This window comes from Mus caroli, unplaced genomic scaffold, assembly GCF_978045245.1.
Source record: "Mus caroli unplaced genomic scaffold, Mus_caroli_1 scaffold_16, whole genome shotgun sequence".
Classification (NCBI taxonomy): domain Eukaryota; kingdom Metazoa; phylum Chordata; class Mammalia; order Rodentia; family Muridae; genus Mus; species Mus caroli.
Genome location: NW_028227271.1, coordinates 1,708,872 through 1,780,056, shown reverse-complemented (window position 1 = coordinate 1,780,056; position 71,185 = coordinate 1,708,872). Strand labels below are relative to the sequence as shown.

The window sequence follows — 71,185 nt, the reverse complement described above, 5'->3', positions numbered from 1 at the left end:
TGACATCCAAGGGGTATCATCTCACCCCTGATTCCTTCAGAGATACCCTGAAGGCAGCCTAGAGATGGTGTCACGGAAACATTATGAGACGTGGAAGAACTCAGGCTCTGAGTGGCTTGAGTCCTTCCTTCCAACTCTGTGCCTTGGGTCCCCCAGGAGCCCCGACAAAGTACATGGCTTCTAAGACCCCAAACTCACGCGGTACCCTGGTTATTTCATCTTCAGAAACAGGGAGGCAAGGGAAAGCTGCTGGGGTCCCATCCTGGAGGGGAAGTGGCCCAGTCCTCCCTGGAGCCTCCCACTCCCAAAATAGAGTTTAGTTTGTCTTTGGCTGAAAGCTAAATATTTGTGAGCCGGGCAAGCGGCCTCAGACCCTGTCCCTCCTCCTTGCTTCCCTCTCAGTCCTGGGCTCAGTTCCCCTGGCCAGCCCCCCACATTCAGGGCTGCCTTCCTCCTCTCCCACACACCAGCTCACAGACCAGGCTCTTTCCTCAACACAGACCTGACCAGATCTTGCTTAATGTGGGAGCCCTAGACATGGTACACCGGCAACCCAAAGAATGGTAGCTGAAGGCTTCTCCGTCCTCACTCAGACACCATTCGCTGTCAGCCTACCTGTTTTCCCTGCCCATCTCTTCTCCTTCCTGTCTCCAATGCCTTTTCACTCCCCACAGCCAGTGGCTTAGCCGACCTTAGTGGTCCTGGCTTTCTGCTTTGACTGCCCTCTGACCCCTGGCTCTGTTCCCCTCCCTTGCTTGTACCCTCTGCTTGCCCCTCCCAGGACCCTACTCCTCTTCATGAGAAGGACCCTGGAAGTGACTAGCATTGCAGCTCCTGTCGATGTGAGCCGAGGGGGTGGGGTAGGCAGGGATTAGGACCAGGAAGATTGTAGCTGGTTTCTTAAGGAAGAGGAGGGGACAGTTACCTCAAGCAGGGAGGATGCCATCCTCAAAGCTGGGGACCGGGTCCCAAGGAGTCAGGCAGATGGAGAGAACCGAGGAGCCAGTGGGAGAGGGAGAAGGGAGAGGGAGGGAGAATGGGAGAATGGGAGAGAAGAGATCTAAAGTTAGAAGGGACTGGGGGGTGGGGGTGGGGGGGGCTGCTCTCTGTCTGTAGGGATCCACCCTCTAATTACAGCTTTCCCAGCGGAGAAGACTCCGGATCCAATGAGGAAGGCGAGAGAGGGAGGCAGAGGGTCCAAATTTCCTGCTCCATTTGCTGAGCTCCCCAAAGAAGGGATCTGGGAGGGAGAGGAGAAAAGGGGGTGCCCAGGGGACGGGTGGGAAACAGGAATATGGGCAAGTTGTCAGAGCTTCCTCGGGGGTGCTATGGGGTGAAAAGGGCTGGTAGTCCCAGGAGTCCTACATACCCCAGGAATCCAATACGCATCTGTGGGCAGTCCCCCAGAGCTGCCCTGTACCTGGGTAGGCTAGGGTTGGCTGTCCCGTCTCCTCTCAAGAGGTCTGGCTCGAAGATTACTGGCAATGGGTGGCCTGAGGGCGCTGGGAGGGATCTGCTCCTCTCTCTGGCCAGCTCACTCTTGTTCCCACTCAGATCCAATCCTACAATCCTACTCTTGACTCGGAGTCCTTGCTGCTACTCAGCAGCGCGGCAGCTTCTGTTGCTGCTGCTGCTGCTGCTGCTGCTGCTGCTGCTACCACCGAGGCTGCCGCCGCCGCTGCTGCCGCGCTGCTGAGGAAAGGAACAGGAGGGAAAAGGAACAAACCCCAAACCACTAATTAGAGATCTGGGGGGGGGGGATGGGGGATTGGGGACGACACTCACACAGAAAGACTGGAACACACTGACATACACACTCATGAGCAAACACGGGGATGATGCATGCACACGTACTCTCTGCTACCCACATGGGGACTGTCACTGTGATGAATGAACACAGACAAACTCATACAATGAACGTGATCACACAATGGGGGCACCTACACTACCACCTACCTCCCCACCAAGCTGGTGATGGAGACTTATTGTTCATTTAGCCACCACTAGATCAGGGTGGCACTATGCGGGCGTGTGTGTGTGTGTGTGTGTGTGTGTGTATGTGTGCATCTGTGTGTGCATCTGTGTGAATGTAGGTGTATGCATGTATGTTTGTGTGTGTGCATGCACATGTATGTGTATGTATGTGTGTATGTGCATGTGTGAGAGTGTGTATATTATGTATGTGTGTGCATGTGTGAGTGTGCATTTGTGTGTACATGTATGCGTGTATATGTGTATGTGTGCATATATGTGAATGTATGTATATGTATGTGTGTGTGCCTGTGTATATATGTGTATGTATGTGCCTGTGTATATATGTATGTGTGCATGTGTGAGTGTGCATTTGTGTGTATGTATATGAATGTATCTGTGTGTGCATATGTGTGAGTATGTATATGTATGTGTGTGAGTGTGTATATGTATGTGTAAGTGTGTGTATATGTATGTATGTGCGTGCATGTGTGTGTGCCTGTGTGTATATGTGAATGTGTGTGCCTGAGTGTATATGTATGTGTATGGATGTGTGTATGTGTATGCATGTGTATACATATGTTAGGTGTGTGTGTGTGTGTGCGTGTGTGTGTTTATATGTATGTGTATATGTGTGTGCATATATGTGTATATGCCTGTGTATGTGTGTGCATGCATGAGCATGTATTTGTGTGTATGTGTGTGCATATGTGTGTGTGTGTGTTTTGTGGGAGTAGGGGGATGATGTGCCAAGTGTGCTTTCTTCTACTGCAATGTCATTGTTTCAATTTCAATGAGTTACAATCTAGAGGCAGCCTGGAGCAAGTGGTAGAGAGTGGGAAAAGCTTGCTGTGGTTTGCAGAGCATCCTGGATTTCACTGTTAGGGAATGAGACCTAGGCCCACCTCGGTTTGCAGGACAGAACCTGGAACCTGAGATGATTTAAGGCAAGTAGGACTGAGGGGCAGAGCAACTCATTCATGCCCACACTTAAGGCTCTTGGGATTAATTGCCCCCAAAGGGAATGCTCTAGCCTCTATCATTCCTTCTGAGTCACCAGGTGCCATCCCCGATGCCCTCTTGGCTAGGGATTTAATTTCCATTCTTCAATAAGTAGCTCCTCTCATAAATCATCTTGCTTCCCTGGGTGGGACCTCCTGCTCCCTTCTCAATGGCAGCAACTCCCTCTGCTCACTCCAGAGAGAACTATGCTAGTGCTTAATCAGGGATTCCAACTGCGGCATGCAATCCCAATGAGAAAGGAAAGGAATCTCAATCAAGATGGAGAGAGAAATCTAAAGTAGTTATTAACTGATACCTTGGCCCTAGGATAAGTTCGTGGAAGAAGACTAGATAGCTAAGTGGTCCCACAGAGGGGATGTCTGGGGAGGATGACTGCAGGGCAACCCACCATCACCCTCTGTTCTCAGCCAGTCCTGCCTGACCCTGCCCACTCTTTACTCTCTAGCAACCCTCAATTTCTCTTTATGGGGGAAGAGTACCCACTTTCTTGTTCTTTTGACCTCAAAGCTCATCAAAGAAAAACTAGAGAGATGGAGGGTAGGCAGAGGCTCAGGGACATGGCACTTCAGTCAGCAAACAGAAGCAGAGTTCAGGTAGAATCCAAGAGTTCCAGGTTCCAACTCCCAGGAGGGCTGAGGACGTAACTCAGTGGCAGAATACATGGGATGAATTTAATCCTCTCTCTCTCTCTCTCTCTCTCTCTCTCACACACACACACACACACACACACACACACACACAGACACACAGACACACAGACACACACAAACACTTCACAAAGAAACTCTGTGAGCCCAACATTCAAGCAAAGTATTGGAACACCAGGTGGCTGTCAGGCAAAGGAGTGTGGAAAAAGAAAAGACAGAAAAGAGGACGCACAGAGCAAGGGACACAGGTCCAAGAGAACCTGAAAGGTATTTGTGTAAGAAAGGGAAGAGGAACTGAGGTGTGGTGGCGCATACTTTTAATCCCAGCACTTAGGAAGCAGAAGCAGGCAGATCTCTATGAGTTTGAGGCCAGCCTGGTCTACATGGCAATTTCCAGAACAGCCAAGGATATATAGTGAGACCCTGTCCCAGTAAATAAATAGATGATAGATAGATCAATAAAATAAAGTAAAATAAAATAAAAAAAGAAAGGTCAGGTGTGGTATTTTTATGTAGCCCTGGCTGAAATTTAATTCCTTTAATTCCAGCACTCAGGAGGCAGAGACAGGACGATCTCTGTGAGTTCCAGGCCAATATGGTCTAGTGGTCTAATGGTCTACACATTGAGTTCTAGAACAGCCAGGGCTACATAGAAAAACCCGGTCCTAACGGAAAAAAAAAACAAAATTTTAAAAGAAAGAAGGAGCCGGGCGTGGTGGCACACGCCTTTAATCCCAGCACTTGGGAGGCAGAGGCAGGCGGATTTCTGAGTTCGAGGCCAGCCATGTCTACAAAGTGAGTTCCAGGACAGCCAGGGCTATACAGAGAAACCCTGTCTCGAAAAAACAAAAACAAAAACAAAAAAAAATAAATAAATAAGAAAGAAAGAAAAAGAAAAAGAAAGAAAGGAAGAAAGAAAGAAAAGAAGGAGAAAAAAGAAACAAAAACAAAACAAAACAAACAAACAAACAAAAACCACACACCTGGCTTTGAAAAAGACAAAACAAAACAGAGAGCACAAAAGAAAAAGCAACAACAACAACAAAAACCACCTTAAAAGAAAAAGAAAACTCAGAGGAACAAAGATGGGACACAATGATTCAGAGGAACAGGGGGGGGGGGGCTGTAAAAGTGACCCAGTCCGGTCAGGAGGAGGTAGAAGGTAAAGCTGCCAGCAGGTGGGGGGCGGGGACGGAGTATAAATAGGGCATAATTGTGTCCGATGATTACACGGGCCACCCCACCCGTCTGCCCAAAAGGAAGTGCCCGTGGTGGGATGTTCCTATGACCTCGCAGTCTTCTCCATGGGGGGTGGGGTAGGGAATGGGAGTCTGAGGCCAAAGTGTTAGTCGAATTTCTAGGGCTTTAGCTAAGAAACTTGGAAAGAAAAAAAAGGAAGCTTTCCAGAAATTACTGCGTCACTAGCCGAACAGAGGATACGTCAGTCAGGAAACTGAGTCAGGAGGCAAATCTAGACCCTAGGGACAAACAAAGTGAGGAAGGTAGTTGGCACTCAAACCTGATTGGAAGGGATGGATAAAGAGATGAAAGGTGGGTGAACTGAGGCGAGGGTCAGCCCTGCCGCTTCCTCGTGGGAAGGGATAGAAGCAGTCAAATCCGAACAATGTTAGAAAAAGAAACAGGAAGAGCAGGGTCCCAGGAAGATGTGAGAGCCAGAAATCTGGTGGAGGAAGAGTACAGGGACAAGCCTCCTGGAGCCGGGCAAAGAGCTGCTTAAAGCTCAGAGATGCTACCTTCACCCAGTGCCTTTAGGCCCTGGTTTCTGACTTCTCTCACATGCCTATTAAACGATAGTATTGCAAGCCAGCTGTGGACCTGGTAGCCCTGGGTTCTGCTCCCCACCGCCTCTCCGATGCCCTCAGGGGCTGGGGGCAGCAACAGGAATCCCTTACCAAGGACCTACCTCCACCCTCACAGGCCTCCCTCAGCCCAGCCTCCCAGGGGGTGGGGCAGCCCAGGCAGAGGCGCCATGTGGCAGGGGCGGGTAGAGGCTGCGGCTCTGGCCCTTCCAGTATAAACCCCCTAGGCATCTGGTTTCTATCCACCACCCCCCACCACCCTGGGGGCCCCTCAGCCTCCGCCCATGGCCACCCAGACGCTGAGCTCTGAGATGGACGTCCCTTGAAGGGTGGATGGTGCCTTTCTGATCTTCCTATGCCAGCACTGGGCTGAACCGCAGGGACCACGGGGACCACTCCCTTCCCTCTCGCCCTCCCTTGAGAGATTCAGGGTGGGCTTCCCTTCGCTAGAGGGGCTGAATCTGGAACCTGCCTTCCGTTCTCTCTAAAGATTTGTGTATCTCTTCAGAAAGGTGGAGGGGGGACGAAACTCGGAAAGAATGGAACATTTTGTGCCCTGTTCCTTGAGGGGAGCTACCTTCTTCCACAAACTCTCTGCCTGTGCCCACCTGTTTAGGCGGAGCTGTCTCTGAAATCGCTAATTCAAGGTGACCCCTAGGTGTTTCCCTTGCGACTGTTATAGATTTGGTTGCTCAGAGAAACTCAGTAGAGAGAACCAGACAGGACCCATGAGATTGATACATAACCCCACATGACCCGATGAATAACATCCAGTCAGGTACACACACTAGCACACTTCCTGGAGAACACAGAACCCATTCACATCGTGTAATACACAGGCATCCACACTAACACACAACGCAATTCACGTCTGTACATACAACACTTGACGATAAGGCTCCCTGATTCCCTTTCATACCAGTACACACCCATGCGCACAGATACAATGACCTTGACGCTCCCCTGTGAACCCACACAGACTCCTGTCAGCACAGCATCTCCACATAGGCAAGTGATCCCATACTTGGGAGAATAGAGACAGGAGAATCAGAAGTTTAAATTTACCCTCAGCTACATAGTGAAGTCAAGGTTAGCCTGGGCTATCTGAGAAGGTCAACAAGCAAATCTGAGATCAGACACCAAGATGTTGCTCTTTTTCCATCCTACCAGGACAGGAGCAACCTTTGATCCTTTAGTACCCACACCCGTAGAGTCCAGAGACCCAGATGGCCTTAGCAGACTCCCCGGCCCTGGGGAACCCCAGGCATCCCTACCCCACCCACCTGCCCCCCTGCTCTGTGGCCCCGCTGACTCATCTCTCCCTCTGTGGAGCTCCCCAACCACAGGGGCCTGGAAGAGAAGCTTGGAAAGTTGCACTCATGTCCCAAGCCCCTAGTCTGGCCACTGCCCGCCCCCAAGCACCCAGGCCCAACCCTCCCCTCCAGTGGTGACTCCAATGACAGGAAATCTAGAGGGGACAAGAAAGAAGAAGGCACCCAGAGATAGGAAAATGGGAAGACAAAAGGAGCCAGACGCAGGGTCTGGGACTATCATCTTGGTTACAAGGAGGGAAAGGATCGTGAGTTCAAGGCCAGCCTGGATGACATGGTAAAAAACACATCTCAAGAAGAAAGGATGCCAGGTGTGCTGGCCCATGGTTGTAATCACAGCACTCAGGAAGCTGAGGCAGGAGGATTGCCACAAGTTCCAGACCATCCTAGGCTCCATACTGAGTTCTGGTCCAATATGAGTTAGGGTGACATCAGACTGAAAAACCAAAATAGACATAAGCCAGACAGTTCCATTGGGGAAGGAAGGATATTTGTTGCTAAATGGATACCCTGAGTTTGAACCTCAGAACCCACATGGAAAGAACTGACTCCTGAAAATTGTCCAATGACCAAACACACACACACACACACACACACACACACACACACACACACGCATGCGCGCGTGCATGCGTGTGTGTGTGTGTGTGTGTGCTGTTACACATGCCCCTACCTTATAAAGAAATAAAGGATTTATTTAAAAACAAAACTGGGGGCTGGAGAGATGGCTCAGCAGTTAAAAGCACTGACTGTTCTTCCAGAGGTCCTGAGTTCAATTCCCAGCAACCACATGGTGGCTCACAACCATCTATAATGAATGGGATCTGATGCCCTTGTCTGGTGTGTCTGAAGACAGCTACAGTGTACTCATAGAAATAAAATAAATAAATAAATCTTTAAAAACAAAACCACCACCACCAACAACAAAACCAACAAAACCCAAAAAAGACAAAGACAGGAAAACAGAACATAGACACCCAGTAGGGACACAGACAAGAGCTGTGAAGAACAGCTGCTAATCCGACGGAATTAGACGGAACAGAAGAGCGGTAGCTGGAAACCAGAGAAACTTTCCCTGGGTCAAGGGAAGAACTCATTCGTGGGCTTGGGAGTTGGACACAATCTAGTGCCCCAATCTAGCATTTTGATTTGACATTGAAGAATCTGGAGCTCAGAGGCAAAGCTGATGGCACAGGAGAGGATAAGGGGGACAAACTCCATCCAGCTTGGAAAAGAAGTCCCCCGCCCCAACAAGTATGCATACACAATACAGGTTTCTCTGACTCCTGGCAACCACAGGGCTCCAAGTCTTGGTTCCCTCCTTCTCTGAACCTCAGTTTCCTTGGTTGACATCTGAGCCCTGAAATGAAACTGCAGATTCGGGGGAAACAGCTCAGAATCAGAGAGAACGATGAGAAGAGAGAGAAGAAGCAAGGACAGAGAGGACCAGGTGGAAACAGGAAAACATGTGTGTACCCTGAGAACATGTGATGCTCCACTGGTTGGGTTTCCACAGGCCAGTATTGAACAAAGACCCTCTCAGTCTCTGGGAAATGCCCCGGGTATCCCTTCTGTAGCACAGGTATTAAAACTTGGAACAACACAGATACCCACATGGCCTCTGTGTGAGGACAATACACAAGTTCATGAAGTGTTCCATATTTTATTTTTAGAGAAAAAGTATGCCCCGAAACGTGTCACATGAAATATATGAGCATCTTTAGTACTGGAGAGATGGCTCAGTGATAATGAACATACACTGCTCTTTTTTTTTGGGGGGGGGGGTGGTCGCTGTTCGAGACAGGGTTTCTCTGTATAGCTCTGGCTGTCCTGGAACTCACTTTGTAGACCTGGCTGACCTCGAACTCAGAAATCCGCCTGCCTCTGCCTCTCGAGTGCTGGGATTAAAGGCGTGTGCCACTAAGCCCAGCTGCTACATCCCAATCTTTAACTTTCTCTCTCTCTCTCTTTCTCTCTCTCTTGTATGTCAGGGGATTAAACTCAGGATCTTCTACATGCTGAATAGGCAGAGCCCTGCTCTAGTTGTTAGGATCACAGATATATGAGATGTAGGGTAAGTCTACAGAGAGTTGACTCACTCAGCAAACACCTACTTTACGCAGAGCACACAGAGCTAGGCACACAGGTCTGCAACCATAAACATGACTGATCCAGTTCTGTGCCTCACAAACTATCCTGTAACTAACAAAAAGAGGAAGCCTTTTAATTAAAGCAAGTAGTGTGTGTTACAGGAGACAGGATTGATCTAAGTCAGTAGTGGAAGGCTAGAAGAAAACCATATAAAGAAACTAAAAAAGCTGAAGGTGGTCCTAGCACTTAGGAGGCTGAGGTAGAGGGAGTGCGGTGCCATGAGTTTAAAACTAGCCAGAGCGCCGGGCGCGCACGCCTTTAATCCCAGCACTCGGGAGGCAGAGGCAGGCGGATTTCTGAGTTCGAGGCCAGCCTGGTCTACAAAGTGAGCTCCAGGACAGCCAGAGCTATAAAGAGAAACCCTGTCTCGAAAAACCAAAAAAAAAAAAAAAAAAAAACTAGCCAGAGCTACATAGTAAGATTCTACCAGAGGAAAGAAGGAAGGAAACGGAAGGAGATGAGGGAGGAAGGAAGGAAGGAAGGAAGGAAGGAAGGAAGGAAGGAAGGAAGGAAGGAAGGAAGGCAGGCTCAATAAAAATAAGACTTGGTCTGGCGGGGTGAGGTTGAACACACTGGCAATCAGGACAATTGGGATTGGGACAGAAGGCAGAAAGGCAAGAGAATTGTGAATTTCAGGTCAGGCAGCTATATCCTGACATTCTGTCCCCCAAGAAAACAACAACAGAATAGAAATATTGCAGATGCACATTGTCCCAGGGTAAGAAGAGTTAGCACCTGTGTGAATATGACAGGAGCATAGGGTGGAAGCTGAACCAGGCCTCGTGGAATGAGCCTGTATTCCCAGCTACTCACTCCAGAGCCCACGGCCAGCATAGGCAATTTAGTGAAGCTCTGCCACACACACAAAGGAGATGTGGGGGTTGGATTCTGTAGATAGTGGTAGAGTCACAAGCATAGATCCCCGGAGTTCCACCCCAGAACATGAGAGAGAGAAAGTGAGGGTGGGAAATGTCTCATCAGCTATGCAAGGTATGTAACCTTAATCCCCAGGACAACATATAGAAATATTTGTATATTAAAAAGATGGCCCTGGCTGCAAAGATGAGCATGAAAGGGGGTCTTAGAGCCCGACAGTTCTGTGTCTGTCAGCCACTTAGTATGGTGCAAGCTTGGGCAAACTAACCTAGGATTCCTCTTCTGTAGAAAGGAGAAACAAGACAGTCATCTCTCAAAGTTGTTATAATGATTTGAAACTGTGCACAGTGCTCAGTGGGTAAAGATACCTGCCATCAAGCCAGGGGACCTGAATTCCATCCCTGCGACCTACAAGGTAGAAGGGTAGCACTGACTCCTGACCTCGACCACATATGCACTGTGACACACACACACACACACACACACACACACACTCAAAAGCAATTTGGTTTATTTGTTTTTTTAAGACAGGGTTTCACTGTGAGCCCTGGCTGTCCTGGAACTCACTCTGTAGACCAGGCTGGCTTCAAACTCACAGAGATCTTCCTGCCTCTGCCTTTGAGTTCTGGGGCTAAAGGTGTGGGCCACTATGGCCTGGCTAATTTATTTTTTTTTTTTTTCGAGACAGGGTTTCTCTGTGTAGCCCTGGCTGTCCTGGAACTCACTTTGTAGACCAGGCTGGCCTCGAACTCAGAAATCCGCCTGCCTCTGCCTCCCGAGTGCTGGGATTAAAGGCGTTGAGCCACCACGCCCGGCTATGGCTAATTTTTTTTTTAAAGATTTATTTATTTATTATATGTAAGTACACTGTAGCTGTCTTCAGACACTCCAGAAGAGGGTGCCAGATCTCGTTACGGATGGTTGTGAGCCACCATGTGGTTGCTGGGATTTGAACTCTGGACCTTCGGAAGAGCAGTCGGGTGCTCTTACCCACTGAGCCATCTCACCAGCCCGGCTAATTTTTTAAAACCCACAAAACTTAGAAATGTATGCTGGACCACCCACTCGATGCTAGACATCAATCACAGGGTCTCACACAAACTACATAAGCGCTCTACTACTAAACTACACCTATAACTACCACTGGACTACACCTATAATATAACTAAACTACACCTATAACTACTACCAGACTACACCTATAACTACCACTGGACTACACCTCTATCCCTTAACTATAAACGGTATCCACCGCTTAGTACTTGCTTCATACATGATGCGTGTTAGTTCATCACAGGTTGCTGGAGGACAAAACTGGAGATGAGGATGGCAAATGGTGTCATCGCACCAAGCCAGAGGTCAAAGTGTACGGGGTGGAAAGGAGAGCCAGCCTCACAGGAGAAATGAGCAGGCATGCAGGTTTTAAAGTTCAGTGCTGAGAATGGCTTTGGATAGTCACCGGCTCTGCTCAACATTGAGGAAAGGGGCCAGCGCAGTATCTGAGCGTTTTCTCTCAACATTCTAGCAGGAAGCCCCTGAATGGCTGGGGTGCCTCTAAAGAACTATTTTCCTACCCTTTGACACTCGCCCCTGCTTCTCCCATTCCGTCCTTTTCTCCTCTACTTAGAAACTTTCCCCGCTGCCCTTGTCAATGAGAGTCCGCTATCGCGCCCATCTCCACCCTCCTCCTCCATCTCAGTCAGACATCCCCCCCCCCTTGCATTTCAAAGCATCAAAGCACTGTTCGACTTTTTCCAAGAGGAGGCTCGAGGGAAGGCGTACAGTGAAAGTATAAGCCTCCAGCTAAAGCTGAGAAACAGAGCGGGCAGAGGGACAACGAACATAGTGAGGTCTGGGCTGAGGCGTCTCCACCGCTTACGCTGGCCACCTGGGACCTCTTGCATGCCTCAGTGTCCCGGTGCTGCTGGCAGGCAAGGGGCGGGCCGGCTGGGGGCGGGGCGGGGCGCAGGCGGGGCCGGCCGGGCCAGGCGCCCGGGCAGGAGGCAGCTGCATATCTGCGGTCCCGACCACAATTGCTGGGAGTCGCGTCCCGGAGACTGGCGGCGCTGACTCTGCCCGCTGCGGCCGCCGCGCCGATTAGAGCCCGAGAGGGAGCGCCAACCCCGGGGAGGGGGGCGATGGCGGGGGAGCGCTGGTGCCCCTTGGCCTCCATCCTAGCCAACACCCCCAGATGCCAAGCCGGGTCTTTCTCTGCCTCCCTTATAAACTTAGCCTCCCAGCCTTGGCTTTCTCCAAACTGGATCTAAAGCTAGTGCTTTGGGATCCTGCAACAACCTGAGGAAGTTGACATCCTGTTGACCTTTCCCTCCTTCCCCAGCACCCAAAAAAGAGGACTCAGGATTTCAGATTTTCTAATCCCACTTTCCTCAGAAGCGCTCTCGGGCAAAAGCAGATCGAAGAAGGAGCCTGAGACGCCAGAGGACAAGCATTCCGAGGCCAGAGCACCCCCTGCTGGCTGGCTCTGAGTCCCTGCCCCTCCCCCTCCAGCTGTGACCTCCAGCTGTGGTGGTTGGGAAGAGCTGGCTTCTTTGATCTAGAAGCGTGGCCACCCCCCTCCAGGCGCCCCATTAACCTCCATTATCCCAATTAGGCATCCCTCCCAGTCCTGGACATGAGCTTCAAAGCCCCTTCAATGTGGAGAGGAGAGGGGCTGACTCTTTAGCCCCTCACCAAGCCAAGTCATTTTCAGGCAATACCCAGGTATCCTGGTCCCAGCTGGCATTCATGGTAGGTAATAGAGCTATAAAAAGGATTCGAGAGAATAAAAAGGGAAAGGGACCCTATTTTCCTAGTTCCCAGTTTTGCATTAAATGATTGAGGTGGTAGCATCCAGAATCCTGGCTGACCTGAGATTCCCATCAACTTATTCAGCTTTATCCCATCTAGAGAGGAGCCAAGAGCCACCCTCCTCCATCCTTAATCCTATCGCAACACTCCCTCCCCTCCTCCCTCCTGTAACAATTTCCGCTGGGGGAGCCCAAGCCGGGTTCAGCACAGTGGCCGCTTCCTGGAACATTTTCCTGTATCCGAAACCGCGGCTCCCTCCCCAGGGACCCACTGATCAAGGCCAGATGGGAGCAGGGATGGGGGTGGAAGCAAAGGAGCCAGGCTCTCCCCATCACCCCCCTCCCAACACATTTGCACACCACAGGGAGCCCCTGCCCTGACACACAGACTGACATAGGCACACACCACATGCCACAGTCATACACTCATGGGCATTCGTGGCGACACAGGAACCACAGGCTGAGTCTTAGAAAGTCAACACACCCACAGATATCACCACATGCTATCTCCACCCCACCCCATCCCCATCTAACTTCTTGGTCCTTTTTTGCCTCATGAGGAGTCCTTAGAGATCCAAAAATAACGGGATACCACCCTAGGAAGGTATTAGATTGCTTCTCTGAGGGCACCTTCTAGCTGGTTCCATTATAGAAATGCAGGGTATCCATCCACTAAGTTTATATATGACAGCCAAAGTCAAAGAGAGCAAAGATGAGCAGTGGCTGGGATTCTCTGAGTCCTGAGGGAGAACAAACATTAGGCTGACTCTGAAGGACAGGCAGGAAATCAAGAAACCTCCCTGGTGACAGGCCTCTCTTCCTCCCTCCTTGCTGGTCCTCTGATATTTATTTACAAGGTTTCACTATGTACTCCTGGCCAACTCACAGAGATTGGCCTGCCTCTACTTCCTGGGTGCTGATATTAAAGGTGTGGAACTGGGGCTAAGCTTTAAGAGCACTGGCTGCTTCTTTCAGAGGACTCCAATTCAACTCCCAGCACACACATGGCAGTCTGTAACTCCAGTTCTAGGGAATCCGACGCCCTCACACAGACATTCGTGAAGGCAAAACGCTGATGCACATAAAATAAAAAATATATATATAAAAAAGAAAAAGCATGGGTCACCACGTGACATCATGGGTTTTGTTGTTGTTTTGTTTGTTTTGAGACAGTCACAAACAAACTAGAACTCAATATGTAGACCAGGCTAGCATCAAACTCACAAGAGAGTCACCTGCCTCTGTCTCCCAAGTGCTGAGATTCAAGGTGTGGACCACCACATAACATCCCGCTTTTCTGTCTGGTTTTTGTGGTTTGGGGGATTGTTTTGTTTTGATATAGAGCTTCCTGTGTATACGTGGCTGAGAACGACCTTGAACTTCTGATCCTACTGCCTCCATCTCTCAAATGCTGGGGTTGCAGGTGTGTACTATCATGTCTCCCTCTGTTTGTCTCTTACCTGGCTCGGTATAGGTCGGTCTGTGGCCTTAGGTCTGGAGCAGAGACTCAGAAATGCTGAGAACAGGGAAACATCGTCTCCTGTTTCTCAGAACATCTCATTGCTTCAGAGGAAGTATGAAGTATATGACACTGGAAAGTTCCAAAAGTCTAAGATATAAGTCACTATGGAAGGATGGGAGGGATGAGTATATGGGCACAAGAAACACTAATCAGGATACCCCAAACTCATGACACTATTTGGTTTTGTTTTATGCTGGCTTCATTAAGTTTTTTTGTTTGTTTGTTTTTTGGTTTTTGTTTTTTAGTTTTGTTTTGTTTTGTTTTTTGTTTTTCGAGACAGGGTTTCTCTGTATAGACCTGGGTGTCCTGGAACTCACTTTGTAGGCTGGCCTCAAACTCAGAAATCTGCCTGCCTCTGCCTCCCAAGGGCCAGGATTAAAGGCCTGCGCCATCACCGCCCAGCCTGGCTTCATTAATATGTTAAACAAGAAAAAAAAAACACATCAGTTCAGTGTTACTACAAAGACATTTTATTAAATTCAAAGTGGCTATTCTTCATTAGAGACATCTAGAAAAGAAACTTAACAAATGGTAGAGACTGTAACTTTGAGGTCTTTCTTAGAGTTGAAACCATTCTCCTGGAGATGGCGATACATTTTGATTTGAAAAACAAACAAACAAAAACATTATGGAGATATTCTGGTGGTGCAGCCTATAATCTCAGGACTCAGGAGCTAAAGGCTGGAGGATCAGGAATTCAAAGTCATCTTAAGCTACATGGAGCTCAGGGTAGTCATGAGTGGTGTGAGAGAATGGGGGCAGGGGGAACCAGGTGTAAGGGCTCATATCTTTAATTCCAGCATGCAGAAACAGGCAGAGCTCTGAGTTTGTGGACAGCCAGGGCTACACAGACAAAGCCTGTCTCAATAAAACAAAAATAAAAAATAAAAATAAAGCCGGGCAGCAGTGGCGCACACCTTTAATCCCAGCACTCAGGAGGCAGAGCCAGGCAGATTTCTGAGTTCGAGGCCAACCTGGTCTACAGAGTGAGTTCCAGGACAGCCAGGGCTACACAGAGAAACCCTGTCTCAAAAAAACAAAAATCAATTAATTAATTAATTAGTTAATTAAAAACAAGAAAAAAGGAAGGAAACTGTGTCTGTTGAGAGGCAAACTCATAGACACGGGTACGACAGACTCAGCAAAACTCTGAGAAGGTACAGAGAGCCAGCAAGCGCCCCTTTCAGGGAAGATGCAATGACACCAACAACCCACTACAGCAAAAGCCTATAATCCCAGTGCTCATGATGCTGAGGCAAGACTGAGATACACAATGAGATCCTATCTCAAAAACATCATCCAGGTTTTGGGGCACACACCTTAACCCAGCACCATGGAGGCAGAGGCTGGGCAATCTCCGAGTTTGAGTGCATAGTGTGTTTCAGGCCATGAGGGCTCCATTGTGAGACCCTGTGATAAAAAGCAAAATAAAACCTTAACTAGCCGGGCAGTGGTGGCGCACACCTTTAATCCCAGCACTCAGAAGGCAGAGGCAGGCAGATTTCTGAGTTAGAGGCCAGCCTGGTCTACAGAGTGAGTTCCAGGACAGGCAGGGCTATACAGAGAAACCCTGTCTCAAAAAACAAAAACAACAAACAAACAAACAAACAAACACCACCAACAACAAAAACCCTAACAAAAACAAAACAAAAAAAAAGAGGTGTCGGGCTGGTGAGATGGCTCAGTGGGTAAGAGCACCCGACTGCTCTTCCGAAGGTCCAGAGTTCAAATCCCAGCAACCACATGGTGGCTCACAACCATCTGTAATGAGATCTGACTCCCTTTTCTGGAGTGTCTGAAGACAGCTACAGTGTACTTACATATAATAAAAATAAATAAAATCTTTAAAAAAAAAAAAAAAAAAAGAGGTGTCACAAAATCTGTAATCCCAGTACTTGTGAGAGTAAGGAAGAAAGGAAATTGCCACAAGTTCAAGAAGGCCAGGCTAGACTAAGGAGTGAGGGGGTAGGCTAGACCAGAAAAGAAAGGAAGGAAGGAAGGAAGGAAGGAAGGAAGGAAGGAAGGGGAAGGGGAAGGGGAAGGGGAAGGGGAAGGGGAAGGGGAAGGGGAAGGGGAAGGGGAAGGGGAAGGGGAAGGGGAAGGGGAAGGGGAAGGGGAAGGGGAAGGGGCAGGGGCAGGGGCAGGGGAAGGGGAAGGGGAAGGGGAAGGGGAAGGGGAAGGGGAAGGGGAAGGGGAAGGGGAAGGGGAAGGGGAGGAAAGGAAGGAAGGAAGGAAGGAAGGAAGGAAGAAAGAAAGAAAGAAAGAAAGAAAGAAAGAAAGAAAGAAAGAAAGAAAGAAAGAAAGAAAGAAAGAAAGAAAGAAAGAAAGGAGGATTATGGGCTGGAGAGATGGGTTCAGTGGTTAAGAGCACTGACTGCTCTTCCAGAGGTCCTGAGTTCAGTTCCCAGAAACCACATGGTGGCTCACAACCATTGGTAATGGGATCTAATGCCCTCTTCTGGTGTGTCTAAAGACAGCTATAGTGTACTCATAGAAATGAAATAAATCTTTCTTTCTTTCTTTTTTTTTTTTTGGTTTTTCGAGACAGGGTTTCTCTGTGTAGCCTTGGCTGTCCTGGAACTCACTTTGTAGACCAGGCTGGCCTCGAACTCAGAAATCCGCCTGCCTCTGCCTCCCGAGTGCTGGGATTAAAGCGTGCGCCACCACGCCCGCTAATCTTTCTTTCTTTTTTTTTTTTTTTTAAGATTTATTTATTTATTATATGTAAGTACACTGTAGCTGTCTTCAGACACTCCAGAAGAGGGCACCAGATCTCGTTACGGATGGTTGTTAGCCACCATGTGGTTGCTGGGATTTGAACTCTGGACCTTTGGAAGAGCAGTCGGGTGCTCTTACCCACTGAGCCATCTCACCAGCCCCTAATCTTTCTTTAAAAAAAAAAAAAGTGGGGTTATTATTTTTTGTACTGTAGAATCCTAGGCAAAGCCGGGCGTGGTGGCGCACGCCTTTAATCCCAGCACTCGGGAGGCAGAGGCAGGCGGATTTCTGAGTTCGAGGCCAGCCTGGTCTACAAAGTGAGTTCCAGGACAGCCAGGACTATACAGAGAAACCCTGTCTCGAAAAAACAAAAAAAACAAAAACAAAAAAAAAAAAGAATCCTAGGCAAGACCAATTCATATAATACAGAAATTTATTGATGAAATAGGGATTGTAGGCTAGAAATTATACGTTAGAAATATTCTTTGTTTCTGGGTGAGAGAAAGTCTGTATTGTATTCTGTCTTCATGGTGTAGTTCCCAGTGGTATCCATCGGTGCTAAGCTTGAAAAACAGCGAAGGAGGGGTAATAACAACACTTTTAAATAAATCACTTAATGTTTCTTTTAAGAAAAAAGATGCCGGGCTTGGTGGCGCAAGCCTTTAATCCCAGCACTCGGGAGGCAGAGGCAGGCGGATTTCTGAGTTCGAGGCCAGCCTGGTCTACAGAGTGAGTTCCAGGACAGCCAGGGCTACACAGAGAAACCCTGTCTCAAAAAACCAAAAAAAAAAAAAGATTTGTATTTATTTCTCTGTGTGTGTGTGTGTGTGTGTGTGTGTGTGTGTGTGTGTGGTATGTGTGTGTGTGTGTGTGTGTGTGAGAGAGAGAGAGAGAGAGAAAGAGGGAGAGAGAGAGGGAGAGAGAGGGAGAGAGAGATTATGTCAAGATGCACATGTGGAACTCAGGGTTCAGTCTCTATTGGATTCTAACTCGCAAAACCAAAAAAAAAAAAAAAATAGTGGCAAATGCTTGTATACACGGAAAACACACAAAGAAATGTTTTTTTTTGTTTTGTTTTGTTTTTTAAAGATTTATTTATTTATTATATGTCAGTACACTGTAGCTGTCTTCAGACACTCCAGAAGAGGGCGCCAGATCTCGTTGCGGATGGTTGTGAGCCACCATGTGGTTGCTGGGATTTGAACTCTGGACCTTCGGAAGAGCAGTCGGGTGCTCTCACCCACTGAGCCATCTCACCAGCCCCAAAGAAATGTTAAAACAAAACAAAAACAAAAACAAAACTTCCTGCGATCCAGATCAGCTCAGCGTGTCAGAACACCAGGAATGTCAAAGCATTCTGTGAAGGAGAATCCTAAGGAAATCCTAGGGAATCAACAATGTGGCTTCTCACCAGCAGGTGGCAGCAGTGAGCTACTGAGCAGCTGCCGCTGTGCACTTTGGCATCTTCTGGGCCTCCAGTCTACTGGGCAGCATAGGGGCACTTTTCTGTAGGAGGCAATTACAGAATTATCGGTACTAAAGCAAAGGCTGGAGCTGGGAACTGTTTATGGTAATGGTTCTAGCCCTTCTCACGGTCTTGGCTGAGAGACTCACTTGACAAAGGTCCAAAGGTATCTTGTTTCCCTAGGCCAGAGTCCAAAGTTCCCACCTGTCTTCCTTTCAAAGACATTTCTTGAGGCCCTTATTGTTATGTCAGGAGTTTCCTAGAAGTGTGACAGGGAGCATGTGTAAACTAGCGGAAGACACCTTGGTAAACAACTGCACTTGGCCATGACTCTGGAAGGCAGTTTGAATACTGAGTAAGCACACCAACTTGGGAATCAGATAAACAGGGAGTTACCTTACTCTCTCAGACTCTTTGTCCTGAAGATGAGGGCATTTCCTTCAGAGATGAACAGTGGGCTGCAGCTCGGTGGTAGAGCCTAACTCACCTAGCATGCAGCAGCACTGGATTTGTTCCTGCTATCGCCACTCACGTGTGAACACCCAGCTCAAGATTGTAAACTTCCAGAATACGGAAACACTGCGTAGAGATTTGTTTCTTTTGTTTGTTTGTTTGTTTGTTTGTTTTTTGAGACAGGGTTTCTCTGTGTAGCCCTGGCTGTCCTAGAACTCACTCTGTAGACCAGGCTGGCCTCAAACTCAGAAAATAGAGATTTGAAGAAGTTGGATATACAAGAATGGAGGCCACGCTTTCAGGCAGAAGCAGACAGATCTCTGTGAGTTTGAGGCCAGCCTCGTCTACGTAGATAGTTCCAAGATAGATGGGTCTGCGTAATAGACCCCGCAGAGAGAGAATGAGAAAGAGACACCACACAAAAAGGAGTGACTAAGATAAGTTGTTTAAAGAACAAAGATAGCCGGGCGTGGTTGCGCACGCCTTTAATCCCAGCACTCAGGAGGCAGAGGCAGGCGGATTTCTGAGTTCGAGGCCAGCCTGGTCTACAAAGTGAGTGCCAGGACAGCCAGGGCTACACAGAGAAACCCTGTCTCGAAAAAAACCACAAAAAAAAAAAAAAAAAAAAAAAGAACAAAGATAGACACTCCCCTGCCTCACTATCAATGGGGACAAGGACAAGATTAGCTTCCCTGGTTGGAAGTCAGCATGGTCTGGATTCTCTCCACGCATCAGCAGGCATTTATCTATCGAGCATCTCCTTGAGTTTCTTTCCAGAGCTGAACAACTATACAGCTCAGCTGGTAGAATAATGACCTTGCATGTGGAATTCTGCCCTGGGTTCCATGCCTAGGGCCTTAGTGAGATGGCACTTTCATATGATTCCAGCACTCAGGGGCACTCAGGAGGATCAAGAGTTCAAAGTTATCCTGGATACAAATAGAGTATAAGGCCAGATTGGGCTACCAGAGACCATATTCTTAGAAAAACAAAAATCACAATAAGTGAAGTATGTTGGTACATGCTTTCAATTCCAGCATTCAAGGGGCAGAGGCAGGTGGATCTCTGTGACTTCAAGGCCAGCCTGGTCTTCATAGTAAGTTCTAGGCCATCCAGAGCTACATGGTGGGAACTTGTCTGGAAAAAAAAAATCTAAATAAGACAAAGAAGAAAAAACTCATTTCTCATAGACAACCCCACATGCATGCATGTATTGTTCTTTTGGAGTGCCCCATAACTATAACTATTGTGTTTAAAGGTCATATTAAGCTATCTTTATTAGGCCTCAATTTTGATTTTTTTGTTTGTTTGTTTTTTGGTTTTTTGAGACAGGGTTTCTCTGTAGCCCTGACTGTCCTGGAACTCACTTCGTAGGCCAGGCTGGCCTCGAACTCAGAAATCTGCCTGCCTCTGCCTCCTGAGTGCTGGGACTAAAGGCATGCACCACCACGCCCGGCTCCAACTTTGGTTTTTTAAAAAACAAAAATTACCACAAGAAAAAAATAAATCAAACTGGGTGTGGTGGCCTACACATAAACCCCAGGAAAGAGGAAGATAAAGGGAGAAAGGTTGGGGGTTCAAAATCATCCTCTGACACACAATGAGATAAGAGAGGCATTACCACAAAAGTAAAGTAATCAGGGTAGGAATTGTGACACACATCTTTTTCATTTTTCCCCCACTATTTTATTTTTTATATTATTTTTCCCCACGCCATTACAAGATGGCGCTGGCTACCACTGGCCACCACCCATGATTATGGGTAAGCAACCAATGTGCACATGTGTATAAGAGTTTTTTGCTGAGTCACTGCCTGGCCCGAGGCATATTAATGAGGTAATGGTAGCATAACCAATCAGGTATGGACACGTCACTCCTAGGCCTTTATAAGCAGCATTTCTGGGTCTCCCTCTCTTTTGCCTACCCGGTCAATGCTCCCAATAAACGCGTTGCAGAAGGATCCTGCTGTGGTGTTTTTCTTGCTGGGGAGTCAGGTGTCCCACACAATATCAGTTCTCAGATAGCAGTTAGAGTTAGCAAATTCCGCACAAGACCATGAGGAGATGTCAAAGATGTTAGGATTCAGCAGGTTGTTGTTAGAGTGATGGATGCAGATTTGTCTGCAGAGCCTAGCATCTCCACTCTGCTGGAAGAGACAGGAGGAGGGGCTTCTGAAGAAGGATGTCCAGGGGTTTTTTGGGTTTTGCCATTATAGGGATCACAGGATGTTTTTCTTTGCTTCTCCCATTCCCTTTAGATCAGATGTCCAACAAGGCCATCCTCTGTGACATTTGCAGCCAGTTCCCTCCATGTGTATTCTTTGGTTGGTGGTCCAGTCCCTGGGGGAGAGCTCAGGGGGTGGGGGCTGGGTGACACACATCTTTAATCCCAGCACTTAGGAGGCAGAGGCAAGAAAATCTCTATGAGTCTGAGGCCAGCTTGGTTTATACAATGAGTTCCAGGACAGCCAGAGGAACAAAATGAAAACCTGTGTCAAAAACAAACAAACAAACAAACAAAATGAATTAATAATTTTAGCAAAGAGGAGGCTAGGGAGATCAGCCCTACCAGGGAGGTTAGATCCAATCTCTTCAGTTCCTTCCCACCTTCGTGCCCCAGAATCTTTTGATCACTAAATAAATGAGACCAAAGGAAAAAAAGCACGTGATGTTTCTGACAACTCCCTCTTTCATGGGGAAGTCTAAGAGAAATGTGTGTCAAGGAACTAGTTCTTCACCTCTAAGGGAACTAACTACATATCAAAATTATATGTTTGCATCCTTTTGAATAAATCCTTATTTTTATTTTATGTGTATGGGTGTTTTTCCTACATGTATGCCTGGTGCCCATGGAGGCTAGAAGCAGGTTTCAGATTCCCTCGAACTGGAATTTAATAACTGCTCATATTCATGAGCAGTCATTAAAAAAATAAATAAGCCAGGCATAGTGGCGCACACCTTTTATCCCAGCACTCAGGAGGCAGAGGCAGGCAGATTTCTGAGTTCGAGGCCAGCCTGGTCTACAAAGTGAGTTCCAGGACAGCCAGGGCCATACAGAGAAACCCTGTCTCGAAAAACCAAAAAAATAAAAAAATAAAAATAAATAAATAAATAAATAAATAAGCCAGGCATAGTGGCGCACACCTTTTATCCCAGCACTCAGGAGGCAGAGGCAGGCAGATTTCTGAGTTCGAGGCCAGCCTGGTCTACAAAGTGAGTTCCAGGACAGCCAGGACTACACAGAGAAACCCTGTCTTGAAAAAAAAAAAAAACCTAAATAAATAGATAGATAGATAGATAGATAGATAGATAGATAGATAGATAGATAGATAAATGTAGGTTAGAGAGACAGCTCTGGCTTCGAGAGTACCTGAGTTTGGTTCCCAGTCAGGAGGCTCATAACCATCTGTAACACCAGCTTCAGGAGACTTCCTTGGCCTCAGCAGGCACTCCCACACACTTGGCATGAACACACATTTACACATAAATAAAATAAAAATCCATCCTCTGAGAAAAGAAGTAGATCAGGCATAGTGGTGCCTTCCTGTAGTCTTAGCCAGCACCAAGGAGACAGAACCAGGAACACCAGAAGTTCAAGGTCATTGTGAACTACATATCAAGTCTGAGTCCAGCCTGGGCTACATAAAACCCTGTCTCAAGAGAACAAAATAAACCATAGACATACTAGGTGGGAGGGCAGGGTTGGCATGAGACAGTTTCTTTGTGTAGCCCTGGCTGTTCTGGAACTCACTTTGCTTTTGTTTTTGTTATAAAGATTTATTTATTATTATATCTAAGTACACTGTAGCTGTCTTAGACACACCAGAAGAGGGCATCAGATCTCATTACAGATGGTTGTGAGCCACCATGTGGTTGCTGGAATTTGAACTCAGGACTTTCAGGAGAGCAGTCTTAACTGCAGAGCCATCTCTCCAGCCCTGGAACTCATTTGTAACCTGGCTAGACTGCTCTTCTTCAGGCCCTGAGTTCAAATCCCAGCAACCTCACTGTGGCTCCCAACCACTCCTAGTGAGGCACTCTTCTGGGGTATCTGAAGACAGATATAGTGTATTTATATATAATAAATAAATAAATTTTTAAGAAAGAAGAAAAGGCTGGGCATGGTGGCACACGCCTTTAATCCCAGCACTTGGGAGGCAGAGGCAGGTGAATTTCTGAGTTCGAGGCCAGCCTGGTCTACAGAGTGAGTTCCAGGACAGCCAGGGCTACACAGAGAAACCCTGTCTCAAAAGAAGAAGAAGAAGAAGAAGAAGAAGAAGAAGAAGAAGAAGAAGAAGAAGAAGAAGAAGAAGAAGAAGAAGAAGAAGAAGAAGAAGAAGAAGAAGAAAATAGGGCTGGTGAGATGGCTCAGTGGGTAAGAGCACCCGACTGCTCTTCCGAAGGTCCAGAGTTCAACTCCCAGCAACCACATGGTGGCTCACAACCATCCGTAACGAGATCTGGCGCCCTCTTCTGGAGTGTCTGAAGACAGCTACAGTGTACTTACATATAATAAATAAATAAATCTTAAAAAAAAAAAAAAAAAGCCGGGCGTGGTGGCGCATGCCTTTAATCCCAGCACTTGGGAGGCAGAGGCAGGCGGATTTCTGAGTTCGAGACCAGCCTGGTCTACAAAGTGAGTGCCAGGACAGCCAAGGCTACACAGAGAAACCCTGTCTCGAAAAACCAAAAAAAAAAAAAAAGAAGAAGAAAATAACATTATTACAAATGTCTCCGATGAACCATACCACAGCCACCACAATGTATCATAAAGCAGGTACAAGATATTTTACATTATGTCTGATCTCCATAGTGATTGAGGTTACAAATTAATTAAGAGCCATTATTTTAGACTCCATTCTACTTTTCCAGGAGAGGTTCCCAAAGGATATAGGATCAGTTACTTTTCATTGCTGGGATAAAACACCATGACCAAAAGCAATTTATAAGAGAAAGAGATTACTTTGACTTAAAGCTCCCGAGGGAGCATCCCTGATGTCTGGGGAGGTACGGCATAAGGCAGGCGTGGCAGCCAGAGCAGGAACACAGACTCAGATTTCTACTGCACAAAGGAAGCAGAGACAGCAAACTGGAAGTAGGGCCAGACTCTTATTAAATAAGAAACTTTGTTGTGGGTTAACTTTTGTTTCTATTTATGTGCACGGGCATTTTTGCCTGCATGTACTTTTTTCTATCCACATCATACAAGGGCAGTGCCCACAGAGGTCAGAAGATAAGGTCAAGACTAGAGTTACACAGGGTTGTGAATCACTACGTGGGTGCTGGGAATTGAACCTGGATCCTTTGAGAGAACAGCAGGTGCTTCTAACTGCTGAGTCATCTCTTTGGCTCTTACGTAGTGGTTTAAAAGAGACATGACGGGCTGGAGAGATGGCTCAGCGGTTAAGAGCACTGACTGCTCTTCCGAAGGTGCTGAGTTCAATTCCCGGCAACCACATGATGGCTCACAACCATCCGTAATGAGATCTGGCACCCTCTTCTGGAGTGTCTGAAGACAGCTACAGTGTACCTACATATAATAAATAAATAAATCTTAAAAAAAAGAGAGAGCGAGAGAGAGAAATGTCCCATACAATAAGGTGTTTGGTTGAACTCTTGGTCCTCGGTTGGTGGTGCTGTCTGGGGAGACTAAGGAACTGTGGCCTTGTTTGAAGACGTATATCTCCTGTTGCTGGTGGAGTGGAGCTTTGAGAATTCATAGCCTCACCTTACCTATATTTTTCTTCCTCTCTACCTTTTGCTTTTATAAAAGATGTGTGCTCTCAGCATCCTGCTTTGGCCACCATGCCTGCCTGGTTGTCATAATAGACTTCTCCTATCCCTCTGAATCAAGAAGCCAAAATAAACTTTCTTAAGTTGCCTTTGGACATGGCCTTACATAGCAACAGAAAAAAATAACCAATGCAAACCATCACTAAAACAACAAACAAACCAAAAAGGAAAAAAAAAAAAGAAAGAAAAGAAAAACTTTATACTGAAACAAGCTCCACTGCCTTCGATTCAGACAAAGATAAATGAGTGGAGGCAAGAAAGCCCAGCCTTAGCTGGGCATGGTGCCGCACGCCTTTAATCCCAGCACTCAGGAGGCAGATGCAGGCGGATTTCTGAGTTCGAGGCCAGCCTGGTCTACAAAGTGAGTTCCAGGACAGCCAGGGCTACACAGAGAAACCCTGTCTCAAAAAACCAAAAAAAAAAAAAAAAAAAAAAAAAAAAAAAAGCCTTTTCTTTAGAATACCTTTCATTTTTTGACAATTCCATACACGTATATAAAACTTGTTCAGTATCCACCTCCAACTCTTTTGTCCTGATAATTTATTCTCTGCCAGGAAAAATGAGCTAATTCAAGCCAAATTAAAGTAAATAAAGGCAGGTTTATTTGGAAGCTGCTCTCAGGCAGGTTGACTGGTTCCAAGGAAGGAGGCCAGGGAAGTTGCCATGGGGAAGGAAACAGAAGGGAAGGGGAAGAAGAAGAGTATGCAAGGGAGAGGGAAAATGCAAAAAGAGAGGGGGAGTGCGAGGGGGAAGAGGAAGAGGAAGAGCATGTCACAGGCCAGGAAAAGGAAAATGCAAAGAGAGGGAGAGGAGGGGATGGGGGAGGGAGAGAGAGAGGGGAGACAGACAGACAGACAGACAGACAGACAGACAGACAGACAGACTGTAGCCCTGGCTGTCCTGGAACTCACTTTGTAGACCAGGCTGAAGGCTGGCCTCCAACTCAGAAATCTGCCTGCCTCTGCCTCCCGAGTGCTGGGACTAAAGGCGTGTGCCACTACGCCCAACTATATATATTTTTAAATGATGTCTGGATTATATTCGGAGGAGTTTTGGGGGAAGGAGAACCCTGGCCCCTTGGCTGGAAAGATCAGGGGAGAGGGCAGGGTATGCCAGCCATGCCCTGTAACTGGTAGGGTCTGAGGAATGATGGATAATTGTCTATGACTACTTCCTGACATAAGAGCATTCTTGTTGTAGAGGCGGGGGTGGGAGGCTAGAATGTTGGCCAGAAGAGCAGGCTGTTTTACATGTTGTCCAGGTTAGGGGACCATTTCAAGCTAGATATGAAGGCCTAGCTGAAGCGCCTGTGGGTAAGGACTTCTGAGCTGTTCTGGATGCAGGTTCTAGGAAACACCTGGACTTGGCAGGATGCTATAGCAGTTATATATATACACATACACACTTATACATACATACATATGACAGAAGATAAGGAATTTAGGAAGAAAAAAATTTTTCTTGGGTACACATTTGAAACTTTTAGGCTCAGCTGGAGAGATGGCTCAGCGCTTAAGAGCACTGACTGCTCTGCCAAAGGTCTTGAGTTCAAATCCCAGCAGCCATATGGTGGCTCAAAAACCATCTGTAATGAGATCTGATGCCCTCTTCTGGTGTGTCTGAAGACAGCTACAGTGTACTTAGATACAATAAATAAATCTTTAAAAAAAAAAAAAAAGAAAAGAAACTTTTAGGCGGTAGTTGGACTGTGTGTGTGGAGGGTGCCCCAGGATCAGGGAAAGGGAAGTGGACCCCATCCTCAGGAATAGGCAGGTGGGGAAAGAAACAGGCTGTTGATTGACAGTCCTTACTTGGAGTCCATTTGACCTGTCAGAGGTGGATTAGAGCGGATTCCATGAAGCTTATAAGACTCTTTTTAAGTTTACAGAAAGAGACAATGTCAGATGTGTTAATGTGTTAATATTGCCACTATTTAATGTTAAAGCTCTGAACTTTGAAGTCTCAATACAACAATAGCACAGTGAGGGGAAGAAATCGGAAGCATTTTCAGCCCTCCCAAACACCTTAACTCGGGCTCAGATTGCCATTCAACCTTTTCTTTTTATTTTATTTATTTATTTATTTATTTATTTATTTATTTATTTATTTATTATTTATTGGTTTTTCGAGACAGGGTTTCTCTGTGTAGCCCTGGCTGTCCTGGAACTCACTCGGTAGACCAGGCTGGCCTCAAACTCAGAAATCCGCCTGCCTCTGCCTCCCGAGTGCTGGGATTAAAGGCGTGCGCCACCAAGCCCTGCTCATTCAACCTTTTCACATCCTCCCAATTTAACTTTTCTTTTTTCTTTTTTTTTTTTTTTTTTTTTTTGGTTTTTCGAGACAGGGTTTCTCTGTATAGCCCTGGCTGTCCTGGAACTTACTTTGTAGACCAGGCTGGCCTCGAACTCATAAATCCGCCTGCCTCTGCCTCCCGAGTGCTGGGATTAAAGGCGTGCGCCACCACGCCCGGCGATTTTTTTTTCTTTTTTTTTTTTTAAGATTTATTTATTTATGTCTATGAGTACACTGTAGCTGTCTTCAGACACAAGAGCTGAGGATCCTGTCCCTAAACTGTCTGTCCAGTTTCTAACATCTGTTCTTATCAGTTTGAGGACAAATTTATCTGTGTGACAGGAAACAGTCTCAAATCAACCAATTAAACAAGAGTGGAGGCACCCACTGTGATCTCAGCCCTAGGGAGACTAAAGGAGAAGAAGCACCAGGCCAAACATCCTGGGTTATACAGCAACTCAGACAAGCCTGAGTCCCATAATGCCTGATCTGCATAAAGAGAGAAAGGGCCAGACAGGGGTGGGGCACATCTTTAATCCCAAGCAGAGGCTAGTGAGTGTATGAGTTAAGGCTAATGTGGCCTATTGAGCAAATTCCAGGGTAGTCAAGGCTACACAGAAAAACTGTCTCAAAACAAAACAAAAAAATAATTAAATAAAGGGAGAGAAAGAAAGCAGGCTGGAGAAATGGCTCAGGGCACTTCCTGTTCTTCCAGAAGACCTGGGAGTTCAGTCCCCAGCACCCATATCTGGCAGTTTGTAACTAGCACCTGTAATAAGAATCCAATGCCTACTGACTAACTGCTGCATGTGCACACATATGACACATACATAATTAAAAATTAAAATAAAAAAATAAGGGCCAGGCCTGGTGAGGCACACCTTTAATCCCAGCTCTGGGGAGGCAATGGGAGGCAGATCTCAGAGTTTGAGGCCAGCCTAATTTACAGAGCCAGTTCTGAGACAGCCAAGACTACACAGAGATACTCTGTCTGCAAAAAAAAAAAAAAAAAAAAAAAAAAAAAACTAAAATAAATAAATGGTGGGGGCTGAAGAGAGAGATGGCTCAGCAGTTAAGAGCAATTGCTACTTGGGAACTGGAGAGATAACTCAGTGACTAAAAGCACTATCTGGTCTTCCAGTGGACCTGGGTTCAATTCCGAGCAACCACATGGCAGCTAACAATGGTCTGATTCTCCAGTTCCAGGGGATCCGAGTCCCTCAGACAGACAGACAGACATGCAGGAAACCCCCAATGGCGTGAAATAACGCTTTACAAATATATAAATGAAAGAGCACCTGCTGCCTTTGCAGCGGACTTGGTGGCTGACAACCCTTTATAACTCCAGTTTCAGGAGATTCAACTCTCTCTGGCATTTGCAGGCATCAGGCACATATTGCATATACACTCAGACAAAATACTCTTGTGTAAAGATAAAACCTCGGGCTGAAGAGATGGCTCAGCGGTTAAGAGCACTGACTGCTCTTCCAGAGGTCCCGAGTTCAATTCCCAGCAACTACATGATGGTTCACAACCATGTGTAATGGGATTTGATGCCCTCTTCTGGTGTGTCTGAAGACAGCAACAGTGTACTCACATACATGAAATAAATAAATAAATATATACAAGTGTACACCTGGAGACAGTCTCAGTCTTGCTAAACAACCAGGAATGGCTTGCATTCCTTAATCCTCCTGCCTGAGCTACCTCCAAGCCCCCACTCTCAGGCTGGGATTATATACATACATGCACCACACCTGGCAAGAGGTGGTTAGAATTTTTGGATTGGAACAGTAGTAATTAAAATGTCCACTGACTCCTCCTCCTTATTACAGCCCAGTCTACCTAAGGCCTGCTTCTCCTTGGGTTAGGATTTAGTCAGTTTGCAGGCACTCCCTTCCTTTGTCTCCTAAGCTTTGGGGGTTGTGCTAAGGCATGCCTTTTACCTCAAGGTTTGGTGGTTTGAAGAGAGAAGTAGAAGAAAGCCACTGGCATAGTGTTTTGTAAAAGCTGTTTCTAGCTGGGCAGTGGTGGCTCACCCCTCAAATCCCAGCACTTGGGAGGCAGAGGTAGGCGGATTTCTGAGTTTGAGGCCAGCCTGGTCTACAGAGTGAGTTCCAGGACAGCTAGGGCTACACAGAGAAACCCTGTTTCGGAGAACCAAAACCAACCAACCAACCAACCAACAACAAAGAGAAGCTCTTAAATTGGCATGGTGGTATACACATTTAATTCCAGCACATTGGAGGTAGAGGCAGGAGGATCTTGGCCAGCATCAATAGTGATCTCATATTGTGGATATGTAGTTTAGTACTGGTGTATATTATTGGCAGATGTCTGCAGGGAATAGGAGATAAAACCTTGTAAAATAATAGTAACACACTTGGTATTAATTTCAGGGACATAAGATTGTTTTCACTTATTAGAACTTGGTTTGTCTCTTCTGAAAATTTTGGATATGTTCTATATCTTGACCCATAAAAAGGTACTTTTTTTTTTTTTTTTTGCGACAGGGTTTCTCTGTGTAGCCCTGGCTGTCCTGGAACTCACTCTGTAGACCAGGCTGACCACAAACTCAGAAATCTGCCTGCCTCTGTCTCCTGAGTGCTGGAATTAAAGGTGTGCACCACCACGCCTGGCTAAAAAGGTACTTTATTTAAATATTACAGGTACAGTTTACACCAGATAACTAAAAACAGACAAAGAGGGCCTGGAGAGATGTCTCAGGGGTCAAGAACACTGACTGCTCTTCCAGAGGTCCTGAGTTCCATTCCCAGCAACCTCATGGTGGCTCACAACCATCTGTAATGGGATCAGATTCTCTCTTCTGGTGTGGCCAGAAGCCAAAGATGCCAGAACTGTTTGGAGCCTCTAGATTCTCCTTTTATTTCTTTTCTCTCTCTCTTTTTTTTTTTTTTTTTTTGAGACAGGGTTTCTCTGTATAGCCCTGGCTGTCCTGGAACTCACTTTGTAGACCAGGCTGGCCTTGAACTCAGAAATCTACCTGCCTCTGCCTCCCAAGTGCTGGGATTGAAGGCGTGCACCACCAACTTGGGTATTTCTTCTCTTTTTACCTGGTATCCCTTAGGTGGGAGCAAAACTCCAGTCCAGACATATCTATCCTTTGGACTGAACAACATTCAAATTAGGTCTCTGGATTTTCATAGTGGAAATGGAATCTGTTATGTTATTCTTTTTTTTTTTTTTTTTTTTTTTTTGGTTTTTTCGAGACAGGGTTTCTCTGTGTAGCCCTGGCTGTCCTGGCACTCACTTTGTAGACCAGGCTGGCCTCGAACTCAGAAATCCGCCTGCCTCTGCCTCCCGAGTGCTGGGCTGTTATGTTATTCTTAATACAGGTGCTATGAACATTTGGGTCTTCACTAAACTGCTCTCTTAATTCTCATTCTCTTGGGCTGGTGAAATGGCTCAGTGGTTAAGAGCACTGACAGTTCTTCCGAAGGTCCTGAGTTCAAATACCAGCAACCACATGGTGGCTCACAACCATCCGTAATGAGATCTGACGCCCTCTTCTGGTGAGTCTGAAATCAGCTACAGTGTACTTACATATAATAAATAATTAAAAAAAAAAACCTCTCTTTCTCTCTCTCTTTCTTTCCAATATGGTCCTGCAACTATTTAACTCAACCCTGCAAGGCCTAGAAGAGTAGACACAGGTAGCCCTTTATGCACTCTTTTCAGCCTTTGGCATCTAGTCCCCAACTCTTGGGGGACAGAAGTTAGGTCACTAGGCAGTGATTAGCAAGTAGTCTTGATAACAACACATCCCTGGTGTTTAGTATTGTGCCCCACTTCCTGTTTCCCGAGTCACAGCAGAAAGGGAAGTGTCACAAGTGCCTGGGTGTGGGATTTAAATACCATATAAAAAGGCGGAGAGAGAAGAGGCTCGAGGGAAAGCTACTTCCTCCTGGTGGAAAGAATGGAATTTGAGTTTAACCTCTGCCCCTGGGTGGATCTGATCTGCTTCAAAGATTAGAACATTACAAAGGATTCTCTCCTTTAAGAGTTAATCCAGCTTGGCCGCCTGTCAATCACCTCTTCTGGAGTCCAAGGCCTTAGGAAAGTTGATTCATCTGTAGGAGAGGGAGGGTAATTACCCCTTTAATGAATAATCTACATATACTTCCCAGAAGCCCCACCCCAAAGCAGTTGATTACAGAGTTTTTGCAGGGAAGTTCGGCTAAGCCTGCTCATTTTCTCGGTTCCAACTCAGGAAGTTTAGTTTCTGGAAGCTGCCAGTATGGGGCTGGCCACCAAGCCTGACAACAAAGCTAAGGGTCCCCACAGTAGGAAAGCATCCACTTTCAAAATTTGTTCTCTCTCAAGAACTCTCAAGATCTCCACACTTGTACTGTGGCACTTGTGTATCCACAACTGATCAGGCTGGAGATGTCTCAAAGATCAAGAGTACTTGCTGATCAGGTCCCCAGTGTCCACATCGGAACACATGTAACATCTGTGTATATCACATCCAGAGGATCCAATACACTTTCCTGCCCTCCCTGGGTACATATACATGTAGGCAAACACCCATACATGTAAAATAAAAAAATATATCTTCAGCCTGGCAGTGGTGGCGCATGCCTTTAATCCCAGCACTTGGGAGGCAGAGGCAGGCAGATTTCTGAGTTTGAGGCCAGCCTGGTCTACAAAGTGAGTTCCAGGACAGCCAAGGCTACACAGAGAAACCCTGTCTCGAAAAAAAATAAAATAAAAACAAAAACAAAGACAAACAAACAAAATACTTAGAACCTATAAAGTGGAACCTGATTTTCCCCCTCCTGGTAACAACTCTTATAGTGATCTGCCTTCTCTGTCCTCTTAAATCCTAGGATTACAGGATTGTTCCATCAGATCAGCCATTGTGTTGCTATGGGGTAAGTTTAGGATGTCTCATATGCTAGGCAGATGCTAACACTGAACTAACCCAGCCTTTTATTTTCAATGACCTTATTCTTCTGGTCTCCATACTTGCTGTAAAGGGGATACTAATCTAAAGTATTGCCTATATTCAAGCTGAATATTCTGCAAAGAGCTGCTTGCCAGGCAAGGCTGTCTTCCTCCTATTGGATCATACCAGGGCCAAGCAAGTCACACATGTAATAAAGTCTGATTCAGTTTCTCAGGCAGCTGGAGGTGGCTTAGCCTGAGGGGGCATCTGTAGCAGGCGACCGACCTATGAGCCAGATCTCAGCTTTGACTGCTCACTGACCTTTGCTGCCACTGGCCTGTGTGGACACGTATGGGTTAGGTTCGGGACAGGTGTTGACCTTTGACGCAGCACTGGCTGTTATCAGCCAGCCCAGTGAGGAGACCAAACCAAACACTTAGAACAGAGGGGGAGTCAATAAAAACCTGTTCAGAAAGTCTGTCTTATACAGTGTCGCTGCTTCCTCTTCAGTTCTGGGTTGCTAGCCCAGGGTAAATAATCCTCCTGCCTCAGCCTTACAAGTGTGGGACTTTGGATACACTGCCACACCTGACTTATGTTTGCTTTTCTTTAAGCACTGGTGACTGGGCTTCTGGCCTTCAGCTTGTGAGGAAAGCATTTCATTGCAGAGGCATGGTCTTAGCCCTTTAAAATTTTAGGGGGAGGGGGTGGAGAGAAAGAGGGAGGGGAGGGGCTAGGGGAGGAGAGAGAAACTCTGGTAGCACATACCTTTAATCCCAGTAGTCACAACTCAAGAGTTTGAGGCCAGCCTAGGATACAGAGTAAGTTTCCAGGGTAGCAAGGGCTGCGCAGAGAAATCTTCTTGAACAACAACAACAACAAAAACAACCAAGCAGCCGGGCGTGGTGACACACGCCTTTAATCCCAGCACTCAGGAGGCAGAGGCAGGCGGATTTCTGAGTTCGAGGCCAGCCTGGTCTACAAAGTGAGTTCCAGGGCAGCCAAGGCTACACAGAGAAATCCTGTCTCGAAAAAATCCAACCCCCTCCCAAAAAAAAAAAAAAAAACAAAGGGGAAAAAAAACAACCAAACAAACAAACAAATACCAAAAAAAAAAAAAAAAAAAAAAAACCCAAGAAGAAAGAAGGGTCTCATGTATCCTAGGCTAGCCTTGAAATACTTTTGTTTTTTGTTTTTCAAGACAGGTTTTCACTGCATAGCCCTGGCTGTCCTGCAACTCACTTTGTAGACCAGGCTGGCCTTGAACTCAGAAATCCACCTGCCTCTGCCTCCAGAGTGCTGGGATTAAAGGTGTGCGCCACTACACCCAGCTGAAATACTTTTTTTTAAAAAAAATTGAATTTTTTTATTTTGAGACAGGGTCTCACTGCATAGCCTTGGATATCCCCAAAATCACTGAGATTTGCCTGCCTTAGCCTCCCAAATGGTGGGATTAAATGGTTTTGGTGGTGGACCAGCAAGGGTTAGTGCTAAAGGTGATTTAAAGGATCATCTGTGAATGGCAAGATGGTTCTGTAGGTATCAGCCACTCTCCAAGGCTGACAGCATTACTTTGCTGCTCAGGACCCCTACAATACAGGGCTGACTCCTCAGGTTGTCCTCAGACCTCCACATGTACTGGGTGGTGTGTACATGTTAGAAAGCACACATAGGGACAGGAAACAAACCACATGTAAGACAGACAAACAAACAGGATAAGGTAGGTTAACCCCACCCCGCCCCCTCAGCTACCTTTCCTCTTTCTTCAAGAGCTCCACACATCAGTTCCCTAGACCTCAGTCATTTACATTCTGCCTTCAAAAATTCTACTGTAGTTAGGTCCAGCTTGTTCTAGATAGTATGCTATCATTTTCCTTCACACTAACAAAAACCTCCAGTGATGTGTGGTTCTTTTTCTCCTTATTCATGAATAAACACTCATGGTCCCTGTCTAGAGCTCTAGCTACAAGAGTTCTCAAAGCCTGGGTAACAAGAGAATACCAAAGCCGGGCATGGTGGCGCACACCTTTAATCCCGGCACTCCAGAGTCAGAGGCAGGTGGATTTCTGAGTTCAAGGTCAGCCTGGTCTACAAAGTGAGTTCCAGGACAGCCAGAGCTACACAGAGAAACCCTGTCTCTGGGGGGTGGGGAGAGGGGCACCAAAGATGGCTCAGTTAGTAAAGGTGCTTCCTCCCAAGCTTCAGTTTGATCCCTGGAAGCCGCGTGGTAGAAGAGAACCTATTCTACTTGGGAACCTTGGCATACTTTCATGCAGACACCAGTGCTCCAAATCAATTGATCAATCAATCAATCAATAAATGTAAAAAGAAAGGTAAAGATAAATGGCCCTGCTGGGCAGTGGTGACACATACCTTTACTACCAGTACTTGGGAGGCAGAGGAAGGTGGATTTCTGAGTTTGAGGCCAGCCTGGTCTACAAAGTGAGTTCCAGGACAGCCAGGGCTATACAGAGAAACCCTGTCTAGAAAAAACAAAAACAAAATAATAATAAATAAATAAAAGCCACTCCTTCTGGTCCAACCCTAAAATTCCCGACATTCCTGGGAGTGGGAGAACTTGCTCAAGATAATCCTTTCATACATAAGCAAACAAAGGCCAGCTAGGACTGCTTCTGACCTGGTCTCTTACACCCTCAAATATGTATGTTGTGAATACATTAAACACCATTTTTTTTTTCTTTTTACAGTGTCAGAATTTATTGAATAACAACAAATTGACAGTTGCAGTGGTTTCAATTACGGGACCTTGCAGCATAATCAATTCCCACCTACTACTCTGGTCATCTGGTCAAGGCAATGTAGGTTTTTATGCATATATATGCATGCATATATATTTGGTTTTTCTTTCTTTCTTTCTTTCTTTTTTTCAAGAGAGGGTTTCTCTGTATAGCCCTGGCTTTCTTGGAACTCACTTTGTAGACCAGGCTGGCCTTGAACTCAGAAATCCACCTGCCTCTGCCTCCGGAGTGCTGGAATTAAAGGTGTGCGCCACCACTGCCGGGCTATATATATATATATATATATATATATATATATATATATATTTTTTTTTGGCTTTTCGAGACAGGGTTTCTCTGTGTAGTAGTGGCTGTCCTGGAACTCACTCTGTAGCCCAGGCTGGCCTCGAACTCAGAAATCCGCCTGCCTCTGCCTCCCGAGTGCTGGGATTAAAGGCGTGCGCCACCATGCCCGGCCTTATTTTTTTTTTTTTTTGAAACAAGGTTTCTCTGTTTGTGTAGGCCTAGCTTTCTATAAAGACCAGGTAGAACCAAATTTAGAGATCAACCTATTTCTACTTTCCCAATGTTGGGGTTAAAATTCCTCTGGAGAAGCCGGGCATGGTGGTGCATGCCTTTAATCCCAGCACTCGTGAGGCAGAGGCAGGCAGATTTCTGAGTTCTAGGCCAGTCTGGTCTATAAAGTGAGTTCCAGGACAGCCAGGGCTATATAGAGAAACCCTGTCTCAAAAAAAAAAAGAAAAAAAAAATTCCTCTGGAGAGATGGCCCAGCAGTTAAGAGCACTGCTCTTCCTAAGATCCTGAGTTCAAATCCCAGTAACCTTATAGTGGCTCACAACCATATGTATAGCTACAGTATACTCATATATACATAAAATAAATAAATCTTTTTTAAAATTTATTTATTATTATACATAAGTACACTGTAGCTGACTTCAGACACCCCAGAAGAAGGTGTCAGATCTCATTATGGATGGTTGTGAGCGACCATGTGGTTGCTAGGAATTGAACTCAGGACCTCTGGAAGGGCAGTCAGTGCTCTTAACCGCAACCGCTGAGCCATCTCTCCGCCCCAAAATAAATAAATCTTTAAAAACAAAACAAAAAAAGCCGGGCATGGTGGCCCATGCCTTTAATCCCAGCACTTGGGAGGCAGAGGCAGGCGGATTTCTGAGTTCGAGGCCAGCCTGGTCTACAAAGTGAGTTCCAGGACAGCCAAGGCTACACAGAGAAACCCTGCCTCGAAAAACCAAAAAAAAAAAAACAAAACAAAACAAAACAAAAAAAGCCGGGCATGGTGGCCCATGCCTTTAATCCCAGCACTTGGGAGGCAGAGGCAGGTGGATTTCTGAGTTCGAGGCCAGCCTGGTCTACAAAGTGAGTTCCAGGACAGCCAGGGCTACACAGAGAAACCCTGTCTCGAAAAACCAAAAAAAAAAAAAAAAAAAAAAAAGAAAAAGAAAAAGAAAAAGAAAAAAAGTCCTGTGACTAAAATCTAACTACTAATATTAAGGCTCATACCACAATTCACAGCCCAAATTTAGATCTCCATATACATATTTGTAGTCAAGAGAATAAAGGCCAGTTAAAGAGGGTCCTGCAGAGTTCATGAAATGGTCAGATGAAAACGCAAATAGGGGCTGGTTGAGGTGGCTACACCTTTAATCCTAATACTCTTCGGGAAGAGGCTGGTCAGTCTCTCAGTGTTGAGGGACACTGACTCAAAAATGAAAACAAAAATAAATATGCAAGTGGAGAGGGGGTGGCTGGAGGTTAAAAGGACCTTATACTTCTACTGAATATGTGTTTCTAGGTGTTCTGACACCCTTTTCTGGCCTCCATGGGGCCTTCACGTTCAGAAGCTCACAAGCACCAGATGTTGTGAGGCACACCTTTAAAGAAAAACCTAGGATTTATGAGCCAAGCCAAATTCTTAAATTCAACTCCATCCTGGTCTACAAAGTGAGACCTATCTCATAAAATAAATCTTTTAAAACGGGGCCATTGCAGAAATCAGGTCAGAGGAGAGTCTGGGTTGAGAGCCAAGGCTTAGTAGTTAGTCACTGAGATGAACGCACAGCCCTAGCTAAGTCTTTGACAGTAAAGTCAGGCCTAGCTGCAGACAGACGGATGGGGAGCGGGGCTGGAATACAGCTGAAGCCCCAGCGACAGTAGGAGTTTCAGTCTGGGTGTTGGATGACAGGTTTGTGGGACTTGAGTTCTCAAGGGTTGGATTTCGACTACTTTTGAGGGCTCAGGTGAGGGAGTAAATCCTTGTCTTTAAAAACAAAAAGAAAGCTGGGTGGTGATGGTGCATACTGTTAATCCCAGTACTGGGGGTGGGGGTGGCAGAGGCATGCAAATACCTGAGTTCCGGGCCAAAGGGGTCTGGTCTACAGAGAGAGGTCTAGGACTTTTGCCAAGGCTTTACAGAGAAACCCTATCTCGAAAAAAAAAAAAAAAAAAACAAAACCCAAACAAAACTAAGTCAACCTACCCCGCTCCCAAAATTCTATCTCTAGCTGTGGAATCACTCCATGCTTTAAGATAGGCTATGGACGCATTTAGCTCGCGCCTCAAAGTTCCACATATCTTACACAATCTTGTTTTTGTTTGTTTGTTTGGTTGGTTTTGTTTTTGTCTTTCGACGGTCTTACTATGTAGTTTTGGTTGTCCTGGAACTAATGTATGCCAGGCTAGCCTTGGACTCAGGGATCTGCCTACCTCCCCAGTGGTGGGATTAAAGGCTTAAACCACCACACCGGGCTCCTCTAATTCGGATGTAAGGGGATGTCCTAGGTTACTGGTGTTGTAAATGAAGCCTCCTGGGGATCTCTAGGCCAGCATGGAGTTGTTACTCTGAGGACTTGCCTCAGTGGACGAAAACGCCCCGGGCTGGAAGTTGAAGTTGCTTTTGCCCCGTCCCTCCCTCCTCGCCAACACCTTTAAGGCGGAAATCGATTAGGATTTCGCGTAGGGTTCCCGGGCCTTTCCCCTACTGGGACCACCCACTAATCCAGCTCTACTCCCCGGAGTACGTGAAAGCTTCCGGAAGAAGGGAAGTGTGGTGTCAAGCATCTGCGAACTTCTGCTGCCAGCAGCAGTCAGGAGGAGGCAGGGATCTGCAGCTGGAGCAACCAGATGACCCTGCCCTAGGCGGAAATAAAGTGCAAGCCCCGCCCCAGTCACCCCGCGGTAGGACCCCAGGCAGTAAACCCCACCCCATTTCTGGCAACTCCTGGTTCTGACGTGTTGTTTACGGATCGAGCTCCCGCCGTGGTGTCCCAGGAGAAGGGGAAGTACACCAGCTCCTGGCCCGCGACGCGCCCCAGGACCTTTCTCAGCTAGAAGTGGGCGGCTTGGGTGGTTACCCTTGCTCTCAGCTCTGGATTTTTCGAGAGGAATACGTGCTGTTTTAAGCAGGGGAGGCGGGACAGAGAAGCCGCGCTCCAATTTTGGTTAAAAGTGGAACTAAAAAAAAAAAAAAAAAAAAGCCTGCCAGGCAGGACCTGGTGCAGGCCTGGGTGAAAGACTGCATGGAGTGGTGCTTCCCTCCTAGGTGTGAGCTCGGTACTCAGGGGAGGAAAACGCTTTGATTATGTAACCGCCCCAACTATAGTCCCCGAGCAGTCAGATTTAGAAAATACTTTTAGAAAATAATTTGCCCTGTTCCGGGTTCAGGCCATCGCCTTCCCTTTCTTCTAATTACCTGTTTGAAGTAACCCAGTCAGTGAGCTACCTCAATATATATATCCCAGCACTTGGGAGATAGGGGGATCTCTTAGTTGGAGACCAGTCTGGTCTACAGAGTGAGTTCTAGGACAGCCAGGGCTACACAGAAAAACCCTGTCTCGAAAAAACAAAACAAAAAAAGAATGCAGATAGTAACTGGTGTCGTGCAAAGGCTTTAACCCCACCTAGGTAGAGGTAAGATCTCTGTGAGGTCGGTGAGGTCTACAAAACTAGTTCTAGGGCAGTCAAGACCTGCTCTTGCAACCCTTGTTCCCCACCCCCAAATGCGGATGGACTAGGAATTAAAGTAACTTGTCTTCCGGACTGTACCTCAAGCCTCCCTATTTGTTTTTAGAGACAAGGTCTCTTTATGTAGCCTGTGCCAGCAATCGACTTTCTCTCCTTGGCAGCTACAACCTTTCAATTGCAGACTGCAGTGCCTGCCAACACAACCACCTCCTGCCTTTTGTTTGTTTTTTGAGACAGGGTCCCATGTACCCATCCCCTATTGCTTCAGAGACCATCTGTGGGGTTGATATCAGGACAGTCTTGTTACAGGCTCTTCTCAGAAGAGGCAATATGTATTTGTGGTTATACCACAGTTCAGCTACAGAGAAAAAAAAAACCAATTTAAAATTATGTGGAGTTTGTTTTTATTTCACTGTGTGGATTTAGGTGGCCTGGGACTTGCATTTAGACCAGGCTGGTTTAGAATTCACTGAGATCAGGTTACTTCTGCCTCCTAGTGCAGGGATTACAGGATTAAAGGTGTTTCTACCAAAACCACTCCTGGGGCTTTAATTTTTTTTAAGGCAAGCTCTCAGGTACCTCGGGCCTGTATTTGGGGAAAATAGCCAGGAACTCTAGATCCTTGTACTTCTGACTCACAGGTAAATGACACACCATGGAAGGCTTACACACTCCTGTGGCTCTAACCCAGGGGGCTTACTCTATAGAGTAGGCTGGTCTTGAATGGTCTCAGCTACCTCCTTTTCTTGACCTTGGCTACCAACACTCCTTCATGTTTCTTCTTAGATAGGCAGGCCATCAGTATCACCATAGCTGCCAGCTAATTGCAGTACTGAATTCCCGGCTATCACTAGGTACCACTCATTGTTGATGCTAGCAGGAATCACAGTGCTTGTCGGATTAGGAAACAAAGATAGCCAACTTACAATGGGTCTTTTAAAATAATGATTACAGACACTGTCTGCAGCCAGTTCTAGGGTTCTCATAAGTTCCCTAGATTCTCATACTGAAAAGCCTGGTTTGCTTCAGTTCTTTTTGCTTTTTTAGGTCTTTATCTCCACCCACCCATGCACCCCCCTTCTCTTTTCTTTTTTTTTTTGGGGGGGGGGCATTTTTTGAGACAGGGTTTCTCTGTGTAGCTCTGGCTGTCCTGGAACTCACTCTGACCAGGCTGTCCTCAAACTCAGAAATTCGCCTGCCTCTGCCTCCCAAGGACTGGGATTAAAGGCATGAGCCACCATGCCCAGCTCCCCGTCTCTTTTCTTGTTGGGCTGTTTTCTCTCTTGTTGGGTTTGACCCATGGTTTCATTAGCCTGATTGGCTTCAAGCATACCATGTTGCCCAGGTTGGCTCCAACTCTTTGTCTCTTGTGTCTCTCTTTTGGTTTTTGGAAACATGGTCTCCCTGTGAAGGTTTGATGGCCTAGAGTCAGCAATGTAGGTCAGGCTAGCCTTGAACTTGTAACACACTACTTATTTTTTCTGTCTCTGACTCATAAAAGCTACCATTACAAGGATCCATCATTACCTGACTGCCAACGCTCTTTAAACCATGGATGTACACACCAATGCTTGTGCTAGTGAGTTCCTGAATTGGAGCATTACAGAGTTAGAAACAGGTGGGCACAAATTCTGGCGGCAAAGCCTGTGCTACAGAGTAAGACCTTTGTCTCAAAGGAAAGAAAACAAGTTAAAATAACGATTACCATTTGTTTCTCTCCACCCCCTTAAGTGAGTGAGTTAGGTGTGGTCTGGTGCTGACTATCCTAGGCAGCTGTCAGAATCATCAGAGCTTGCCTTACAGGGATGAGTAATGTAGTCTTTTCCTTCCAGGAAGTTCTTCCCAGTCCTGAAGCTTTCTTCTCTCCCTTCTTTTCCCTTATTTTTTTAATTACTTTAAATTACACTTATTTATTTTGGGAAGAACACAAGCCACTGTGTATGTATGTATGTAGGTCAGAGAGGAGCTTTTGGAATGTACATTTATTTTGTGGAGGATAAAGGGCAGTGCGTGTGTGCGTGTGTGTGTGTGTGTGTGTGTGTGTGTGTGTGTGTGTGTGTAGGTGAGAGGGCAGACTTTGAGAGTTGGGAGTTCTCTTATGGAGTGGAGCCTGAGACTGAGCTCATGTATTCAGGTTTGTCTGGCAAGGTTCATCCTGAAAACCATTTCTGCTGTCCAGATTTTATTTGTTATTTGTTTTTTGTTGTTATTGAAATACTTTATTCAGAGGCTTGGGAGAAAGTTGTAAAAGTCCTGGCTGTTTGCTGTCCTGGGCAGGGCAGATCTTAGAGATCTCTCAGTTGCTAGGAGCCTTTGTTACTTGTTTTAATTATTTTAAGTGAGTGCCTTTCAATCTAAAAGTTCAGGAGGCAGTGGGGCAGTGGTGGCTCACGTCTTTAATCCCAGCACTTGGGAGTCAGAGGCAGGAAGATTTCTGAGTTCGTGGCCAGCCTGGTCTACAGAGTGAGTTCCTATGACAGCCAGGGCTACACAGAGAAACCCTGTCTAGAAAAAAACAAAACAAAACAAAAACCCAAAGAACATACAGGAGGCAGACACCGGAAGATTTCTGTGAGTTTAAGGCCAGCCTCATCTACAGAGTAAGTTCCAGGACAGCCAGTGCTACACAGAAAAACCCTGTCTCAAAAAAACAAAAAAGCCGGGCGTGGTGGCGCACGCCTTTAATCCCAGCACTCGGGAGGCAGAGGCAGGCGGATTTCTGAGTTCAAGGCCAGCCTGGTCTACAAAGTGAGCTCCAGGACAGCCAGGGCTATACAGAGAAACCCTGTCTTGTAAAACCAAAAAAAATAAAAAAAATAAAAAAAATATTAATTCACATATGTGTATACTTAGACTCAAAGTCTTTGTAGTCCAGGGTACTTTTGAATTTGATTTTAATTAAGTCCTAATTTCAGCTACTACCCAGTACAATGTTGGTGTTGCAGTGTGTTCTTTAAAACACTGGTACTGCTTTTAAAAATAAAACACTTAGAGGCCACAAATCCCTGAATGCATAAAGGTGCTTTCTGCAGAACAACTGGAGCAAAAAAGAGAGCTAACACAACAATCCCATTCCACAGTAATAAAGAAAGCCCCTCCCGGGGCTGGTGAGATGGCTCAGTGGGTAAGAGCACCCGACTGCTCTTCCAAAGGTCCAGAGTTCAAATCCCAGCAACCACATGGTGGCTCACAACCATCCGTAATGAGATCTGGCGCCCCCTTCTGGAGTGTCTGAAGACAGCTACAGTGTATTTACATATAATAAATAAATAAATCTTTAAAAAAAAAAAAAAAAAGAAAGCCCCTCCCTACTGAGGTGTGGGAACACTTGGAATCCCCATGCTGGAAGGGAGTAAGGGAGACTGCTGGTTCCAGGCTAGCCTGGGCTATATAATAAGACCCTGTTTCCTGTTCTTGAAAGACCAGGTTTAAAAAAAAAGGTGGTGATAGCCCATGCCTTTAATCTCAGCCAGTACTCAGGAGGCAGAAGCAAGTGGATCTCTGTGAATTTGAGGCCAGCTTGGTCTACAGAGTGATTTCTACATAGCCAGGGCTTCACAGAGAAATACTGTCTACCCTGGCCACCGCCCCCTCCCCCCCCCAAAAAAAAAAAAAAAAAGAAAAAGATATAGTAGAGAACTTTATTTTGGTAGCTCAGGTTTTCCTCCATCTTTCTGAAACCTGATTGCTTCAGCCTCCCACGTACAGAATTACAGTAATTGTCACCGTGTGGCTTTGTGGGACAAAACTCATTATTAGCTTTGTAATCTTGGGCATGTTACTTCCCAAATTAAATTTTCTTCACTTAATATTTCTGATGCTGAATATCTTTCTTTCTTTTTTTTTTTTTGTTGTTTTTTGGGACAGGGTTTCTCTGTATAGCCCTGGTTTTCCTGGAACTCACTCTGTAGATCAGGCTGGCCTCGAACTCAGAAATCCAATCTGCCTGCCTCTGCTTTCCCAAGTTCTGTGATTAAAGGCGTGTACCACCATTGCTGGTCTGAATATTTTTCTTTTTTTCTTTTTTTTTTGGTTTTTCGAGACAGGGTTTCTCTGTATAGCCCTGGCCTGTCCTGGAACTCACTTTGTAGACCAGGCTGGCCTCGAACTCAGAAATCCGCCTGCCTCTGCCTCCCGAGTGCTGGGATTAAAGGCGTGCACCACCACGCCTGGCCTGAATATTTTTCTTAACGACTTAATTTTCGTTGTTTTGAAACATTGTTGGTCCACACAGCCCTAGCTGTCCTGAAACTCAGTATATAGATCAAGTTGGCATCAAACTTAGAAGAGATCCTCCTGCCTCTGCCTCCAGAGTCGGATCCTAAAAGTGTGCACTACCATTTGAGCTTGTCATAAGCAGTGCTAAATGCCTATTTAACTGGGACCTCCAGGTTTCTCAGCTGTCACTTCACATTTCCAAGACCATCTCCAAAGGAGCAAAGAGCCTCGGTTCCTATCTTTAAAGTGTTTCCCCCCCCCCTTTTTTTTTTACAGGAGCATCCAGCCCGTAATGTAGGACATATGAAGTGATTAACTGTATTATTTCCAAGTACTAAACGTAGTGACACCCGTCAGTCACAAACTTTAAACGAGGAGAAATTGGAGGCCAGAGATTGAGGTGCCTAGGGCAAAATCTTTAACTTTTGTGATTGCAAAAGTAAGAGGGAAAATGGAAGTAGTTTATGAGAGCTTGGCTTCACGAAGTTCCCCAGCGTGCGTTACTCTGAAAGCTGAGTTGGTTTAGCGTGTCTGGGGCAGCTTGAGAAAATGGCGTTTGCTACATCTTCCCGAAAGACTTCCATATTGGTCGGCTCAGTCGACTTGGGTTTTCGTGTGCCGTCACCAAGCTGTCGTCCCGCCCGCTGCCGCAGGGCTTCCACCCACGGCCAGGGGGAGCCGCCCGCCCATCCCGGTAGGGGTGACATTCGAGGGGTGCTGTGTAGGAGCGAGAAAGGGACAACCCGAACATTCCCGGGCGATGCGACACTCTCGCCCTCGCGCGTCTCGACTCTGACACTTGTGGAGCTGGAGGGCTCCGATCAAGCGCATACCCTAAGGAGGGAAGGAAGCCTCCCGAGGAGGGCCAACATGGCGACCAACTCCTCTTGGCACAGCCCGGTTCCCTCCTCAGGATGGGCGGCCCTGTAACGACCATTGGCCAAAGCTAGAGGCGGTGCCATGCTGCCTTCGCTGCCTCATTGGCCTGAGTATCGGAGGAGGAAGCCTGATCTCCTCTCCCCATTCCAAGTTCCAGCCTTCACCTTCTCCTCGGCGCTTAATTGGCTGCTCGTTCGCGTCAATACGCGTCCTGTTCCGGCTCTTTTCAGTTATCGTCCAGTCAGAACTTTCTTAACTGCCCGCCTGAATTCTGATTGGTTTAGGAAGCTTGCTCCTATCCCATTCCGGCCTATTTTTTACTCTTCCCCCTACACGGACTTTGCCCAGGCATGCCCAGGATTCTGGTTGGTCGTTGTCCTGTCTTTCTTACTTAAGCTCTTCCTATCCCTACCGCTCACAGAGCCCGCCTGGAGGTTGACTGGTTTCTCTGCAAGTCCATCGTCATCTCATCCCGCCCACCACCACTTCCTGAGTTTCTAATTGGTTGCTAAAACTGAGAAGGCGGCCTTTCTGGGCGGAAACCAAGTACGCAACTTGCTCTTACACGCCTCAGCGAGAGAGCGAGTCCTACCATTGGGTAGGCAGCCTGCCTTTCCTCTGCAAGGCCCTCCTTTCACCCTCCCTCATTGGGCGGGGCAGTAGATAAGGGGCGGGGATTAGGCCGGGCTTGTGGTGCGCTGCTCCCTCCTCCTTACCCCCCCCTCCCTGTCCGGTCCGGGTTCGCTTGCCTCGTCAGCGTCCGCGTTTTTCCCGGCCCCCCCCAACCCCCCCGGACAGGACCCCCTTGAGCTCGCCCCTCAGCTGCCACCATGAGCGGTAAGGATGAGTCCACTCCGAGCCTAGGGGTGGGAGGGGAGTGAGGGGGCGCGCGCGAGGACCGACCGGGCGGTCCCCGCTGTGAGGGGGGGCGGGCGGGAGGCGGCGGCGGCGGCCTTGGTCCCGCCCGGGGCGGAGGGAAGGGAGGGAGAAGGGGCAGTGGCGGGGCCTCGGAGGAGGAGGGGGATGGGCTACCCGCCCCGGGGGAGGGGGCAGCGTGGCCTCGCCCGCCCCCTGCCCGCCCCGGCCACGAGGGACGGGCCTTACCCCCCACTACCCAGCCGGCCGCCTGAGGCTCCTCCCGTCGGGGGCTGGCGCCGCGGGGGCGGCCCGACCAGTGCAGGCCCCGCCTGGGCCAACCGCCTCCCCGGTCCGCCCGCCCTCCGGTCGCAGCCTGCCCCGGGCCCTCCCCCGCACCCCCGTAAATTTCCCTTCCCCCATCCGACCCGCCCTTGCCACGCCTCTATCCCCGAAACCGCCCCCTCCTTCTATGGACCGCCTCCTCAGCCCCAAACCTGGGTTCTAATCCTTAGACCCCTACCTGTCCTCTCAAGATGTTTCCTCACCTCCTCTTAGGATTTACTCTTTCTCAGTCCCTTCCTGTTATTGTTTACACTTGATCTTTCTTCATCTCTTATAGTCCTAATTTTAGCACACTTTCCATCCACCCACATGTTGGGTCTCCTTTTCCTTCCAGGATGCATTTTTTTTTTTCTTTTTTCTTTTTTGAGATAGGTTCTATGTGGTATTCGTAGTAACTCGAAGTTACTATTGCAGACCTCAGACTTTTAGCTGTCTAGGTGCCTCTTCCTCTTGAGTGCTGGGATTAAGAGTGCTACCAACCCTAAGGAGCAACTCTTTATTTCTGAGACACTGAAATTCCAAATTCCCTTTCTCAAAAGGGCTATTTGTATTGAGATCAGTTCTTACTCTGTAGGCCTGGAAGACCTAGAACTGGTGAACCACCTGGCTCATCCTTCCAAGACTTGGGATTATAGGTGTGAGTCACCATGCCTAGCTTCCAAAGCAATTTTTGAGTCATTTCTGGGGTTAATTTGTGCATAGGAAAATAGTGGCCTGTCTTGGGCACCATTAAGCTATGTGTCTACGGCTTTGGCATCCCAATTTACTATGTAGCTGAGGATTTCTTTGAACTTTTGCCTCCACTTCCAAATTCTGGGATTTTAGGCTTACCACCATATCTAGACCTGTCTGGCTAAGACCTTTTTCAAAACTAATCTGTCAGTCATTGCTGATGGTCAAAGCCTTAATTTTAAATCTTATGTTGTTTTTAACCCCCCCCCCCCCACACACACACTTAATTTATTTGTTTTGTAATTATTTTTAGACCAAGATCACTCCATGGATGAAGTGACAGCTGTGGTGAAGATTGAAAAAGATGTTGGTGGCAATAATGCGGGTAGCGGCAATGGTGGCGGTGCCGCCTTTTCTCAGACTCGAAGCAGCAGCACAGGCAGTAGCAGCAGCAGTGGTGGCGGAGGAGGGCAGGTGAGTGATCAAGGATGGGGAATGTGTTGAAAGGGTATAAATATTCTTAGAAACTTCCTTAACCAAAAACTCTGGGAAGAAAAATACAGTAGGGAAGTACACTTAGAAAGATAGGTGATCTAGAGGGTCCCCAGATACGAAAGTTGGAACAGTATGCAGAAAGTGAGCATTTTGTTTCTGGTTTTTGCTCTTTATATACCTGCATTGTTGCTGTTTTGTCTGTTGAATACTGCCCCCTAGGCCAGCTATTGGGTGCCACTAACTCCTTTCCTCTCTTCTGGCCAGGAATCCCAGCCATCTCCTTTGGCTCTGCTGGCAGCAACCTGCAGCAGAATTGAGTCACCCAATGAGAACAGCAACAACTCCCAGGGTCCGAGTCAGTCAGGGGGCACAGGTGAACTTGACCTCACAGCCGCACAACTTTCACAGGGTGCCAATGGCTGGCAGATCATCTCTTCCTCCTCTGGGGCTACCCCTACCTCAAAGGAACAGAGTGGCAACAGTACCAATGGCAGCGAGTCTTCCAAGAACCGCACAGTCTCTGGTGGGCAGTATGTTGTGGCTGCTACCCCCAACTTACAGAACCAGCAAGTTCTGACAGGTCTCCCTGGAGTAATGCCTAATATTCAGTATCAAGTAATCCCACAGTTCCAGACTGTTGATGGGCAGCAGTTGCAGTTTGCTGCCACTGGGGCCCAAGTGCAGCAGGATGGTTCTGGTCAAATACAGATCATACCAGGTGCAAACCAACAGATCATCCCAAATAGAGGAAGCGGGGGCAACATTATTGCTGCTATGCCAAATCTACTCCAGCAGGCTGTCCCCCTTCAAGGCCTTGCTAATAATGTGCTCTCAGGACAGACTCAGTATGTGACCAATGTACCAGTGGCCCTAAATGGGAACATCACCTTGCTACCTGTCAACAGCGTTTCTGCAGCTACCCTGACTCCCAGCTCTCAGGCAGGCACGATCAGCAGCTCTGGATCCCAGGAGAGCAGCTCACAGCCTGTCACCTCAGGGACTGCCATCAGTTCTGCCAGCTTGGTGTCATCACAAGCTAGTTCCAGCTCCTTTTTTACCAATGCCAATAGTTATTCAACAACTACTACCACCAGCAACATGGGAATTATGAACTTTACCAGCAGTGGCTCATCAGGGACTAGTTCTCAAGGCCAGACGCCCCAGAGGGTTGGTGGGCTACAAGGGTCTGATTCTCTGAACATCCAGCAGAACCAGACATCAGGAGGCTCGCTGCAAGGAAGTCAGCAGAAAGAGGGAGAGCAAAGTCAGCAGACACAGCAACAACAAATCCTTATTCAGCCTCAGCTAGTTCAAGGAGGACAAGCTCTTCAGGCCCTTCAAGCAGCACCATTGTCCGGACAGACCTTCACAACTCAAGCTATTTCCCAGGAAACCCTTCAGAACCTCCAGCTTCAGGCTGTTCAGAACTCTGGTCCCATCATCATTCGGACACCAACCGTGGGGCCCAATGGACAGGTCAGTTGGCAGACCCTTCAGCTGCAGAATCTTCAAGTTCAGAATCCACAAGCCCAGACAATCACCTTGGCCCCTATGCAGGGTGTTTCCTTGGGGCAGACTAGCAGCAGTAATACCACCCTAACACCCATTGCCTCAGCTGCCTCCATTCCTGCTGGCACAGTCACTGTGAATGCTGCTCAACTCTCCTCCATGCCAGGCCTCCAGACCATTAACCTCAGTGCATTGGGTACTTCAGGGATCCAGGTGCACCAGCTTCCAGGCCTGCCTTTGGCTATAGCAAACACCCCAGGTAAGACATCCATTCTTTGCATTTATCACCAACTATACTTCCCTAGAACTATTGAATCTAAAGGGGGAAATGGAACTTTCTGAGATGTTTACTTAAGGCTAAACACCCAAGCAAGTGTAAAATGTTTTATAGTTAAGACATTTGGAACTTAATCAATAGAAATGTGTTCTGATGAGAAAGGAGCACTTCTGAGTGATCCAGTGGTCTCTGCTTGCTAGTGTCTTGGTACCACAAAGTAAAGCTTGTGTGCTTTCTGCATAGGGTCGGGTATTAAATATTTTAGGCCTTAGTGATCCATGTGGATTCTCAGTCATAGATTTCGTGTTCTTTTTGGTTTTCCCTTCATCCAGCAGTGATAGGGATTGAACATGGCCTTGTGAATCTTCTGTACACTTCGTTGTTAGATCTCTGACTCCTTGGTTTGCAATTGGTTTTCAGAAACACCCTTTTAAGAAAGTAAAAATGGATCCTGATGATGTGATGGTTCATGCCTTTAATCCTAGCACTCATGAAGCAGAGACAGGTGGGTCTCTGTGACCTCATGGCCAGCCTGATCTACGTAATAGTTCTTGGACAGTCAGGACTAAGTAGGGATACCCTGTCTCAAAATAAACAAAGATTGTAAAACAGAGACTGGAGAGATGGATGGTTTAGCAGTGAAAGTGGCTGCTCTCCTAAAGGACCTAGATTGAATTCCCAGCACCCATGTGGTGTCTGATAACTGTGACTCCAGTCCAAGGAGATCCAACTCCTCCCTCTTGTCATTGTATGAATGTGGCACACAGTCATATATTTAGGTAATACACATAAAATAAAAATAAAATCTAAGATAACTAGATTGTGGAACCAAGACTAGGATTGATGCTAAGCGGTAAAATGCTTATTTAGCACAAGTCTAGACTGTGGATCCATGTTCAGCACCATACGAGAAATTATTATTATTTTTTTTTGTTTGTTTTTGGTTTTTCGAGACCGGGTTTCTCTGTGTAGCCTTGGCTGTCCTGGCACTCACTTTGTAGACCAGGCTGGCCTCGAACTCAGAAATCCACCTGCCTCTGCCTCCCCAGTGCTGAGATTAAAGGCGTGCGCCACCACGCCCGGCTGAGAAATTATTTTTTTGAGACAGGGTTTTTCTGAGTAGCTCTCTTGTTCTGGAACTAACTCTATAGACCTTCCTGCCTCTGCCTCCCCAGTGCTGGGATTAAAAGCTTGCACCAATGTGCTGTGCTTTTCCTTGTCGTCCTTTAAGGAACAGGAGGTTTATTTTGGCTGGCAGTTATATCTGATTAAAAGTATTGAATATACTCCCATCTTAGTGGAGAAGGCATTGCAACTGAGGTAGTATCTGCTTCTCAAGTGTCAGGAGCAGGAGGCAGCAAGCAGTTCCTCAACATTTTGGTTCAGGAACCTAGTTCTGGCCAAGTAGGTTACAGATTGTGATGATTCAACAGTTTTCTCATGAGTTGTAACTGAGGAGAAAATGGCTTAATGGATTCCAGAAAGATCTTTTCTTTCTTGCTTTTTTTTTCTAAAATGTTATTTATATGTATGTGTTTATATCTGTGTATTTATGAAATTTGGATGGGTAGGTACCCCTGGAGTCTGGAAGAGGTCATCTGATTTCCTGAGGTTGGAATTCTAGGTGTTTGTGAGCCACCTGAAATAAATGGTGCTGGGAGCCATACTCTTGCTCTCTGAAAGAGCAGCTAGTGCCTTTAACCACTGAGCCTCCTCTCCAACCTCAGAAAGATTTTTTTTTTTTTTGGTTTTTTGAGACAGGGTTTCTCATTATAGCCCTGGCTGTCTTGGAACTCACTCTGTAGACCAGGCTGGCCTCTAACTCAGAAATCCTCCTGCCTCTGCCTCCCAAATGCTAGGATCAAAAATGCTTTTAAAAAAAAAAAAAAAAAAAAGAGGGGCTGGTGAGATGGCTCAGTGGTTAAGAGCCAAAGGTTGAGAGTTCAGGTCCCAGCAACCACATGGTGGCTCACAACCATCCATAACGGAATCTGATGCCCTATTCTGGAGTGTCTGAAGACAGCTACAGTGTACTTACATATAATAAATAGATAAATTAAAAAAAAAAAAGAGAGACAAACAAACAGAGAGCTGGGCTGCAGTGGATCAGGACTTTATTTTTTTTTATTTTTTTTTATTTTTTTATTTTTTTTAAGATTTTATTTATTATATGTAAGTACACTGTAGCTGTCTTCAGACACTCCAGAAGAGGGCGCCAGATCTCGTTGCGGATGGTTGTGAGCCACCATGTGGTTGCTGGGATTTGAACTCTGGACCTTCAGAAGAGCAGTCGGGTACTCTTACCCACTGAGCCATCTCACCAGCCCGGATCAGGACTTTAATCCCAGCAGAGGCAAGTGGATCTCTGAGTTCTATGACAGCCAGGGGCTACAAAGGGAAGCTTTGTCTGGAAAAATCAAACACCATAAGAGGGAAGGAAGCCTGGCAGTGGTGGTGCACACCTTTGATCCCAGTACTTGGGAGGCAGAGGCAGGTGGATTTCTTTTTTTTTTTTTTTTTAAAGATTTATTTATTTATTATATGTAAGTACACTGTAGCTGTCTTCAGACACTCCAGAAGAGGGCGCCAGATCTCGTTACGGATGGTTGTGAGCCACCATGTGGTTGCTGGGATTTGAACTCTGGACCTTCGGAAGAGCAGTCAGGTGCTCTTACCCACTGAGCCATCTCACCAGCCCGCAGGTGGATTTCTGAGGCCAGCCTGGTCTATAGAGTGAGCTCCAGGACAGCCAGGGCTACACAGAGGAAATCCTGTCTCAAAAAAAAAAAAAAAAAAAAAAAGAGGGAATGAGGGGGACGGGGAGAGAACTATAATAGTGTTTCATGCTCATTCTGTTTGCATTATTTTTAAAGTCATATTTAAAAAAAAATGCTTTGGATTTTCTATTGATTTTTTTTTTTTTTAAATTCTTATGTTAAATATATAAGCCAAGGCATTAAACCTAGATAAAACCCCTACGTCTATGTCCCATACTTTTCAGGCTTTGCCCCTGGTGGGTGGTAGTGAGGGAAGGGACCACTCTGTTAACTGAGATTAGTTTCCAAAAGTTAAATGATAGGTAAGTTCCTAGAGTTGTTTTTGTTTGCTTTTAAATAACCCATAGCCTTTTTCTTTTTTTTTTAATACCTTTTCCTTTTTATGAGAAACTTACCCTCTCAGTTTGTAGTCTTAAACTTCACATCTCTCCCTCCTCAGTCAAATCTTGAAACTTGCCTTGGGTGTGCATGGGGGCAGCTTTGAATCATAGAATGTGGTTGGCTTCTTGGGAGTTCTAATAGTGCAGAGCTGGGTTTGGCATGAGAATAGAACAGATAATCTTGATGTCTACAATTCACTCATGAAAATTTCAGGCACTAAAAATAAAACTTCTACATCTGCTAAGTTTCATTGGGGTCAGGAACATGTTTTGTCTCACAGTTGAGTTGAATGTGATTCTGGCATTGGTTTGCCAGCAGTCTCGCTGAGATTGGGGTCAGATTGCTTAGACCTAATTTGTTAAAAAGCTGTGTGTGTGTTTTGTTTGTTTGTCTTTGTTGTGTTTTTGAGACAGGGTTTCTCTGTGTAGTCCTGGCTGTTCTGGAATGCACTTTGTAGAACAGGCTGGCCTGGAACTCAGAAATCCTCCTGCCTCTGCCTCCCAAGTGTTGGGATTAAAGGCATGCACCACCACCGCCCGGCAAAAGTTGTGTTTTTTTTTTTTTTTTGGTTTTTTGAGACAGGGTTTCTCTGTGTAGCCCTGGCTGTCCTGGCACTCACTTTGTAGACCAGGCTGGCCTCGAACTCAGAAATCCGCCTGCCTTCTGCCTCCCGAGTGCTGAGATTAAAGCCGTGCGCCACCACGCCCGGCTTAAAAGTTGTGTTTTTGACTAGTGCATGTGAACATTACTTTAGAAATCATAGAATGTTTATGAAATAAAAATATAAAACAAAAATGTTTTTTAAAATATTTTTCCCTCCGGAGATTTAGTCTTTTGTTGTTTAGACTGGCTTGAGACTATGGGCTGGCTGCAAATTTATGCTAATCCTCCTGTTTCAACCAATGAGTGTTTACAGATATGAGCATCCACATTTATCCAGAATTAACATTTTGTGCAAAAGCTCATATGAGAGACATTTCAGTTTTAAGATAATGAAGTTTATCAAATGAATCCTGTTACTGTATTTTTATCTAACACACTTGTTTATTGAAGTGATAGTGCTTTTTAATTGATGACTTCTGTTTAAAGAGAAATTTTTTAAATATGAGCACTTTTATTGCTTTGAAATGCAGTGAGATATGAGAAGACAGTCTTCATTTCAATTGTTCCTATCTGTTCATTCCAATTGCTTTGTGTAAATGACATCATTTTTAAATTATGCTGCCTTATGCATGCAGTGTGGCCATCTTAACTCAGTTAAGTAACCGGATACAATATGATAGCACCATCCAAAGCACTTGGGAGACTGGAGGATTTGGAATTCAAAATCATTTTCAGCTGTGTTGACAGCAAATTTGAGACTAGCCCTTATTTTCAATAATGGCAAAACTTAAAACTCAAAACAAAAAAACAAAATTCCCTGAATAGAGCTGGGCGGTGGTGGCGCTTGCCTTAAATCCCAGCACTTGGGAGGCAGAGGCAGGCAGATTTCTGAGTTTGAGGCCAGCCTGGTCTACAGAGTGAGTTCCAGGACAGCCAGGGCTATACAGAGAAACCCTGTCTCGAAAAACCGAAAAAAAAAAAAAAAAAAAAAAAGAATGTACCTAGAGAAAAGAATTACAGTGTATGAACGGGAAAATGACAAGTTTCCTTGTTACAGTTTGGAAGTTCAGTTTAGAAGTATTTTAACTCGAAAAAACAACAAAAAAAAATTTAAGTTTTAGTTCTTTTATTTCTATTTATTTATTTTTAAAGATTTATTTATTGATTATATGTAAGTACACTGTAGCTGTCTTCAGACACTCCAGAAGAGGGAGTCAGATCTCATTATGGATGGTTGTGAGCCACCATGTGGTTGCTGGGATTTGAACTCCAGACCTTCGGAAGAGCAGTCAGGTGCTCTTACCCACTGAGCCATCTCACCAGCCCTATTTATTTATTTTTAAAGATTTAATTATTTTGGGGGTTGGAGCCATGGTTCAGCTGTTAAGAGCATTGGCTGCTTTTCCAGAGGTTCAATTCCCAGCACCCGCATTGCAGCTCCCATACGGGCTATCTGACACCCTAACATATACATACATACAGGCAAAATACCATTGAACATTAAAAAAAAGCAAAAAAAAAAATAATTATTTAATTATTTTATTTTGTATGTCTTAGCACCATGTGCCCACAGAAGCCAAATTGGAGTTAAAGATGGTTGTGAGAAATCATGTAGGTACCTAGAATCCAGCCTGAGTCCTCTGAAAGGGTAGGCAGTTTTGTTTTGTTTTGTTTTTAAAGAATAAAGCCATCTCTTTAGCCCCTAAAGTTTGGTTCTTTTTTTTGGTTTTTCGAGACAGGGTTTCTCTGTATAGCCCTGACTGTCCTGGCACTCACTTTGTAGACCAGGCTGGCCTCGAACTCAGAAATCCGCCTGCCTCTGCCTTAAAGTTTGGTTCTTTAAGCCTCCATGTTGTAGTTGCAATGAAACCTAGAATAGCTCACTTGAATATTTCTGTTTGTGTACTTATTTTTTGAGACAGGATTTTATGTAGCCCATACTTGGCTTCAGTGGTTATCTTCCTGCCTTAGTCTCTTTTTTTTTTTTTTTTTAAAGATTTATTTATTTATTATATGTAAGTACACTGTAGCTGTCTTCAGACACTCCAAATGAGGAAGTCAGATCTCATTACGGATGGTTGTGAGCTACCATGTGGTTGCTGGGATTTGAACTCTGGACTTTCGGAAGAGCAGTCGGGTGCTCTTACCCACTGAGCCATCTCACCAGCCCCCTGCCTTAGTCTCTTGAGTGCTGGAAATAGTTCACTTTGTTTGTTTTGAGGCAGGGTGTCTCTGTAGCCCTGGCTGTCCTAAAACTCCCTAGATAGACCAGGCTGGTCTTGAACTCCGAGATCTGCCTTCCCAGTGCTGGGATTCAAGGCATACTCCACCACACCTAGCTTTGAGTACCATTTTTACTTCTATTTATTGTGCTTCTGCTGTGAGAGAGAATGAATTGACACTAAAAGTACACAATAGCCAGGAATGGTGGCACATGCTTATCATCCTTGCAGTTGGGAAGTTAAGGCAGGTTTTTGTCTCATTTTGTTTTGTTTATGACCCTATTTGTGTGACTCATTGAATTCCTGCCAGCTGCACTTTTTGAGTGCTGGAATTATAGACAATCAGTATCATGACCTACATTTTTTTCTCTTTCTTGTTTGCTTGTTGGATTTCCTGGAAATTCACTCTATACCAAGCTGGCCTAAAACTCAGATCTACTCGCTTCTGCCTCTGGAGTACTGTAATAAAAAGTGTGCCATCAGCTTTTTTTGCCTTTATATTCATGATAAATGACAAAACTCAAGACTTAGTTAGGGAATAGTAACAAAACTAAAATTAATATTTAGATTTGATGGAAAGACTTCCAAAATATCTTTTGTTTCTAGTATCTGTGCAGTCCCTTTTTCTCTTAAAGGTCTGGTAGGTTTAAAACTGTCTCGTTTAGTCACAGTGACATCTACTGGTAAAAGCTATTAACACCGCTTTGCTGATTACTTAGCTCTAAAGAAAGCTACCCATTTCTTTGAGGTAGTTTTTTTTTTTTTTTTTTTTTTTTTTTTTTTTTTTTTTTTGGTTTTTCGAGACAGGGTTTCTCTGTATAGTCCTGGCTGTCCTGGAACTCACTCTGTAGACCAGGCTGGCCTCGAACTCAGAAATCCGCCTGCCTCTGCCTCCCAAGTGCTGAGATTAAAGGCGTGCGCCACCACGCCCGGCCCCTGAGGTAGTTTTTTGTTTTGTTTTGTTTTTAAAAATTTATTGATTTATTTATTTTATGATGTGAGTACACTGTAGTTGTACAGATGGTTGTGAGCCTTCATGTGGTTGTTGGGGATTGAATTTTTAGGACCTCTACTTGCTCTGCTCTGGTCAACCACATTCTCTCTGGTTGGTAACACTTGCTTGCTTTGGTCCAAAGATGCATTTATTATTATACATAAGTACACAGTAGTTGACTTCTGACTCACCAGAGGAGGATGTCAGATCTCATTACAAGTGGTTGTGAAGCCCAGTGGTGGTGGCGCATATCTTTAATCCCAGCACTTGGAGGCAGAAACAGGTGGATTTCTGAGTTCGAGGCCAGCCTGGTCTACAAATGAGTTCTAGGACAGCCAGGGCTACACAGAGAAACCCTGTCTCGGAAAAAAACAAAAACCAAACCAAAACAAAACAAAAAAACAAGTGGTTGTGAGCCACCATGTGGTTGCAGGGATTTGAACTCAGGACCTTTGGGAGAACAGTCAGTGCTCTTCCTCTCTGAGCCTTCTCACCATACCTAGGCAGTTTTTCAGTAAAAAAAAAAAAAAGTAATATACCAAAGAGAACGCTATAGTCTAAATGTTTTAACTACAGAGAAATTACAGAAGATACAAGGGGAAAGGGAAAAAAGTAAGGTTTCCCATCATGCTTACAAGCTCAGCTTTTTTTTTTTTTTTTGGTTCATGTGCTAAAGGATCTCACTTTATAGCTCAGACTGGTTTTCATTTCACGATCCTCCTGCACCTGCCTGGAAGTGCTGAGATGACAGCCACGTTCTACTATTCCTAGCATGGAATTTTTAGTTGTAAGCTTAAAATTTATTTTGTGTGTATGGGTGTTTTGCCTGACTGTGTTTGTACACCCATGTTTATGTACATGGGTGCTGAGTACCAGAGGAGCCCTGGAGAGTGTCATCAGTGTGCCATCAGCTTTTGCCTTTATATTTATGATAAATGTCAAAACTCAAGCCTTAGTTAAGGAACATTAACAGAACTAAAATTAATATTTAGATTTGATGGAAAGACTACCGTGGAACTGAAGTTATAAATGGTTGTGAACTGCCATGAGTGTGCCGGGAGTCAAAACCAGGTCCTCTGAGCAGCCAATAATCTGAGCTTAGCAGTTCACAAGTCTCCTAATGCTGCAGCCCTTTATGATAGTTCCTCATGTTGTGGTGACCTCCCAATCATAAAACTATTTTCAATTCTTTATAACTGTAATTTTGCTACTATTATGAATCATAATGTAAGTATCTTTTTATCTGATGGTCTTAGGCAATCCCTGTAAAGGGACTCCAGATTGAGAACCAATTCTCAGTCTCCTCTCCTGCTCATGGTGAGCTTTTTTTTTTCCCGGGGACTGGACATGCTTTTTTTTTTTTTTTTGGTTTTTTTTTTTTTTTTTGGTTTTTCGAGACAGGGTTTCTCTGTGTAGCCTTGGCTGTCCTGGAACTCACTTTGTAGACCAGGCTGACCTGGAACTCAGAAATCCGCCTGCCTCTGCCTCCCAAGTGCTGGGACTAGAGGTGTGTTCCACCACTACCAGGGTTGGACATGCTTTTAATACTGGTATGAGCTCAGGAGGAAGAAGCTGGTGAATCACTAAGTTCTAGGCCTCCATATTGAAATCTTGTGTTTCTGTGTTGGTGTGTGTATATAAATGTGTGTGCGTGTTTGTGTGTGTGTGTGTGTGTGAGAGAGAGAGAGAGAGAGAGAGAGAAACATGAAGGGAGGAAGTAAAAAAATTATGAGTACTTGTATGCCTACCTCTCTCTGTGTGTGTGTGTGTGCGTGTGTGTGCGTGTGTGTGCGTGTGTAGAAGCCAGAAGGTGTTGGATACCCAGGACCTGAAGTTACAGACTAAGGACTATGAGGTTGTTAAGAGACCTATTATAAGAACTAGATCCTGGGCTGGAGAGTTGGCTCAGAGGTTAAGAACACTAGTTTCCCTTCCAGAGGTCCTGAGTTCAATTCCCAGCAACCACATGGTGGCCTCATAACCATCTGTAATGGGATCTGGTGCCCTCTTCTGGTGTGTCTTTCTTTCTTTTTTTTTTCTCAAGACAGGGTTTCTCTGTGTAGCCCTGGCTGTCCTGGAACTCACTCTGTAGACCAGGTTGGCCTCGAACTCAGAAAGAAATCTGCCGCCTCTGACTCCCAGGTGCTGGGATTAAAGGCATGCGCCACCACTGCCAGAGAGCTGATCTTAAGTAGATGTAAAATATATTTAAATCTGCATCAAGTGCATGCCTGATGCCTACAGAAATCAGAAGATAGGGTCAAATCCCCTGGAATTAGAGTTACAGACAATTGTGAGCAGTCATTACACTTATCCACTGAGCCATCTTTTCAGGCCCTTTGCCTAGCTTTTTACTCCTTAGAATGCCTAAATGTTTTCTTTTCTGCTTCTCAAAGATCTGTGCTTGCTTTATCATATATTCCATCTTCACATTTGGGTATGGGGGAGGGTTGGAAGAGGAGGTTTTCACTAATTTTTCCATTCTGTCCTCTGATCTCTCAGGCACCCTGTATGTATTCCTGTACTGTATGTCTGTCCCTGCATGCATCACATGCATGAGTATGTGATGATCAGAAATACATGCAAGTAAGGCATGCATAAACATAAGCTAATCTTAAAAATACCTCCATCAGATTGTAGACAAGTCTATAGGTTATTTTCTTGATTAATACTTGATATGGGAGGACCCAGCACAGTGGGAGCTGGGTATGGTGTAAGCAGGATGACGAAGCCTTGGAGATTAAGTCAATCCTGCCTCTTGGTTCTTGCCTCATTCTGCCGTGTCAGGATGGAGTATGGCCTAAGAGTTATAAGATGAAGTGAACCCTTTACTTTCCAAGTTGGTTTTTTTTTTTTTTTAAAGATTTATTTTTATTTTATGTAAATACACTGCAGCTGTCTTCAGACACTCCAGAAGGGGGCGCCAGATGTCGTTACGGATGGTTGTGAGCCACCATGTGGTTGCTGGGATTTGAACCTCGGACCTTCGGAAGAGCAGTCGGGTGCTCTTACCCACTGAGCCATCTCACCAGCCCTTTTTTTTTTTTTTTTTTTTTTTTGGTTGTGTTTTTCACAGCAAGATGAGAGATGGGAATCTAGAAGCCTAATTAGAGTTTTTAGAAATATATAGAAACTAGCTTTTTGAATGGTAGAATACTTGTCTACTGTGTGGAGGCCCTCAGATCAGTTCTAGAATGGTGTTTTGTTTTTGCTTTACACAGTTCTTGATGTTCATGTCTTCATCATGCTTTAGTAATTCCCAAGATTTTTTTTTTTCCCTCCCCAGAGAATAAGGTTTTGACTCTTAGTGATCTTGGAAGGTTGTGGCTTTAGCCACACTTCTTTACTTAGAAGAAACTGAAAAGATGTTTAACATCCATAGTTGTTTCAGAAATTGATGCTAGAGGCAATAGTTGGGTTTGGCCAAGACTGTCATTATGCTGTGCCTCTGCTTTTCTAGCTACTTTCATCACAGGAAGGCCAATCTTTAATTTATCTCATTGCTTAACTAGTAGTACCATGTTTTAAGATTAAACTGTTCTAAAACTATTATTAAAAGGGGTGGAGAAAAGATTCCAGAATGATATTGATGTCATTTTGGCTTCGTATTTGGCATGGGTATCACTCTAGCCAAGGTCATCCTGGAACTGCTTATGTAAACTTAAACCTGTAGTCCCTTGGCAGTCTTCCAGGTACTTATTTGGGAGGTTGAGTCAGAAGATTGCTTGAACCTAGGAGTTCAAGGTCATCTTGGGCAAATATAGCATGACCTTATGTCAGATTAAAGTAAGAGAGAGAGACAGGGGGCTGGAGAGATGGCTCAGTGGGTAAGAGCACTATCTGTGTCCTGAGTTAAGTTCCACACGGTGGCTCACAACCTTCTGTAATGGGATCTGATGCCCTCTTCTGGTGTGCCTGAAGAGAGCAGTGTGTACTCAGATACATAAAATAAATCTCAGAGAGAGACAGAGACACACACACACACAGATCTTGAAGAAATGATGTGTTATGGGCTATTGAGATGGCTCAGCAGGTAAAGGCACTTGCTGTCAAGGCTGATAGCCTGAGGTTGGTTCCTAGAACCCATGTGGTAGAAGGAGAGCCGATTGCCAAAAGTTGTCCTTTGATTTAGACAAGCATCCTACACATATCACTCATGGAAGAACTGTAGTTAAAAGTTTGAGCCGGGAAGTTGGTGGCGCACGTTTTTTTTTTTTTTGTTTTTTTGTTTTTTTCCCGAGACAGGGTTTCTCTGTATAGCCCTGGCTGTCCTGGAACTCATTGTGTAGACAAGGCTGGCCTTGAACTCAGAAATCCACCTGCCTCTTCCTTCCGAGTGCTGGGATTAAAAGTGTGCGCCACCAAAAAAAAAAAAAAGAAAAAACCGCAAGTGGTGGCACACGCCTTTAATCCCAACATTTGGGAGGCAGAGGCAGGCGGATTTCTGAGTTGGAGGCCAGCTCAGTCTACACAGTGAGTTCCAGGACAGCCAGGGCTACACAGAGAAACCCTGTCTTGAAAAACAAACAAACAAAAAAAGTTTGAAAAGAAAAAAGATCGTGCTATGAGTGTGATGTATCAGTGAGATTTTCTTCTTTAATTTAATTTTATTTTTATTTTTTTATTTTTTATTATTTGAGACAGGGGTGTTTTGTGTGTGTGTGTGTGTGTGTAACCTTGCCTCTCCTTAGAGTCCCTCTGTAGACCAGCCTGGCCTCAAATTCACAAGAGGTCCACCTGGCGCTGTTGTGAAATTTCTGTAGCTATTTTGTTCTGCCCTTTCACCTTTTTCCTTGTCTTTTTATTTCAGGTGATCATGGAACTCAACTTGGTCTTCATGGATCTGGTGGTGATGGGATACATGATGAGACAGCAGGTGGAGAAGGAGAGAATAGCTCTGACCTCCAACCCCAAGCTGGTCGCAGGACTCGTCGGGAAGCATGTACATGCCCCTATTGCAAAGACAGTGAGGGAAGGTGAGTTCATTTTCTTGATTATAGAATTTTTCTTTGCTTTCTTTTTCCTTTCTTATAGAAATATGAGGAAAAAATGATAGGAGAGGACTGGAGAGATGGCTCAGTGGTTGAGAGCACTAACAGTTCTTCCAGTAGTCCTGAGTTCAATTCACAGCAGCCACAAGGTGGCTCACAACCATCTGTAGTGGGATCCCAAGTCGTCTTCTGGTGTGTCTGAAGACAGTGACAGTTGTAGTCACACATGTCTGTAGTCCCATGTTGTGTGACAGACTTTTCCTGGGGAGGTATAATAAGTACATGTGTCTATTTTTTTGTTTGTTTGTTTGTTTTTTGAGACAGGGTTTCTCTGTGTAGCCCTGGCTGTCCTGGAGCTCACTTTGTAGACCAGGCTGGCCTCCAACTCAGAAATTTCCCTGCCTCTGCCTCCCAAGTGCTGGGACTAAAGGCGTGCGCCACCACACCCGGCACATGTGTCTATTTAACCCCACATAGGGAGTATATAAATAAAATGAGGGTTTTAAGATAAAGTTGAGAACATGACTATGACTGCTCCAAGGTGTGGTTGAGGGGAACGTTTTTATTAAAGAGGTAGGGTACAGCCAGGCGTGGTGGTGCACACCTTTAATCCCAGCACTCGGGAGGCGGAGGCAGGGAAATTTCCGAGTTGGAGGCCAGCCTGGTCTACAGAGTGAGTTCCAGGACAGCCAGGACTACACAGAGAAACCCTGTCTCAAAAAACAAAAAATAAAAAATAAAATAAAATGAGGTAGGATACAGCCAGAGGCACTGAAGAGTTCAGAGCAAGGAAAGAAAGTAGTAGACTAAATAACGACCAGTAGATTGGACTTGGCCATAAGGGAGAGAGAATGTGGTAGAAAGTGAGAAAGATAAATGAGAGGCAAGAGAGCACCTGTCTAAATGGTGGGAATGATAAGCTTAGGGAGGGAAGATTATAAACTGGAAAAGTTTAGGGTAGGGAGCAGGGTGAGAAGAGTTAGAATGGACTTTAACAGGTATTTGCAACATGTATTGTATTTTTCTGTTTTGGTTGGTTTTTGTTTTCTGAAACAAGATCTCACTATTGGACCTCTCCTGCTTTAGCCTCCCAAGTGCTAGGATTAAAGTCACTTGGTCTGCCAAGCTCAGCAGCTTTTATTTTATTGTTTGTTTTTGAGATGGTCTCTTTACGTAGCCCTGGTTATTCTGGAACTCACTATGCAAACCAGGCTGGCCTTGAATTCTGAGACACTCCTGCCTCTGCCTTCCCAGTGTTCTGGTTAAAGGTGTGAGACCACACCCAGCCCCTGTAAACGTAACTTATTCACCAGATGTAATTGTCCTTTAAACTAGGGCTGGAAGCCTTCAGCCTCTGAGATTTACTGCTGAGTAAGCTCCTTTTTGCTGGCTCAATTCAGCTACTCTGACTCAGAACTCCCCTCCAAGCTGACTGATTCAAATGGGCTTCTTTTTGCATCTCACTTAATTTCCCTGCTTTACCTCAAACTAACTAGCAATCTGTTCTAATCTTTTGACTCCTTCTTATTCTCTAGCTTGTTCTGTCTTTTTTAATTTTTATTTATTTTTTTAGTATTTATTTATTTATTATATGTAAGTAAACTATAGCTGTCTTCAGACACCCCAGAAGAGTGCATCAGATCTCATTACAGATGGTTGTGAGCCACCATGTGGTTGCTGGGATTTGAACTCAGGACCTCTGGAAGAACAGTCGGTGCCATCTCTCCAGCCCACTTGTTCTGTCTTTAACTGTGTTTAGCTTATTATAACTCTCTTCAACCTGTCTCTGTGGGGGAGGGGAACCTCTCCCTGTAAAACTGCCTCTGAATTCCATTAACTGAATAGAACTGACTAGAACTCAAGAGATAAGCTTGCCTCAGTCTCCTAGGATTAAAGGCATGTCTATATCCCAGCCTGTCTTCCAATGGAGAGGGCATAGTGAGTTCTCGGATCACATAGACCTAGAGGATCTTTGGATATGATCTCTTGCCAGAGTGGCCACGTTCTGAATTATAATTCTTCTATAAGCTCCTTATTTTAGTTTACATGGAATCAGATGTTACATCTCCTATCTTGGCCTTGAGTTTTTAGTTCTTGTGCTTCTGTCCCTCAAGTAGCAGAGATTACAAGGAGAAGCCTCCATGCTTTTCTTTCACCCTTCATATTTAGGCCTGAAGAAGTGGCTCATTTTGTTTATTTTAGTTTTTCAAGATAGGGTATTTATTTATTTATTTTTATGTAGCCCTGGCTGTTGTGGAAGACCAGGCTGGCCTTGAACTCAGAGATACACCTGCCTCTGCCTCTTGAGTGCTGGAATTAAAGGCGTGCGCCAGCACCAGCATCAGCATAAAATTCGTAGCCTCCCATAAGAAAAGCAAACACTTACTGCTCATGCACATAAAAAATAATAAAAAGAGAGCATGGGCTAATAGGATAGAACTTTGTGCAAAAAAAAAAAAAAATGCATGTAAGAGAGTCAGTGAAGCTAGATTTGTTGGTGACACAGATCTGCTGCCACAGTACTTGGAAGGTATAAGCAGAAAAATTGCAGAGTTGAAGCCCGTCTAATCTAAAAGTCAATTTAAGACCAGCATGAGCCGGGCGTGGTGGCTCACGCCTTTAATCCCAGCACTCGAGAGGCAGAGGCAGGCGGATTTCTGAGTTCGAGGCCAGCCTGGTCTACAAAGTGAGTTCCAGGACAGCCAGGGCTACACAGAGAAACCCTGTCTCGAAAAACCAAAAAAAAAAAAAAAAAGACCAGCATGAGCTAAATAAAAGAGATTCTGTCTGGAACAACAAACATTCTGTGGAGCCAGACTTGGTAGTATATATCTGTAATCTCATCACTCAGGAAGCAGAGGCACAAGGATAATCCCACATTTAGAGCCAGCCTGGTCTACACAAGGAGTTCTATGGTAACTTGGGCTATACAATGAGGCCTTGTTGCAAAAGTAAGTAAATAAGCTCACAAACTTGAGATGAACTTCATGGTAGAACATTTACCTAGCAATCAGAGTCAATGAGAAGTCAGAAACAAGAGCTGCATAATAGGACCTACTCAAATGTACTATATTACCCCTTTACAACATTTCTGATCCCACAGTCTTTTTTTTTTTTGGTCTACAGAGCAAGTTCCAAGACAGCCAAAGTTACACAAAGAAACCCTGTCTCCAAAATAAATAAACCAAAAAAATTTTGTGTATTTGTATGCAGCTAATAGGCCAGAGAAGACTTCAGAGTCTTTGAATCTGGTGGTGTGGGTCACTTGGTTGTAGTTGCTTGAAATCAAATTCCAGTCCTCAAGAAGAGCAAAAGTCCGCTTAACTACTGAGCAGTCTCCTAGCTCCCAATAAAAGTAAAGTTGAAAAAACAAAAGCTAGGTATGATGGCACCTGCCTTGAATTCTAGCCCTTGGGAGGCAGAAGCAGGCAGATATCTGAGTTTGAGGCCAGCCTGATCTACAGAGTGAGTTTCAGGACAGCCAGAAACTCATTTCAACTACACATTGAAACTCTGTCCCCAAATACAAACAAAACAACAAAAACAACAGAGGCTGGAACAGTGGCTCAGCAGCTAAAAGCATTGATTGTTCTTCCAGAGGACTGGTTTAGATTCCTAGTACCCTGTGTGGTGGTTCACAACCATATGTAACTTCAGTTCCAGGAGACCTATCATCCTTCTCTAAACTCAGTAGGCACCAGGGTGCTGTGGTGCACATACATATGTGCAGGCAAAATACTCATAAATAAATCTAAAAAACATTTTGATACACAAACACACACAAACACAAACAGAGAGACAGATACAGGGCTTCTCTGTGTGACAGGCCTAGGCTGTCCTGAAACTTCATCTGTAGACCAGTCTTCCCTTGAACTCACGAAGATCCACTTGTGTCTTTCTTCAGAGTGGCATATAAAAGTAAGTCCTAGTGACAGGTATAATGGCACACATACCTTTAATCCTACCTAGTTTTTTTTTTTTTTTTTTTGGTTTTTCGAGACAGGGTTTCTCTGTGTAGCCCTGGCTGTCCTGGCACTCACTTTGTAGACCAGGCTGGCCTCGAACTCAGAAATCCGCCTGCCTCTGCCTCCCGAGTGCTGGGATTAAAGGCGTGTGCCCCGCCCGGCTAATCCTACCTAGTTTTATGCAAGCAGAGGCAGGTGGATCTCTGAGGTTAGCCTTGTCTACTTAGTGAGTTCCAGACAGCCAGAGCTCCATAGAGTCTTTCTCAAAAACAAACAAAAGAATGGGTTAAGTAGTTGCTTCTGACAATTATTATTCTAATTTCTTGGTTCCCTAATTTCTAGCTTCAGAGTAATAAATCATTATATTCTCATTTTTAGAGCCTCAGGAGATCCTGGCAAAAAGAAACAGCACATTTGTCACATCCAAGGATGCGGCAAAGTATATGGCAAGACCTCACATCTCCGAGCACACTTGCGCTGGCATACAGGGGAGAGGCCATTCATGTGTAATTGGTCATATTGTGGGAAGCGCTTTACACGTTCGGACGAGCTTCAGAGACATAAACGTACACATACAGGTGAGTAAGACCCAAGAGAAAAGGGAAAGTAGTAGACAACAAATGAGGGCTGGAGAGATGGCTCAGTGGTTAACAGCATTGACTGCTCTTCTAGAGGTCCTGAGTTCAATTCCCAGCAATCACATAGAGGCTCACAACCACCTATAATGGGATCCGATGCCCTCTTCAGACAGCTACAGTGTACTCATATGAATAAAACAGGTAAATCTTTAAAAAAAAAAAAGAGCCAGGCGTGGTGGCGCACGCCTTTAATCCCAGCGCTCGGGAGGCAGAGGCAGGCGGATTTCTGAGTTCCAGGCCAGCCATGTCTACAAAGTGAGTTCCAGGACAGCCAGGGCTATACAGAGAAACCCTGTCTCGAAAAAAACAAAACAAAACAAAATAAAAAAAAAAAAAAAAAAAAAAAAGAGAGAGAAATGAGCCCATAAATTCTCACCTCTCTTATTCTCATCTCTAGCTCTCCTCCTCCCTTCCCCCCTTTCTCCACTTGGCCATGGCAGTCCTCTCTCTTTCTACCTTCTCTCTTTCTGTCTTTCTACAATAAAGCTCTAAAACCATAAAAAGAAAAGAAAAAAGAAATGATATGCCTATGAAGCGAACTGAAATTCCTAAACAATGTATATGTGAAACTAAGTGTGTCTCCAAGAGTACTTGAATTAGTCCAGAAGGACACACATCAACCCCGACTTTGTTCTGACTGCTTTTTGGCTAATTTATCTTTTTTTTGTTTTGTTTAATCTAGGAGAGAAGAAATTTGCCTGCCCTGAGTGCCCTAAGCGTTTCATGAGGAGTGATCACCTGTCAAAGCATATCAAGACCCACCAGAACAAGAAGGGAGGCCCAGGTGTAGCCCTGAGTGTGGGCACATTGCCCCTGGACAGTGGGGCAGGTTCAGAAGGCACTGCCACTCCTTCAGCCCTTATTACCACCAATATGGTAGCCATGGAGGCCATCTGTCCAGAGGGTATTGCCCGTCTTGCCAACAGTGGCATCAATGTCATGCAGGTGACAGAGCTGCAGTCCATTAATATCAGTGGCAATGGTTTCTAAGATTAGACACCCAGTGCCAGAGACATATGGGCCAATACCCACTAAGCCCGGGATGCAAGGTAGCATGGGTCCAAGAGACATCTGGAAGAGAGAGCCATGAGGCATTAATGTGCTTGGTGGTAGGAAGAATTGGGAGATGGTACAAAAAAAGAGATGGGATTGTGGCACCCATCTATGTCACTGGTGACTCCTTGAAAATGGAAAATATTAGTGAAAATTCTGTTGGTGCCACCCTTTGATCAGCATTTATCTCATCCCAGGTTCTTCTTACACTTCTTACCCCAGGCTCCTCTTCCTGTTTTTCCCTCTTAGCTCTCCCATGATGGATCCCCCCCTCCCCTTTTCCTAAAGCCATCATGCCTTGATAAATATATATGATCATTGAAATACTTTTTAACAAAAACAGATTCTATATTATATATATATATATATATATTAAAAAATATATAGAGATGCTTTCACAGGGGCTGGCTGGGAGGAGGAAAAAGACCATTCTGTGACCAAAATACCTTGGTCTTTTTTTCTTTTCTTTTCTTTTTTTTTTTAAATATTGCCTTATTTCTCAATGGCTGAGCCTTATCATGACACATCAAGCTTTCCTTATAAATGTTGTCCTGGCATCCCACCAGAGGAAGCATTCATACTTTCTGCTTTTAGTTCATATATACATATATAATGTGTCTTCTTTCTTAATTTTGTTATTTTATTTGGGATCAGCTCCTTGCACTCCTTTCCTGACTTAATCCTTTTTGTCTCCCCTTTCCTCACACGATCACTTCCTGTGTTGTTTTTGACAGTGATTCCTGGATTAGGCACTTGTGTTAATATTTTAAAGACTTTAGTTCCAGCAACGGAGTGGAAAAGCCTGAAGTGTAGTCTGATGCTTGAAGTAGCTATGGAGGGAGTCAAAATACTACTGACGCAAGCACCTTCTTAGTGCTGGAGAGTCAAAACCATCTCCCTTTTTTAGCTGTTGTAAACATCAGAAATCAGAAGTCTTTCTGTGGAATTGTACAAGAGGCCCTTTGAAGGAGATATACTTTTAAAATGGTCAAATAGTAGGCAGCAGCTTTCAGTATGAAAACGATGTTCTCAGAAAAGGAAATAACTCTTAGTCTTGGGTTCAGAAGTTAGTGGAATTATTCGGATTTCAGTATCATTGTCTTCCAAATAGCTTAAGCCTCAATGTATGGGCTTCTGAGTTCACACTCTGAAAGGAAGTACACTTCCTCTTTTGAACATTTCTGTAGTTCCTTCCTATTAATGTTTTAAAGTTAAGGAGCATCAGTCAGCGACCCTGTTTGGACTTTCCATCCTGTAGAGTGCAAAACTTGTGCCAGTGGCAAAAGTGGTTCTTTAAAAAAAAAAAAATGTCCCCCTTAACTCTTCCTTAGATATACTTGGGTGGTTCCTAAGGGAAAGGGAAGCACACAATCATGGGAACGATAGCCCAGAACACAAAGAAATCTTGTCTTACCACTGTGGATTATAGGAGAAACTGGGAGAAATTATCCTGCTTTCTCTATGGCCTGATTCCAGAAGAGACTGATCCAAACATTTTATCGGCAGGGAAACTCAGTGCATTTGACACTGAGACTTAAATGCAACCAGAATTGTCCTCAAGGCCCAGCCATTAAAGCATTGTCTCTCTTGACCTTCTGCTATCTTGTCAGAGAGCTTTTCACTGTGAGGAAGTATGGAAGTGGTTGAGTGTATGTGTGAAATCTATTAGGTTGGGGATAGGTTTTCTGTTAGCCAATATTTAAAGAGACCTGCAATAAAAAATTACCCTGATCTGATAGAGAAACTAAATTGTTTTTGTATGACTGCGTGTGAATGTATTTGTGCCTGTATATATCTACATGCAGATGAGAACTTATATTTGAAATTGTTGGAAAATAAATTCAGATCAAAACGCCTTTCAGGTCCAGTATCTAGAAATTGGTCATAAAACTTGGGTATGTTCCTAAGGTCAGTTCTCTGCTTATGCTAAATCGGTTAACAGTTATGGGGTGGGGGGATATCCTAGTGCACTTTCTAAAGAAGAAACTATTTTTGTGTTTGAAAATGAAATCAACATCCAAATCTATAGTGGATTCCTTATTCTAACTTCTCTATCTTGGCTACAAATAGATTATAGTGTTATTATACGTTTTATGTAAATTCCGTCTAAACTAGTTTCTTGATAAGTTTATGGTATTGTTAGCTTGAAATACTAACATTAGTTTTTTCCATTTGGTCCTTTCTGTGCAGACTTAATACTGTTATCAAGACTCAGGAAATATTTCAAGGGACTGTCCCCAAATCACATGTTATTAATGTTGAAGTAAAAGTTATCTGTCCTCAGCCACCATCACACCTTTTATTCCTAAAGAAAAGCAGAACTCAAACAAACCGTGTTATTTTACATTTATAATCATGTACTTGGGCATCTCTGGAGGAAGAGGGCAGGATAACTCAGTGGAGTGTGCAGTATTTTGCTAGAAAATTTCAAGAATAGAATCTTGTTCAGTATGAGGTGATTAGTTATAAGCCGGCTTCGAGATGCTGAGGACTGTAAGCCTTTGGATAAGTTATCTGATGGTGTTTGCTCTCTTGGGTGAAAAGCTGATATTGACCCTCAGTGTCTACTACATTAACACAGTACCATGAATTATTTACATCAGATTCTTTCTGCTTTTTAAATTTCCTTCTCCGGTGTCTTATTTGACCATAAAATGGAATCAGTTTCTGCTCTTGTCTCCCTGTCTGTGAGCCACTCAGCCTTTTCCAAAGTTAAGAGACTACATTCCTCTAGTCAGGGTCTCATGACTGACAAATAACCTTTCCCCAAACTTTTGGCCTTCAGAATTTAACATAATTGGCATGCATATTGATTCTGAAATTCTTTTCATTACATTTTTGTTGTTTGGTTTGGGGTTTTTTGTTTGTTTTGTCTCATTGAGACAGGGTTTTACTCTGTAGCCCAGGCTAGCCTGGAATTCACTGTTAACTCAGACTGGCCTGGAATTTTGAATAATTTTTTTGCCTTTTAAGTGTTGGGATTACAAGTATATGTCACTATGTCCAGCCTTCATGATTTTTTTACTTAATTTTTTAAAAAAATGACTGCACCTTGCAAAGTGGTGGGTGACCACCAATATAATTTTGTTTTTTGTTTTGAAATAGGTCTTTCTAGGTACCCTTGGCTGATCTGAATTTATATGTAGTCCAGGATGCAGAGATCTGTCCACCTTGGCCTTTCAAGTGTTGGGGGTTACAGATGTGTGCCACCACACCCAGCAGAAATAGTAATCTTAAAGCATTCATTTCCTTGTCCTAGGCTGCCCATTTGTACTCATTTACAAACTATTTGACTGTGTCATCTTTTTCCTAGAAAGGACCAACTCACCATCTTCCTTCAGGGACCTCCTAACAGGCACTCTTCGGGGTGCTATTCAAAACGCAATATAATGGTTCTTTCTCAGCTTGGTCTCAGAATAAATAGACCCTTTAATCACAGAAAATATAGACTGAAGTATGGGATGAGGTGTTATAATTTGGGGAGGGTGGGAGACTAAAGCTGTAAATTACTATGGCTGATTTATTTCTACTATATACATATATTTTTTGCTTTTGTATATCCTATATAGAAAACTAAGCATTGTATTTTTTTAACAAATCTGAGAAAGCACTATGAACTGCAGGTGTTTGACTTTCAGAATATATTTTGTATTGTTAATACTTCACATTATGTGAATACTGGAAGCTGCAGATTTTTGTAGGACGCAATAAAATGGGACACTTTTTGAGGGGTTCTTTTGGAGGTGCTAATCAGGCCTCTGTTAGACTTTGGAGGAGCCCTGGTGCTACATGATTAAAGTTTTCACTCAGTTTTAAGTGCCCTCTTGTCATGAGTGAGAGATCAGGTACCGAGGGTGTGAGGACAGTGTGCCTGCCTCAGCTGAGGGCCTCTTTCATGGTTTTACTTTCCATAGACAAATTGGGTAGCCTCTTGGGGTTGAAAGCAGAAATGTTCTCTTAGAAGAGCCAGTAACTTACAAGGGTAAAGGTAGCAGCAGTTGCTTTGGGAGAGGAGGGCGTGGCACTTTTCCAACCCGGAAAGCACTGCTTTGAAAGGATAAAGCACGGCAGGTTATTAGTTTGGTTTAGAAGACCGCGCCTCTCTTGGCTCTGCTCTGGGGTACAGATCTCATCTAGGAGGATGAGTAGACCAGCTTGAGGTTGAGCTGTTTCTTGTCTTTGTCTGCCTTCCTTAAGTACCATCCCCCAGAAAAGACATTAAGCAGCCTTTACGTTCCTACTCCCTCTTCCAGACTTGGCTCATGTGTTGTAGGTTGAAGACTGGGAAGAGAGAAGAGGGGCAGTGTTCGGCTCCATTCCTTCCCTAAGTCATCTCTGTTCAAACTTGCACACACTCAGAAGGATTTCTCCACAGCACTCAGAGAGAAGCTGCTTCTTTTCTTTCCAACTTGCCCCTTCTTTATCACACAGCCCAACCTTCCTTGTCTTGGCTAAGAAAGTACAGGGATTCATCTGTCCTTCAGTGGAGGTGGAGGAGCCTGGCAGATTAGGCTGGGGCTGCAGATAGAGAAGACGTGAGGTACACCTGCTTGGTTGTGTGCTTTCCTACGTCTTGCCTTCAGGAATCACACTGTGCCTTCTCCACTAGGGAATTGATTCTATCTACACAGCTTTTCCAGTAACTGCTCTTGAAAATTGTGGGTAATGGCAGTTCTTCATACTTCTGATGACTCTTTTCTCCCAATAACATCCTAATATCCCTTACCTAGCTAAAGACTAGGCACAAAGTCAGAATATGTTGATAATGGTCTGAGGAAGCCAAAGGCAGCTGCCCTAGGGCCTGCTTCCCTCTCCCAAGTCTGTCATCTCTGGGCAGAGGAGTAGTGCTCCAATCTGGTGCCTAAAACCAGTTTATCTTTCTTAATACTGGCAATAACCAGTCTCTGTACCACTGTTGCCTTTAAACCTTTTAATCTCACGATGTTTGTTGTGGGTTCCAATCCAGTTATCACCAGGGCTGTGAGGGTAAATACTTCTAAACAGTCACTCACCTTGTTCTCTGCCCTCACTCTTGAGTATGTATGATGTTAATCTCTTGTCTTCCTGTTCCTTTTGTATCTTCCTCGTCTCTCTCCCCCTAATTTTGTCCCTGGGTGTTTTGGGGATCTCAGTATCTCTTTCTCTATATCTCTATCTCAATCTCTCTGCCTTTTGTACAAAGATTAGTTTCAATGTAGTCTGTAGCTCCTTTGTAAACCAATTAAAATTTTTTTTAATAAATCATGTCTCTGGTGTATTGAGAGTGTTGGGAATGGGGTATATGTGGTAACTTCCTATTTTGAATCCAACAAATGTTGCAGCTACCCACACTATATTGTGCTCTCATACATTTTAATGAATGCATTTTACTCTACACTTAACCTTAGACGTGGGCTCAGGAACAGAACAGTGCACTCTGACTACACAGAATGTGGTGGACTTCAGGTTCCGTAGTTCATGCCTGTGGTCCCAGCACTGGGAAGACTGAGTAGGATGAATTAGTGTCAATTTGAGAGGCCAGACCTGGTGTATATAGGAAGTTCTAGGCCAGTTTAGAATCTGTCTCAAAAATAAAGCAGGAAAGAGGGTGAACACTGAGTGCTGAGTTTCAGAGCTCAACTATAAAGTACTTCTGAGTTGTGCATGATGCCCTGAGTGTAATTCTGAACACTTTAAAAAGACGATTGTGAAGAGAAAACAAGAATAGGCTGCCCCAACATCAGATAATTTTTTCTGCATTTGTTTTGGGAGCGGGCACTCGTGCCACAGCACATGTGGAGGTCAGAGGGCCACT

At 45.1% G+C, this 71,185-nt stretch overlaps 2 protein-coding genes across 3 annotated transcripts in view; one reads left to right on the top strand and one right to left on the bottom strand.

Annotated features, from left to right (window-relative positions):
- The window catches only part of Sp7 (Sp7 transcription factor), a 10,408-nt gene extending 9,367 nt beyond the window's left edge, over window positions 1-1,041 (bottom strand). The window contains exon 1 of the mRNA XM_029470136.2: window positions 926-1,041. Within this exon, the coding sequence (XP_029325996.1) occupies window positions 926-946 (21 nt within the window). The 5' untranslated portion in view covers window positions 947-1,041. The remainder of the gene's footprint in view (window positions 1-925) is intronic.
- A 43,250-nt stretch (window positions 1,042-44,291) lies between these two features.
- Sp1 (Sp1 transcription factor) lies at window positions 44,292-70,632 on the top strand. Of its 2 annotated transcripts, none has more exons than XM_085831919.1 (6): window positions 44,292-44,451; window positions 45,800-45,960; window positions 46,390-47,749; window positions 59,555-59,720; window positions 64,079-64,278; window positions 65,021-70,632. In XM_085831919.1, exons 1-6 carry the CDS (start codon window positions 44,445-44,447, stop codon window positions 65,326-65,328), a joined length of 2,202 nt encoding a protein of 733 aa, XP_085688045.1. In that variant the 5' UTR covers window positions 44,292-44,444; the 3' UTR covers window positions 65,329-70,632. The 2 variants fall into 2 exon arrangements, with proteins under 2 accessions (XP_085688045.1, XP_085688044.1); XM_085831918.1 differs by having other exon boundaries at window positions 44,293-44,451; window positions 46,246-47,749.
- The last annotated feature ends 553 nt before the right edge of the window (window positions 70,633-71,185 follow it).

Bases quoted from the DNA above. Each gene is read 5' to 3' on its own strand.
- Sp1 (XM_085831918.1), top strand. The intron at 47,750-59,554 runs GTAAGACATCCA...TTTTTATTTCAG, and splicing joins GGCTATAGCAAACACCCCAG to GTGATCATGGAACTCAACTT. The intron at 59,721-64,078 runs GTGAGTTCATTT...TCTCATTTTTAG, and splicing joins TGCAAAGACAGTGAGGGAAG to AGCCTCAGGAGATCCTGGCA.